Source organism: Zonotrichia leucophrys, chromosome 2, assembly GCF_028769735.1.
Source record: "Zonotrichia leucophrys gambelii isolate GWCS_2022_RI chromosome 2, RI_Zleu_2.0, whole genome shotgun sequence".
Taxonomy (NCBI): Eukaryota; Metazoa; Chordata; class Aves; order Passeriformes; family Passerellidae; genus Zonotrichia; species Zonotrichia leucophrys.
The window spans coordinates 109,381,897-109,453,985 of NC_088171.1; the positions used below are offsets into that span (position 1 = coordinate 109,381,897).

At 37.8% G+C, this 72,089-nt stretch overlaps 1 protein-coding gene across 3 annotated transcripts; it reads right to left on the bottom strand.

The window, feature by feature from the left end:
* Positions 1 to 10,641: 10,641 nt before the first annotated feature.
* DSC1 (desmocollin 1) lies at positions 10,642 to 34,911 on the bottom strand. 3 transcript variants are annotated; one of them, XM_064706021.1, is made up of 17 exons: positions 34,579 to 34,604; positions 32,051 to 32,135; positions 29,320 to 29,522; positions 28,725 to 28,844; positions 27,369 to 27,524; positions 26,330 to 26,474; positions 25,893 to 26,059; positions 23,511 to 23,645; positions 22,471 to 22,656; positions 20,972 to 21,231; positions 20,623 to 20,765; positions 19,228 to 19,443; positions 17,532 to 17,765; positions 15,190 to 15,311; positions 13,892 to 14,128; positions 13,224 to 13,269; positions 13,014 to 13,138 (listed from the first exon to the last, which is right to left on the bottom strand). In XM_064706021.1, the coding sequence occupies exons 4-16, from the start codon at positions 28,767 to 28,769 to the stop codon at positions 13,231 to 13,233; spliced, it is 2,085 nt and encodes a 694-aa protein (XP_064562091.1). In that variant the 5' UTR covers positions 28,770 to 28,844; positions 29,320 to 29,522; positions 32,051 to 32,135; positions 34,579 to 34,604; the 3' UTR covers positions 13,014 to 13,138; positions 13,224 to 13,230. The 3 variants fall into 3 exon arrangements, with proteins under 3 accessions (XP_064562089.1, XP_064562091.1, XP_064562090.1); XM_064706019.1 differs by lacking the exon at positions 13,224 to 13,269 and having other exon boundaries at positions 10,642 to 13,138; positions 34,579 to 34,911; XM_064706020.1 differs by lacking the exons at positions 32,051 to 32,135; positions 34,579 to 34,604 and having other exon boundaries at positions 29,320 to 29,454.
* Positions 34,912 to 72,089: the final 37,178 nt, after the last annotated feature.

Here is a 72,089-nt window from a genome sequence, read left to right on the forward strand (position 1 = left end):
TCAACAGGCAGCTAAAGCAGCTGCTTGCTCACTCCCCTGCAGAGGGACAGGGGAGAAAATAAGAAGAGCAAAAGTGTGAAAAGCCATGGGTTGAGATAAGAACAGTTTAAAAGGGAAAGGAAAGGCTGTGCACACAGCAATGCAGAGCAAAATAAGGAATTAATTCAACACTTCCCATTGGCAGGAAGGTGCTCTGCCATCTTCAGGAAAACTGAGCTCTATCACACATCAGAGTTACTTGGGAAGACAGATTCTATAATTCCAAATGTCCCTCTCTCTGCCTTCTTCCCCCTTTTCTGGTCAGCTCGGGTCAGCAGTCCTAATTGTGCCCCCTCCCAGCTCCTTGTGCTCTCCCACCCTCCTCACTGGTCTGGTGGAGTAAGGAGCAGAAAAGACCTTGGTTCAGTGTAAGTGCTGCTCAACAATAACAAAAATACCCCAAACTTATCAATGCTAATTTCATCCCAAACCCTTACCACAGCACCATTCAAGCTACTATACTCCAGCCAAAAGCAATGCAACTTATTTAGAGTGCATATAACTTATTTAGAGTGCACCTGCTCTGAAGTGTAGTCTCTTCTTTTTTGTTTTCAACCTGTACTGGGTAAACACAGTAAACCTCTGGCCTATGAGTCTTGCTATTAGCTGGAGTAACTTCAGACACTGCAGCCTTTGGCTACAAAGCTGTTACCAGCCCTCCTACAGGAGTGAAGGATTGAGGCAAAGAAAATTTGCAGCAATACAAAAAGCACAAATAATGTTTCTCCAGCATCTCACACCATTATACATTTTTACTCTCAGCCTTCGTTTCAGTGGTGTAAGTTCACTTCCTTGTGTTTTTCAAGCAACTGGAACAGTTTATGCCAATATCTTGGCAAAAGAGTTTGTCTTAGCCTCTGCTGTTCTAACTGGTTCATGTTCTCTGGGAATTGGCCCAAGAGATGAATGCTGCAAATCTGAAAGAGCACAAAACTTAGAGAACTGCCAACTTGTTCTTCCGTGCATTTGCATCTTAGATAGTAGTGAAGTTCATTTGCTCCATCCTGGTTCACTTTTCCCGGGAAGCTCAGGAGTTACTCCTTAGCGCTAAGAGGGATTTTTGCCATAATTTCTTTTGCTTCTAGTCTTCATTTCCTCTGATAGCTACCACACCACAATATTATTATTTTTTATATGAACATCATAAAGCATGTGGGAATGCACTTCTTAGGAAAGGGTGGAAAAAAGTGAGAGAGCAGTTCTGACTACACTGCACAGTGCAGACGAATAGGAACAGATCTGCACAGCAAATTGCCTGTTGTGGAGGGGAGTGTCCACACTACAGAACAGGGGAATTTGTGATCAGCTACAGCTATTGTCATCCCACAGGCTGCGTGTCCCTGTGTGTTTCACTGCCCAAGGTGAAGGCCAAAAGCCAGGACAATGAAAAAGAAAATACAGAGGAGAAACAAAGAACTTTGACAAGCAAGAAACAGATTATGTTGATGACGTGTACCTAAGCAAGCTAAACTAAAGATCCACCCTTCAGCTTCTGAACTCTTGCTTCCAGGCACTCACCAATCACGTTTGTGGTTTGGTGTTCTGCAACAGGTTATTCACTTTGAAGAGCTTAATCTTCCTTAGAGTTTAATCTTCCTTTCATATATGATTTTCTGATGATTGTGTTGGCCCAGTTGCCTCACAGGACATTGTATTCTAATGTTCCTTTCCAGTAGAGTAAATTCAAGACATGTCTTTTGGCAAAATTAGCTTTACTGGGTGTCTCATGTGGCAAGAGTCAGATTTAGTTGCTCAACATTTCTCTTCTGCTATTGCATTTATGTTTGATCTTGTTCACAATTGAGTCACTGTTGAGAGAAATTTTGCAATCATTGTTCTTTGAGAATTTTTATTATCATAGCAACTTTGTTGGGAGCCAATTAAACCACGTTGGTAAAACATGTTTGGACAGTAAAAGGAAACTGCCTTGTAGCAGCAGAACAGTACTCAGTAAGAGTGTCAAATCAAATCAAGCAGCAAACTTCATGAACAAATATATGAATTTCAGCTTGCTTTTTAAAGCAGGTTGCATGACCAAAATAAAGGCTAGTAAGCAAGTCAATGTAAACTAGATATTTGTACTTCTGTCAATGGATGCAATGCTTTCAAATGTATTTCACCTTTCTTTCTCATTGCTCATCTCACTTCTCCCTTGTCTCCTCATTTCTTTTCTTTTCTTTTCATCAATTTTATTCATTGAGCAACTTATAATTTTAGTATTTTGAAAGGGTTGCTGGAGTATATGTTTTCTCTGCTTATTTCATATGATTTCTCTACTCACATTTATTTCCTGTGTGTTCCTTTACCTGGAAGGTAAAGGAGTATTTTATATAAATCACAAAGACAAATACATAGGAAATATCATTTTGAGAAATAGAAGATGTTGATTTCAGAATATGAGGAGACAGTATTATTCCAGTAAAGTTGAATAATTTCTCAGTTCAATAAAATGCTAATGATTTTTATATAAGCTCAAAGATGTAGCTGATGCATTACTTAAACTTTTTTTAAACTTGGCTTGAAAATTGTTTTGAGCAACTCATATTCACACAGTCATTATCTGCATTTAATCTAACTAGTTTTGATATGTGCCTTCTGCCTTGATCTTAACTACTTTTAATATTCTTTTCATTCTTAGGATGATGCTATCAGTTGTCCCAGATTCTGCACCTACTATGTCATCAAAAGTTTCCTGTGCTTCACTAGCAAGATGTTCACCAGTTTCTGCACAGCTACAGACTTACAAGTTGATCCAGCCAAAAAAATCCTGTTTTCCTTGTGCAGTTTCACAGCCTAGAGTGAATATGACCTTAACTCAAATTATATCAACAAATTTGTCACTTGATGATTTTAAAATATTTAACCTGTCTCCTTTCTTCTTTTATTGCAATGAACCTGTCTTTCCAAGTGGAGTGACCCAAATAAATGTGGTAGCTGCTGCTGAAGGCAACCAGAAAAATATTATATCCTCATATATCTCTAAATTTAGTGAAATATTATAAGAATTCCTTGATGAACGTCATACAATATGAATTTAGGGATGACTTCTTACAGTGCCAGACAGAAGAGAGGTTTATAGCAGATGCCAGGTCTCACATGCTTTTGACAAACTGCGGGCTTGTACATAGCTTGCATTGGGCAAGAGTGCCCCAGTCATCAAAGCAGTTTCTACACTGACATTTCTCTCTAGAGTACTTTGACATAAATGTCCAAGTCACCCCCACTTACTGCATGCTGGTGCAGTTCTCAGACCAGTTCTGGTAGCAACAAACTGAATTTGTTTAGGAGGAAACTCAACCAAAATCTCTGCTCTGTGTGTGCATTAAATACACTCATCACTCCTAATGATGATTCAAAGTTTCAACCAGTGAGCAGCCCTCAAAGGTCCTTTAATCACAGGAAGGGGATGTTCCTGTCAGGGAGCCAGGTTAAATCTTGGCTGAGGTCACCTGAAGTTGCCCTAATCATCCTCAATGTGTAAGTAGAAGCCTTGGCACCAAGCACTCTAACCTACTGATCCAGTGTGACAGATCGTTTGGTAATGTGAAATTAATCTGGAACACCTACAGCCCCTGTAGGATCAGCCTCCGGGGTTCTGGCTACTCAGACATGGAGTGTACAGCATGGTTCTGGACAACTCCCCTCATGCCAGCAGTTCTGAGCACCATCACACAATGGTCTAGCTGTTAGAATTCAAACAATGTTTAAAAAGGAAATGATTGCTCCCTTTTAACCAAGCAGATCTATGCAAAGGACAAGTCATTTACAAATTTTATTTTTACTCCATTTCAGTCTTGTCTTACAATTATTAACTTGTGCTAAAATGCTTCAGTTTACTTTCAGTAAAAGGGTCGAGCAAGGTTTCAAATTTAGGTCTGTTTTCATTCTAAGACACATTGTATGTAGATGCTTATTAGGTCATAAATGTTGAAATTTTTGCCTATATTTGGTTGCAATGCACCATAGAGAGGAAATCCATGATCTGCATATCCTGTGATGGATGGGATGAGTATGGATCTGTTATCCTAATGTCAAAAACTTCAATTAATTATTTGCATTTTTTATCTGAATTCACATACATCATAGTGCATTTATACTCTATCATTCCAATAGCTGAATAATATTCTGTTTCCTGTCTTTTGCAGTTCCTCTTTCTATTTTGTTCCCATCCTTAATGAAAACAACTTTCACTCATAACTGTGGTCCTTGTTAACACTAACAGTGCAGCATGAAGTGCTTCATGCAGAGATGTCAGGAAAGGGAGTTTTCCATCAGTCAGGTCTGTCAGACCCTGTACTCAGAGGGTTTTATGTACATAAATTTATGTCAAACTGATGGCCACTGTCCCACACCTGGCTATAAGTCCACATTTGAAAACACAACTTCAGCTTCCAGGATCAGCTGGTTGCACAGGTTATCTCCTGCTTTAGTCAAACCTTGTGTTTCAGCTGCAATAACAACAATTCAGAAGTTTATTTTATTACAACACCTGCCCTACTTTTTTTCTTTTTGACCAATTAAACCATTTCTTAATCTTTCAAGCAGAATTAATTGTTTTGCAAGTGTTTAACTGCACAACAGCTTTCAAGGTTTATCCTCCCTTTTGAAATGACATCAAAGACACTCTTCACCCCATCTATGTGTTTTCCTTTTTTTTTTTTAATATATTATTGTGTGCGTGTACATGTCCCCAGAAAAATATAGGAAGTATTTAATGGTCTAGAAAATTAGTTCCAAACTTTGTATTTATCAGCAGCAAACTGTCGTAGGTGACACTAGGCTCAAATATTAGGAGCTCCAGCTTTTCCATAACTGTATTGAGTGTGAGAAAATATATAGCGCTGCATTCTTGGCAGCTTTGCTGGCTGCACTCTGGTCTTCCCTGCAAACCCATTTTCAGAAACATTATACAGAGCAGAGCTGGCCTGTTCTCCCAGGCTTGGCATCTCCTTCAATGCCTGCCTGTGGCCAGCAGGGCACAGGCTGGGAAGTAGAGATGTGCACCCTCGCTGCAGGGAGGGATGAACAAATGGAGGCACATACTGCTGCCAGAACTCTCATTCCTGCCAACAAATCATCCTTTAGTATGCATTTCAGTTGACCTGTGCTCTCCCATGTTCCTAATTGAAGGGGTGAATACTGCAAAAGTGCTGAGAGCTGGTGAAGTGGGTTTTTTAAACACTCTGTAGGGTACTTAGAAAGAAATGCATTCTCCTCCAAAGGTAATGGCTCAGAGATCTTCACATTGAGTATTATATCTCGGGTGTTTGCATTGACACCCTATCTCAATACTCATGTATGAGGCTAACAGAAAGCAGAGCAGTTTTTGGGAAAAATATTTGCTTTTAATAATAATGATGGGGAAAATAAAGTTTCATCTTCTCAGTGTTTACACCTGATTTCACCGAAAGACAAGGGAGTTTTACAGTAAATGAAGCGAGCATAGCTATTTCTAACATCTTCCTGACACTATTTCTCTAGTAAGAGCAAACCATGTTTTTTTCCATTTTTTCCTGATATTCATGTTGCAGACCAGTGTGATCCATGCTAAACTGTCACCATTACACAAACAAAGGAGACAGCTATTCTAGGAAACAAATTATATAAAACATCACTGGTTAGGGAAAAAAAAAAGATGTTTTTGTCCTAAAGCTAGAACAAAATAGGATTAATATTTTATGAAAAAATGTTCCCCCATACAATTTCTGTTAGATAAAAACTAATTAAGCTAACACTGCAAAGGTTATGATTGTTTTTCTAGTGCTACCCCACATAATGATATGATCTTTAGATTTTCCTTTTTATATTGTTATTTCCTTCATAATTACTAAAAATAATTATCTGTTAATAAAAGATTATCAGTTGAGTAAATTTTTGCTGGCTCTTACTAACACTGTAAGTCTGGAGTTCTAGACATCTGGTTAATTTCAGAGAAAACAACTAAACTAACTAGCTTCAGTAACAGACATCCACTGGTCATCAGAAAAGGTTTTTTATGTAAGTACAGAATTTATCAGTAGCATGAAAAAATCATGTATCCTTTGATTACTACCTAAAGGCTTCCTGTATTTGCTTTATGTTAGTGTGATATACATAACTTCTTCCCTTTAGTTTTGTTACTGATGTAGTGACTGATTGACCTTTGTACAAAACAAAACCAAGATATAAAGTGATCTCAAAACCATGTGTTACGAAGGCAAGGAAAAGGTGCCAATCGCTTTTGTGTTCTAGAGCACAGGGGGATCATAAAACCTCATCACATACTCTTTGATCTGGTCAAATTACAGCCTCCTTAGAGTGGGAGGAAAGAGTTGGGGCTTTATGAGCTTATTTCATTTTTACTATTTATGTGAAAAGTTTGTCATGGTTTGGTTGTAGTCATAGAATGGCTTAATTATAGGTTGATCCAGCAAAGTTACCCGTATTTAAAGAGTTGCATAATGCAGCTGTGTTTGCCCAAGACTATTTTCAGTCTAATAATTTCAAGTGATAAAGATCATTTGCATTGAAAATCTAAGTTGTTTGGCACTAGGTGGAGGCTGACTTTTTTCTCAGCAGCATATTTAACTTAAAATCAAATAGTTTCTTAGAGACTGAAAAAAAAAATCATGTGCACACATGCAACCTTTCTGTTCAAAGGTTTCAGTGTCTCTAGTTTTTTCAATAGAAGTTTGACTATTTCCATGGGGTTATTCTCCTTAGTTATATGTGTATTTTCAGTTACATGTGTACTGATATCATGCCTGTCCCCCTTGATCAAATTAGCAGTCTGATTTGCAATTTGCAGACAGCTTTTGAGTGTCTGTTGGCTCATATGCAAAGAATGACCTTTCTGAAACACCCTTTGTCTAAAGATCTTCAAAGTTGACTAAGGCTTTCCTTTCAATTGCCACTATAACCATAATTTTCTAACTGAAATTAGATACAGAGGTAGGATTAATTTGACCAAATAGAAACCTTTATCTTCAGATTGAATGAATCATGATCCAAAACTCTATTATCTAAATCTCTGCTAACTACAAATTCACTGTGTGATGACTACCTCATTTGTAGATGTCTACATTTTTAAAATGTAAGTTATGTAAGTTATTTGCCTTTTCCTCACAGACCCTGTACTGGTGTGCAAACAGCCCTCTCAGATTCAGATTACACAGAAGCTGGACTGCAAGAAGAGAGGGCAAATTGCAAAAGAGGTGTTTGACAAATGAAAAACAGAACAAAAAAAGACAAAACATATCCTTTGAGAGGGAAGAAATTATACCAGCATTCACACAGAGACATGTCCTGAGGCCAAGGCTGAGAACAAAAACAAAGGGGAAGAGAAAACTAGGATAAGAAAGGGATCTGGAGGCTAGAGCTAAAGACGAAAAGTCCCATAATAGTATGAGGATGCTGGGATCAGAGAACAGAAAAAATTGCTTGAGGAGTTGCTTGAAAATAAATAATGTCATCTCTCCATAACATTTGAAGCTAGTACTTTGGAGTTGCAGATTTCTTCAAGGTATTTGCTGATGGAAAGCATTGCACACAGAGTTTTCAACATGCCTCAGCCAAAATAGAACTCTAGGCATTTGAAAACTCTTCAAAATGATGTACTGCTTCTGTAGATCTCCTTGTTTAACTTTAGTGATCCTCAATATCACCTGGGCAACTTTAAATCCTGCAAATCTGATTTTTATACATAACCCCTTTTTGTTTAATGTCACAGATTTATCTGAAGATATTATAGACATTTGAATGAATATTCCCATTGTTCCACTTGAATATATACTGGAGGGTAATAATCAATAAATATTTCAGTGGAAATCAACAATAATCCATGTGAAAACACACACTGTACCCTAAAATAAGGATAAATCACAAAAGTTGTAAGGCTAAAACAAAAACCATTGCAAAAAACGATAAATTTAATGGTAGTCTATTTTCTGTTAGACAAGCTTGGTGCCCTTCTCATCTCAAGTACATTTTTGTTCTAATAAGATAGTGCTTTTAACCTAAAAGTCTTGTCTTATTTTCATTCAGAAGGCTCTGAAGAGTAAGAACAGTGTTGTTTAACAGTTTCCTGATAAAAGAACGCTTTGCCCCCTTACTCTCCCCCTAGGAAAATATATAAAACCAGGAAAAATGCAAGATCAGTGAGAGACTCTGAATCCCATTTTCATTGTTATGCTTAAGTATAATTCTAGCTTGAGGCTGACTGAGGTTGAGGTGACTCAGTTTCAGGTCTTTTTTTCTTTCCCCTCCCACCAGTTTCTCCACAGCTCAGTCGCCCCAGCATAGTGGATGTATCCACCCTCCATCTCATGATTATGGCCAGGACACAAATGCTGAGCTCAGTCCTCTGATGCTGGCTGTTCGATGAGGCAGCATGGAGTGTCACAGACCCTCTCCATGCTGCCTGTGTGACCTCACTCCTCCTCCTCAACCTCCTCCTCCTCCTCTTACAGTCCTACAGCACCAAAAAATACAGGGCTGGAAAGAGGAGCACCCTCTGTAGGAACTGAAAAACACCAGTGGCATAAATATTGACAAGGAGTGACTATTGGGGCAGGTTCCCTGCCCTCAAAGCTAAGGAGGAACAAGATGTGCTCTCAAGAGAAGCATCTGTGCCCGCTGACCCTGAGCCATACAGAGGCACCAGGAGGAAACAGCAAGTGAACGACAACAGCGGGTGACTCTCTGCTTCCAGGGACAGATAGACCCAGATGTCAGTCTGACCTGCTCTCTAGACAATTTTGCTCTTTGCTCACTGAGAACTTATCAGAGAGGGTTAAGGAGTAGACAATGTGGGTGACAAGGTAGTGAGTGTCTGCTGTGCATCCCCTGACCAGGAAGGACAAGTGCATGAGGCTTTCCATGGGCAGCCAGAAGCAGCCTCCCATCTACAGACTCTGGTCCTCACGGGGCATTTTTACCACCCTGATACCTGCTGGAATGGCATAAGCAGCAGCATAGGACCTGGAGCTCCTGGGGGGATACCATGAGTCAATGTGCTTTCCCACAAAGGAGGCCAATGACATTTTGAGCTGCATGTGGAGTGTTGCCTCCTGGTCAAAGTGATCCTTCCCTTCTCGTCAGCACTGGTGAGGCCACACCTGGACTGCCATGTCTAGCTCTGGGCTCCTTAGTACAAGGGACGTGGGTATGCGGCAGACAGTCCAAAGAAGGCACAAAAAACAGGGAAGGGACTGGAGCCTCTCTCTGATGAGAAAGGGCTGAGGAATGTGAACGGTTCAGCCTGGAGAAGGTTCAGGGCTGATCTTATTAATTTATATCTGTACCTGGAGCGAAGGTGCATAGGTGGCAGAGCCAGGCTCTTTTCAGTGGTGCCCAGAACACAGGCAGCACCATCTGAAGGCCAGGAAAAACATTTTTACTTTGAAGGTGACTGAGCACTGGAACAGATTTCCCAGAGAGGCTGTAGTCTCCATCCTTGGAGATGCTCAAAATCCACATGGTCCAGAACAACAGCTGTTAAGTGGCCATGCTTGAGCAAAGAGGTTGGACCAGAGGACCTCCAGAGGTCCCATCTAAGCTAATTCACAGCCATTCTGTGAATTTCCCTCTCCTTGAAGCTGGATAACCAAAGTTACATTCCACTTGTCTCCTGCCATAATAACATAACCCCCACAATACTGATATTTTGCAGCTTTACATGCCAAACAAATGAACATTGGGTTATCTGCTGCTACTGGTTTTCAAATGGTTTTTATGAAGTTTGCAAAGCAGGCACTGTGTATTTTTTACAAATTATCAGCAAGATGACAGAGTAATGCATTTGTACTCTTAATATCCTGAATTTGCCAAGTATAAACTTCAGTGAGATCCCCCTCAGCTCATGCTGCAAGGACAACTACTACTTGCATTACAGCAGTATAGTGGCACAAAAGCACTGCATTAAAATTTAAAAATTCAATCCCCTTCAGAAATAGGCATACTTATCTTCATTAACTGATCCATGTACAAGAAATGAATAGTTTTTATAGAACATCCTTTTATTTTGCAAAAAATTTATTACTCACTGTTGTACAAAATAAACCTAAAAATATGATAATTTTGACACAGCTAGGTAGATTGCAGATAACCTAGTTGCAGGGAAGAAATCTTGACAATGTTTAAGGCAATTCAAGACAGTAACAACAAGTGAATTATACATTTTGAAATATTCCTTTTGTAAGCTTTACACAAATGTTACCTGGTACTTGGTATCTGTAAACTTTAATGCTTTATACAGAGTTTCCATTCACATAATTAGAAGATATAATGAAAATAATATTTTTGCAGTTCTTTTTTTAAAGTATCTCACTTCTAGTCTTGGTTTTACAAAAACCAAGCTGGTTCAACTCAGAATTTTAGTTTTTAAAAGATACGAAGGAGTAGAAGTGATTTCTAGTTTGTTTAAAATGGAAAAAAATAATTATCTATGTTTTCTGAAAGGTAAAAAAAAAAAAACCATAAAACCAAAACCAACCAAATAAAACATTTTTAAGGTAAATTAGACTAGTAAAATATTATTTTGATTTAAGTAATGTATTATTTTAACTCTAGGATGGTAAGTTGACAACCACCTGCTTAAAACACCCAATTCAATTTAAGCTCATACAAATTTGGTCTATTCTTTTAGAAAAGTACTACTACTGTATTTCATGAGGAAAGAAACCATACTTGCAGGGTTTTCTCTACACCACCCTCCAAGTAATTTTCAAAAGTGTGCAGTCATTATTTATCCTAGGTCCTTCTGAACCACAGGATTTTTATATAATTTAAAATACAAACAAACAAAAACACCACCAAACATGAAGAGAGGGAAAGGGAGACATTACTATTACCTTTAAAAGTGTATAGCCAATAACTAAACATAAAATGCAAGACAAAGCAGCAAGAAAATTACTAGGGAACAGATCTTCACCTGACATAAAGTCAGCATAGCTCCACTGGCATCAGCAGAGAAATTTTGACTCTTATCAGTCACAGATCTGACCGTCCATGTACAGTAAATTTTGTTTATGTTAGTGATAAAGATGAGCAGTGTTCAGAAGAGAAGTGTTAGCACACATTTTTTAAAAGAAGCGAGTTTGTAACACCTTGCTTCTCACCTAGTATTTTGTTGCTCATGATTGTCATTCTTGCCACTGGCAGTGTATTTACTTCAGGATGAATTCATTACCACTTTCAAATGATACAGGAAAATATATTTAACATTGGTCTACGAAGTTCTTAACCACAGCTAGTTCTTACCCAAAATACTCTGAAGCCCATTTACAGTGTAAAACATAGTTTTAAAAGTACTATTTTATAATGTTGCTAAGTTTCTATACTGTTATGGGTTTTCCCTGACCATAATTCTTATGGAATGAACTGCAACCACTGGAAGTCAGCAGTGACTGAAATTTAGAGCAGCATGACTCTTGGTTGTTAGCAATTATTCCTATTACAGATCATTAGCTATAGTAAATTTTTTCAAATATCTCTAAGGCGTATGTTTACAGAGCAAATCCTAAAAGCAGACTTATAGCTACAGAAATAAGTAATTGCACAAGTTTCTCATAGGCACTGAGATGTTCTTTTAAGGCACAAGAGAATTCCCAGAGAGCAGAAGACATATTACTTAACTAGGAGTGCAAATATTAAAAAAAAACACCTAAATCCTGGGAAGCAGAGGTGTAATACCACCTGCTGCTTATGGCAGCATTCAAGTTCACTCTACTGTCATCTACCAAAGGTATTTCAGATTTTTGTGTGTTTGTGTATATATATATATATATATAGCGTATATGTATGCTTAATCTAGTACAGTAACAAATGGGATTCAGATGGTTTTTGCCAGAGATGTGTGTAAACGCTGACTTCTACAACTACCCCAAACTACACTCAAAACAAACCAGTTTCTCCCACTGTATTTGTGCATCTCAATAAAAATGTATCTCAAAAACACATTATTAACACTGTTCTCAATCCATTTGAGCCTATCTTCTGTCAAGCTCTACTTCCAAAAAGAAACAGTTTAATGAAGTCCACAGCAGGGCAAGTAGAAAAGGTAGTGGTAGCTACACTGGACAAAACTCTCGGCAATGGTCAGAATTTCTGCAACGATACTATGTCAAAACTCACAAGAAACTGAGGTACAAACTTGTGTGAAGTAAATATGAGATTTATATTGCATTCATTTGAAGTATGATAGTTTCCTCTATTGCATGATTATTTTTTTTGATCTCTTATTTCCTTAAAAGAAAAATACATCCTCGCATACAATGCTGATACCCTATGTGGTGATGCCATAAATCCCTTAGGATAGCAAGTTTGATGGGTGGTAGCCCATTAGGAAAAAATATACTTTTGAATATTATTTTACATATATACAATATATATATATATTTAATTTTCAGTCAAAATGTAAAGTTTTCTAATATATTCATGAGTATTTTTATGTCCAAAATGAAAAAATATTTCGTATCTCAGCTCATATAAGTTAACAAGGTATTTGATATGCACCAACAACATGATTTGCTTCATTTCTACAAAATTAAAAGAAAACAAAGAAACAGTGAGTTATAAAGCTTTCCTTCTCCAAAGCCAAATACAATAAAATTTTGAAGCTGGAAAATTATTTAAAGGAACACAAAGTTTTGCATTGTGAGCAATCACAAAGAATGCAAAATGTAATCTAAGTAGAAACTAGCTTTACTATATTAACCTAATGAAAAGATATTTTGAATCCCTTTGTTCTGACAGAATGTGTCCAGTGTAAGAAAATGTAAATTTAAAGCAAGAGTCATTTACACTCTTACCAGTCTATCTTAATTTTGATAAACCTCTAGCCCTCTCAATTCCAAATTACCTAATATCACAAAGGATGACAGCCACTTATTTACAGGTTTTTTCAGCACTCTGAAAGGCACATTTATCTTTTGATGCATGTTTCTGCTAATGTCCTAAACTTGGGTTCCAACTGATCTAAGAAGTCAAGTGCCTCTTCTTCATGCTGATCACTGCAGCAGCCTACAGAGCCAGCCAAAGATCCTTTTCCTTCATAGTTATATGAAAGGAGATAATCTTCAGAATGCTTCTGTTCTTCATCCTGTCTGCATAGGTGCACCTTCTGGATAGGAACAGAACAGATCTTATCATTTTCTTAAATTGTTATCCTGAACATATTGCAAAAAAAAAATTTCTTTTTGATTTACCTTTCATTCAATTATTTTTAATCACAGTGTGTCCTCTAATGGATTCCTACATACAAAAAATGCACATGATTGGTCTATATCATTATGACTACAAAATATAAGTATTTAATAAAGAAATAATTTCTACTAATTACATATGTAACAATAAAAGAGGAAGAACCTGTTTAACTAACCTGTCAAGCAACTAAAATTCACTGAAAATTAAAAGACTGATTTATACATAACTAGTTAGACAAGTAGTGAGAGTTTTTTGATCCCCAAGAAATGGACTACATTTTTAATGCTGTACATTCATTCCTGCTCCATTGCTAATTAAAGTATGAGGTTTAAATTAGCATGAAGTAAGCAGTTAGACTAAAAGCAAACAGACATCCTCAGAAAAACTTACAAAAGCTTCAGTAATTATTCAAAATGAAAAACAGCACACTGCCTATAGCTTAAGCCAAGAGAAGAAAGTAATTTACACTTACGCCTGAAATATGTCAAGGATTACTCCTTGAAAGAGCAATATTCCAAAGGGGATGCAGAGAAGCACAGAGAGGAAAAATGAAATTAAACCAAAACCAGAAAGCCACCTTTCTAGCACATTTACATGTCTTCCTTCAAAAGCCCATATATATTGACCATAACCACTACACTTCAAAGAAAATCAGTTTCAGAATACTTACTTCGCCTAAACGAGGGTGTGTGAAATTATGCCACTCTGAGTAGGAGTATCTACAAGTATCCATCATAGTCTGTCCTCCTCCTTCTTTAACTGATCCCAGAGTCTGATGTCCACCTCCCTTGACTGATTCCAAGGTATGCCCTCTTCCTTTTACCATTTCAAATGTTTGCTGCTCCCCTGTTTTTACTCCATACCCTCCTTGATCGCATGTACTTTGTAGAGGAATTATATTGTGATCCTAAACAAAAAAAAAAAAAAAAGGAAAAGGAGTAGTGAGGACATCTTTTTTCTCCTCATTTTCTTTTCTTTTTTAATTCAAAAAGAAGAAACAGCAATCAGAAACTTTCATAATTAAAATTTGAGAAGTCTTTTTCTTGGCACTGTGATATTTTGAACAAAGTGCTATCCTTAATGTGTAAAGATCAGTAAATCCTGGAAAGGATGCTATGATGAGAGAAGAGAGGATATCTGCATTTAAATATGATATGACAATATGATATCAAAGAATGGATGTTTTATCCCAGTGAAATATGTACAATCTGTATTTTGAGTTCATAATGGCATTACATTATTCTTCATAGGCAACAAGAAATTTGACTCTTGCCATCACGAGTTTTTGATTTCTTGGTTTTCAACATGAAATATTATTTTTCAACTCATCTCCTCTTCTTGGGGAAGACAATGTCAGGGAGTGGAGGATGACAGAAAAGAGGTAGTCTAAAGAACGAAGTTATTCATTAATGCAGTCCTGGACTGAACTATGCTCATGGTAGACTGAAAGAAGCTTAGATGCAAAAAGCAAGAAAAATTTCATGAACACCTGTTCATGAAATCAACTACATCTGAGGTCATTTTTCAGGGGAAGGGCAGAAATTGCACCTGCAATTTACACAGCTATCTGCTAAATATAAAAATCCTTCTCCAAGGAAAAAGAATGTTTTTCCATTAACACATTTTCAACAGAGGCAAAATAAAAAATTTCAATCTAATGTCAATGTTAAAAATGACTGCAAGGTTATTAAAATGTTCACCTGAAGCTGCCAACCAAATCCTTAAAATCTGGAAGAATTACAAGTAGCCAGCCTAATGACTAAAAAGTATGTTTAAATGTATATGGTACTACCACCTCTGCCTAAACTAAAAATTTTCAAATTCTTATTAAATAGCAAAGTACATCTAATGATCCCTTCATTGTTTGCCTATTTCCTTTATCAAAACACTTGCAGGTGGTCCTGTTCTCAAATTGCAATGCTATGGATACCACAATTGCAGGTTTCTATGTTGAAACAGACAACTTACCATCACTTCTTCTCCTGGAGCTTCTGTGTTTGAAATGATTAAATTGTGATTGGCACAGTCATCAGTCACCTGCCTGTTCATTACCCCAGCGCCACAGCAGCCACAAATTGTGATCAGGATTACTATGGAAAAGGAAATAATACTATGAATTTTACCTCACAGTGGTATCTACTTATGTTGGATAACAAATTTTAAGGGCCTAAGCATCAAGAATGGTTTAAAAAGAAATTCATTTCCAAAAATGCCCATACTTAAAGCTTTATATATTCACTTTTTTTTTTTCAAACAATATAGGGAGTAATCACTGCATTGTTGAATTATCTCATTCTTCTAAAACACATCTGGTTTTTCCAAAAGAAATGCAAGCATCCTTTATGAAAGCACTGTGACTTACTCAATTTCACAGTAATGAAAAATTTAGTCCAAACCCAGGTGAAAAGTCGTGTCTTTTGCCTAAAATTAGGTTGTACTGGAGATTATTTTTCATGTCTGAATATGCAAATGTCAAATTATATCATAAGGCACTAATGGGCAAGCTAAATGTCCTAATATCCGAAATTTCTGCTTCACAGGAAAGGTCAGCAGAATTCTGGAGGATATCCAGGATTACGCTATAGAACAATCTTATTTAATCCCTTGTATTCATTATATTCCTCTTAATAATACTACTTTTTGTTGTCAGAAACTCACCCAGAAATTACTTTGAATAACAGAATCATGATTACTAAATACCTTTCCTAAACAAATGACTAAACCTTTCATTCAGAGAACCATTCTATTTTCTGCGCTTTTCAAATTGCTAGCTTAAAAATAAAGAAGCCCATGAGGGAGAGTTCTGCCTAACTGCCCACTGAGAAATTTGATCTCTGAACATATAAACTTCTGTGAAAATTGGCTAAGAGCCACTTTCAAGCTAATTTAGCTTCTCTAGCATCAGCTGTCAGAGAGACCTGCATCAATGATTCTAGCAGGTTGCCTCCTGATGCTGACAGATGGGAAGAAGACATCCATGACAGCACTGAGCAGAGGATGCACAGGGTAAAACCTATCCACAGTAAAATAAAGGATCTATTTGTAAGGGATGCAGTCAAGAGGCAGTGAAAAAGAGGTAGGTGACATTTCACACAGTTCCTCTACTGCAGGTTCTCACATCTGAAAATTCATCTTCAGGATATATTCCAAATTTGGGTACCTGTCCCATTGAGATAAAACATTGATCTAGCTAGCCTTCAAAACCTGTCCATGTCCCAGTGTTCTAGCTACTTAAGTATGAACAATTAGCTGAGATTCAACTGGAGCAAGACAGTTTTCCTATGACCAGAAAAAATGGATAAGAAAGAAGGAAAAAAACCCAAAAACCCAGATTCTGAAATACTAGATACTGCATGTCCTCTGTAGTTTTTAAAGATGTTATTAGTCAGAATAACATGACTGATTGTGGTAAAAAAAAAAAAAAAAAAAAACAAAAAAACTTCCTTTTGCTTTTCTGTATCACCATCATTGTCTCACTGCTTAACAGCAATATTACTCTTCTCAGAATCTGTTTGGGATAGCTCCAGCAGCACAACAAATATTCAAGGTTTTGGCCTGTTGTGAACTATTCACCCCATCCTTTAATGTTTCTGCACCTCAGATGAGGCAACCCTGGATGTGTTTGTAAACTGGGGAAAGAGATGCTGGAAAACAAAGCTGCAGAAAGGGACCTGGGGGTCCTGGTCCATGGCTCTGGAGGGAAGTGGTCAGAGCACCAAGCCTGGCAGAATTCAGGAAGTGTTTGGACAATGTTCTCAGGCACATGGTGTGATTATTGGTGCCATGTGCAAGGCCAGGATTTGGATGCACTGATCCTGATGGGTCCTTTTCAACTCAGTGTATTCAATTGTTCCATGATTATATGGGGTCTTGTAAAATCCTTTGTGAAATCCAGTGTCTCAGATACCCCATGTTTTAATCCACAGCACAAGAGAAATCACAAAATACTCTGGTAAATTGATTTCAGCATTCCTAGAAACAGAAATGTTTCTAGAACTCACAAACTTTTTTGAAGTCTTTTGGTTCAAGTGCTAAATGCAGGTGTTTTTGGCCTCACTTACCTGAACATACAGAACCTCTCACACAAAATATACTTAAACAAATAAACAGAAATCCACACACAGTAACTACAACACAAGATGAGAGCAGGAAGCCTGTAAGGCTGATATGAACAGAGCAGGTACATTAAGTCAGTGATGATAGCTATACAACAGCCAAAATAAAAAATGAATCGAGTTTGAATCCAGTTCTCTCCGCTAATTTTATAATTAAGTGATTTGTACTTTGTGTTAAAAAAAAAATGTACTTACGCAGCAATAACAATGATCCTAAGATCATTGCAAGGATGGCCCAGAGACCAAGGGTAACATTTCCACCAGCAAGCTGACGAGTTCTGCCATCGCATTCAGTTGGAGTAACACAGTCACAGAGATTAACTCTCACTATGTTCTCTCCTATCTTTCCTCCATTGTCAATCACACTTACAGGAATTTCATAAATTCCATACGGAATATCACCCTTTGGTGAAAGATACCAAGAATTATCTGTAAACAAAAAGACAAAACCAAATCTAGGGTCAACGATGCTTGGAACTCAGTTGTCACAAATGTGACCATAATTACAATTTTTCCTTCTGTTACAGCTATACTGCTACCAGATATACAGTAAATAGTTTCAAGTTAGATTAAATGTGTTGATACAAAACTAGATCTTGAATGGGTTTATACTTTCAGCACCTTTTAAATATTAGAACTGACAAAGCATACCTTACACAGCCCTCTGAAAACATATGATTTGAAACTCTGAAGTTGATTTAGTTCATTATAGGTAATGACACTACTTCAGCTTACTAGTAAAGATCATCAACTAAATTAACAGTTATTAAAAAGGCTTTTGGTAATGTGATTGGAATAATTAATTATGAACTTATTTTATACCTCTCTTACTCTTTAGTTATATTGCTGTATTCAGGGTGAATGACTATTTCCAGTGGGGGGAAAAATCCATTTAATCTGCTGCCCTGTTCAGAGGCAATGATTAATGACCATATTCTTTGAGGGTCAAAAGAAATAATTTGTAAAAAAATGTACAAGACTGACACTGATGTACAAACTGGTTGTTTTATGATGAGCTATATGAAACAGGTATCATCCAAAATGCAGTTTTCAATTTACCTGATATAAAACTTGAATCTATTAGATGTCTTTGCTTTCAGAATTTTCTGTCTTTTGCCTTTCTTAGTGAGATAGAATGTTGCAGAATCATATCCTTTGCAACTAATTTGTGTCACCATAGTAGCAAATTTATGTGCTGCTCTTGTTGCCCTCGTCTGGCAACCACCAGGAAACCAGGATCAGCTTTAACTTTTTATATCAACAAATTTCAGGAAACAGTGATACCTTGGCTAATAAATTGTTTATCTACTGCTCAGGTCAGCTTTACAATAAGTGTGCTGGGTTACAGCAGTAGTAACATAAAAACTTCCAGAACTTTTTTTTTGTCAGCCTATAATCAATTTTTGGTTAAGTTTCAGTTTCCCAGTCCTCCACCATAATAACAGACTAAGAAAAGTTCTATTTCTTTTTGGAATACCAGCCATTTCATTCTTAAATTCCTTATGAATTATGAATCTATGGTTCATTTTCCAGGTGTTGATGCAATGCATTACATCAGGTTTTGTTCCTTCTCCTGATCTTCTTACATCATAATTTCAGACAGCAGCTGATTTCTGACCCAAGGAGGCTTGGGACAGATTCTTCTTCTTTATGGTTTAAGAGACAGATCTTTCTCCTTGCCTTTGGAATGCCAACAGTGTCATCACTGGATGAGAACTAGAGGAACCACTAGAGATCATCACCAAGCCCCAAAGTACCTCCACTGACTACACCAATTCCAAGCAGAGATTCATCCAATCTATTCTTTCAGAACACCCAAGTGAGAGACAGCAAAGCCTCCTCTGGCAGCCTACAGCTGAGTGAGGAGGAGGAGGAGGAAGTTTCCACATACCGTCGTGTGGAGTTAGCTTCCACATGGAAGCCAGCCTGCGGTCGTTTATGCGGTACTCGAAGGGTGCGCTGTACGGAGCCTCGTCGCCATCCTGAGCCGTGAGGGAAATCGGGTTTCTGTCTCTGCACATGATGTAGTCAGTCTGAGTGAGTCGGGGGAAATTCTTGTTGCCAGGCACGATGCAAACCTGAATTGTTCCAGTGCCTGTTTTACCATCTATGAGATAAAAATAACTGGGTTTAGCGCTTACTTCTAACATTGACACACAAGTTTCTGGTCTGAACTTTCACAATTAAATATCATCAGCTGTAATATTCATGTTTAGAAGTAAGCTAGAAAGCAACTTCTGATTTAGCCAGAGAGAGGAGGAGTTCTCACAGGTCCTTCTTGGCTGCTTCTCTTTGCTTGGCTGGTTGCAGATGCATCAGCAGCTCCACAATTCCATATTCTGCATGTGCAGACTGTACTTTGCTGAGTGTGTGTGTCTGTGTGGAAACATATACTACTCTAACAGGTAGGAGGGGTAAGAGGAAGAAGAGCTCATAAACTAGGAGTAAAGGATACTATGACAAGCAGAGAAAAAAAGCAGAAAGTGAAGATTTCCAGCCTTCTAACTTCCAGTAGGAGAAAATTAACTACACTTTCCCTACCTTCACCTCTCTTTTGTGGGAACAAAAACACTAAGGGAACAGAGCACTTCTTTCTGTCCTCTACCCTTTAATTTACCATGCATTCATCAGTGGCACATACCATGTCACCAAAGTCAACACGCAAGAAATAAATGAAATCTCTCTTCCTATTACAGTTTTTCCAATACACAAATAGTCAATGCTTTTCATGTATATACATCCCAGTGAAATTACATCAAGTCTACTCTTTAATCCTTTTTCTAGAAATAGCTGATTGCAGATGCCTATCATGCTTACTACATAGACAATAGAATTTTAAACAATTTAAATTTGTATTATTTACATTTGACTTTAAAATGCAAACTTTGACAGAGTTAGAATTGTTTGCTGCAAGTTCAATGACTTCTTTTCCAAAAGTCCTCTCTACTTTCTCTGTTGTCTAGCTCACAACTGCCAGGAGCTATTACTTAAAAAAGAATTGTCAAGAAATAGAAGAAATATACTCCAGAGAAAAATATCTCAATTTAAAATTACTAAAGGCTTTTAAATGGAGCAGATAACTTCTCAAAACATTGAGATCATGCCTGATTTATAAAGGCTCTCCCTGCTAAATAATATTCCCTAAGCATTTGACAGAGTTATCACAAAGACAAGACAATGGACCAGGTGTGCCACTGGTCTGAACCACTGCAGTTGTGCCCACACTACATTTGCATATAAACATCTGTTACACACCACAGAAACACCAACAACATTTAGTACTCACTTCTGTCTATTGCAAGGACTGTGATATTGCATTGACCTCGTCTCATTTCTCCTATGTCTCGGTCCAAGACCCTAACAGTTCTGATTTCACCTGATTTGTCATCTATGTTGACCCAATTACACTGGCCAGGTGGTATCCGGTATCTGTGAAGAATAATTTGTCTTGTTAAAGATCCCAAACATAGCACACATGTGTGTATAAACAAACATATTTAGATACATGTATTCATATACACTGATAGGTGTGCAGGGGCACACATATACATACAACCTCAACAACTATTTACCCCTTCCTGTATCCCACCCATGCTGTATTAAAAAAAACCCTAGTAAATAACATAGTTTCATACCTTATGCCCTCACTATTTCCAGTTTCTGGATCTTCTGCTACATATCTTCCAATAGCTGTCCCAATATCTTCGCATTCTTTGACGTCTAAGCGCAACAGACAGGGTTTAAACACCGGTCCCTCGTCCACATCCAGGACATGCACAGTAACAGAGCAAGTGCTCTGGGAAAGTTGTTGGGAATGGGGAGCCAGCAGGTAGGGTGCCTCATTGTTGACTCCAATCACCAGGATCCTTTGCTTGGCAGCTTCGTAGTCGAGTCCCTGTAACAAAGGTGAGGTGGTGTTTTTTCCCTTCAAACCAATACAAAACCTAACATTCTTTTCACCACGCAATTATTACAGCTGAAACCGTACCACATTTACAAAAGAAGCCAACTGTCCTCAAATAAGCCATTGAGACAGAGTAAAAGGGCATGATTTTTTTTTTAATGTAAAGTTTTAAGTTAGTCAAAGAAAAAGGCCTAAAAAATACCCAAGCAAGCAATATCACTGCAAAATTTTGGATAAATATTCTGAAAATTAGTTACTAAAAGAACAAAAAGCAATTAAATGTAGTGGGGGATTTTCTTCTTCCAATTTAGTCATTATTTTAGCTTACACATATTTCCTTTTCACCAATGGTCAATCACACTTCTCTCTAGAAGCTACAAATCCACCTGAGAATTTATGGAGTTGACAGTAAGTAGTAACCATTTATTCTTCAGACACGCTCTCCAAAGTCATTTTATGCCTTTAAGAGAGCTAATATTATCCTAAAGTCATAATATTCTCTAGTCTACTACAGCATTACAATAAATGTAAGAAATTTCAACTATGTTCATATACCAGGGACAGAGCTTTAGAAAAAGTTCTAATCATTACTAGGAACAAAAAACCCATAATAAATAATATTAATTTAAAAAATTACTAGCATCTCTACCTCTACAATTTACATGTTCAAGTTTTAATACTAATATTTTCTGCTCCTTAGAAGTTATTGCTTATGGCAGTTATAAATGATAATGAAAAAGAGGCAAAGGAATCTGCTGAAGGACAGATGCAATGGGCCTTTTACCTCACATCTGTAAAACACTTATAACAAATAATTAAACTGACACAAATTCTTTTATGCATATGGACCTCCTCACATGCCAGAAAAGCAAACCTGAAGTCAGTACACTGCAAAATAAAACCTGGAGGGCTTTATGCTGAACGAGGAAGTCTACTTAACTCCCAGAGAGAACAAGACTGAAGAAGGTGCTTAATCTTTCCCTGCTTTGCCACTCTCTCATTTCTGTTAAAAACCATGAATCATTCCTCAGTTACACCCCTAAGTCTAAACAACTGCAACTGTAGAACCAGGCCAAAGCACCAAGCTCTTCTGAACTGAAAAACTGAATTCTTTGGATTCTGAACACCAAAATTGAGGAACAGTCTGGAAGGTGAGCTTTGTGTGTTTTGTTTTAAAACCAAAACTTGAAAATCCATAAATTTTCCCCTAGACCTTCAATTTTTACTTACCTTAGTAACACACAGTATTCCTTCATTTGTGTTTTTGTCTGTTGTAATTTCAAAGGCCTGATCATCATTTCCTCTTATAATTTCATATACTGCTCCTGAGCCAGGTGAACCAGGTTCATCAAGATCAACAACAGAGATTCTCAGTACTTCTACATTCACTCTGTTTTCTTCCACTCGTGTTTCATACTTGGAGTACCCAAAAAAAAAATTAATTTAAATCAGAGAATAGTGTTCCACAAGGCAGGACTGAAGAACATCATATCTAAATAAGACTACTTCAACCTAAGGAGTTAATTTACCAGGTTGATGCAATTATTTATTTTGTTTTCGTGCATTAGCGTATTTTCCCCATTCCTCCCTTGTACTCTGTGTCAAACAAACATTTCCTGACAGCACAACTGAAATCTCAGCTTCTTCATACACTCAAACTACCACTGACACAATTAATTCTGGAATTCTCCTTAAAGGAAAGGCAAATTAGCACAGTTTCCCTCAGTTACAAGAGCTATAGATTGTAATTTGCATTGAACATGATCAAGCTGAGAATTAGAAAAGGCATTGGGGTAAATGTTAAAAAATATATAAATAAGCCAACAATAACTTGCAAAAATCCAAAATAGATTAAATGCATCTCTACTTTGATGGCAAAAAAAAAAGGATTTTTTGTATTTTTGTGTTATTCTGTACAAGCTGAAGAAGAGCAGATAAGAGTATTCTTAATTATATTACTGATGATATTCTACAGTAGTGACCAGAAAGGGTAAATTACATGTATTCCTTATGAATAATGAATTCTTTTTTTTATATAATTCATATTACAAAATCTCCTGTGGTATTTGAGATGTATACACAGTTGTTGAGACATACTCTTTGCCCTGAATCATACTTATGGCTGGAATAAGCAAAGCCATTTATATTGGCATTAACTGTCTCAGGGCATTAGACTTCATACTTGAGGGACTGCCCATCAGGAAATTAGAAAGGAGATGAAAATACATTTTTTTAAGCTTTATACAAACATTTTATTTATGCAGACTTACTTGTAACTGTTTAAAGGTTGGTGCATTGTCATTCGTATCCTCGATTTTGACGACAACTGTTCCTGTAGTGCACAAACCGAAAGGCTGACCTGCCATATCTCTCACTTCAACTAACAAAGTGTAACTGGGCACAAGCTAAAAAGAAGAATAAAAGCATAAAGAAGTTTTTCATACTCACTTTTTTTAACTGCATAGTAACACATAGTTACACAGGAGTAGAACTAAATATTTCATTCCTGTTCCATAATTCTGCTCTAAATTCAGTGTTTTCCAACAAAATGAGACAATTGGCTTTGGGGTTTTTTGCCCTATTGCTCAAAAGGAAAAGGAGCAAAATAATTTTCAGTGGCTAAGCAGTACTGAGTTCAGCCAGCATTTGTTAGTAACATGCATACTATATCCTGTATCAAATAAAGCTTCTCACAATGTCAGTGTTATTTTCCAGAAGCTGAAGTTTTGGAAGATACAGATGACATACTTTCATCTGCTATTTGCCTCCCTTTTGGAGCAACAGAGTATTCCCTCAGGTTGTCAATAGGTGAAGTGTTTCAATGCATGTTTCTTATTTCACTGAGGATGAAGAAAACTGTGCTGCAATCAGCCTCTGTCTGGGCAACACAGGTTAAGGCAATGCCTGTCATTTAGCAGGGCCTGGCACTGAAGGAGTCACCATCCTTATCAGTTCCAAGAGGATCCCCAATAGGAAGCAGCCCACCCAGATCCCTAACTTGAACCAGAACAGCAGAAAGCTTTCTTTTTTAATTTGAACAACCAAGGAAAGGGGGACCAAGTGGAAAAAAGGTGTGGGCAGAGGGGAGAGAACACGCAACAGTACAGATGGATTAGGCACAAAAAGAGAAAGTTTGTTAATCAAGACAATAACTCTAGTTCTGAATGCCTGGAAGTAGCACTGGTTTCTCTGGTGCAGAAATGAAATCTCCTGTTCTACTTCATAAGTTTATCTTAAAGATAGGCAGTGGACAAGTTTTTCAATCCCTCCTTCCTTCACGTAGTCACTGTGACAGCTTCCTCAGCAGTCACAGTGATGCTCACAATCACTGCAATTTTCTCCTGCTAGTAAAGCTAAGCACTCTAACTGCAAGCGCAAAGTTTTGCAACATGATGTTTTACATGGATTTTCAGCCATGAAACAACACAAGTATGCCATGATATAGCTCCTTTTATCTTCAGAAAAGTTGTGCCAGCTGCAATGTCTCCTAAAATGACTGTCCTATGCTAGAATTATTATTTTGAATTACATGCACGTGTCATTTTTTTCCTAGTGCAAACTATCTCACATGACATTCTATCAAAAAAAAAAAAGAAATCCTGTATCCTATTCGTTTGAAAGCTAGCTGATAAAAATAAATGGGTGGAACATTATTTTAAGAAATGGTATGTTACTGTTTAGGTTTCAATTATTGGGAGATATTTCTGGTTAGTATAGGATGACTGACTACTTCCAGAGAAACCAGTTCATCTTCTCTGTGAAGAAGCAAGAAGCACCACAAATCGAGCTTAAACAGGAGGAAACAGTGGGTCATGGGATTCCTGAACACAGAAAGCATTCAGACAAAAAAGTGAAAAATCCATAGGTTGAACAGCTGAGCAGTAAGAAGTTCTCTGCCAAGGTTAGCTAGAATATGGTAATCTATGCAGAAACTCTCTGGACTAATTACAGGTCTCTGAAAAGCTTCAGAAGAAGCCTTAGAGACATTAACAAAGAAATGAAAAAGAAGATGTCTGTTGATCCACATGCCAACATTTCATAGAATCATCGAAAAGCTTGGATTGGAAGGGATTCTAAAAATCATCTAGTTCCAAACTGCCCACGCCACAGGATTTCACCCCCATGAATTTCCAACCCCTAAATCAGTTTGCTCCGGGCATGGGACAACCTGGCCCTGAACATCTCCAGGAATGGGGCATCCACAACCTCTCTAAGCAACCTGCTCCAGTGTCTCACTACCTCTGAGTAAAGAATTTCTTCTCAACATCTAACCTAAATATCTCCTCTTTTGGTTTAAAACCACTTCCCACTGCCCTATCACGATCTGCCTATGTTAAAAAAAAAAAGTCACTTTCCTCTTTTTATAAGTCCCATTTAACAACTAAAAGGCAGTAATGAGTCTTCTCTTCTCTAGGCTGAACAACTCCAACTCTCTCAGCCTCTCTTCACAGAAGAGGTGCTCCACCTTTTGGATTTGAACTTCTTCACATCCCTCCTCTGGACCTGCACTAATAAAGCCATGTCCTTTCTGCACTGAGGAGCCCAGAGCTGGGTGCAGCCCTGCAGGTGGGGTCTCACAAGGGCAGAGCAGAGCAGTGTTAATCTATCTGTGTGCACTAAATGACAGCTAAGAATGCTTCAGGAAAGATCACCTCTCTGTCCAGCTGTGGCAGCAACACAGAGATGACACCGGTGTCCCCATGTAAAGAGAACGCGGGGGTAATCGGTGGGGTTTGTGACACAATGCGGTATTTCAGCGTGGTATGCAGAGTATAAGGCTCATCTCTGTCCTCTGCAATCACTTTCCCAACAACAACACCTGTGAACACAATACAGCAATTTTTAGTTCCAGAGAAATCTGCAAATAGTAAAAAAAAAGATTTGAAAAGGTATTTCTGTTTTAAACTTGTGAAGAGAGCTACTTGAACATTTACTGCTGCTCTTTGCAAATTCAGTCTTTGCTGTAATATAATACTCCCCAGGGAACCTCACTGAAATGTCTTAAAAGGCAGGATCACACCTAGTCATACTGGTGTGTAACAAAGCTGAGTAGTGGTAAGTATGTTCAGAGACTTAAAACAATTCTTACCAGGTCTGGAATTTTCAGGGACACAAAATTCAAAAAGGTCTTGTGTAAAATATGGAGCATTATCATTGTCGTCCTCTATCCTGATTGTATGCACAAGTGGTACTTCTGGTGAATAACCATCTGGAGTGGTTGCAAAGCAGATGATCTGGAAGAAAAATTCAGTGCTTAAGCAACATGCAGAACTTTTAGTTCAATGGAGGAGTCCATAAAACAGAATTAAATACAGCATGCAAAACACATCCTTCTCAAGACCAGGCTCTTCAGACACATGGACCGGGATGTTACTGCTATCTTAGGAGTGAAAGCAGAACACAACCTCTGAATGCTTTCCAATCTTTCCCCCTTCCACTCCTCACACATTCTAAGTACTTTAATCACTTTCTCCCTGACCCCTCCTCCAACTCTATCACTTTTTTCAAGTTTCCTGAACACTTTTTTTTCAGGTGTCAACAAAGCACCTCAGGTCTCAAAATGTAGATGCATATATTGTTATTTAGAACAAAACAAGAACGAGAGCAAAACTATTTGCCCCATTATAACATAACCTAATAAAATGCAGCAATAGGTACTGATAATTACGTTTTAGAAACTGTTTCTACTGGTTGACTTCTTACACTTCTCAGCCAGTAGAGAGAGCAGTGTACCTTGTTAACAGATCTGAACAACTTGAGAGACTCAGAAAACATAGTCATCTAGACTTTACCATTACTTCTGTTTTCTGCAGATCTTTTCAACCTTCTCTAAAAAATTCTTTCTAGAAGCGATGCAAATCCAATAGCTCACTATATTTATGCTGCAATTAGAGATTAAGCAATGAAAAGCAAAACTACTCTCAAGATCTAGATGGCCAGCTATTTATTTATATGCTGCTGATTTTATCGCTTCAACACCAAGGATATTACTCAGAATAGACAGGTGATTTCAGATCTTGTTTGCTACCATTTCCCCTGCAACCCAACTGCAACCCAACTGAGAGATTTAAAAATTTTTATATATATATATATATATTTAATTATATTTACACAACATAGGCCTGTACCTGAAAACTTGGATACTGTTCACGGTCTACCGCACGAGTAGCAAAGATATTTCCAGTTTCTCTTTCTATGTAAAACAAACCCTTTGGATCTTGATCAATTCCTGGTCCACTTGCAGAATAATAAATAGTGTAGTTCTGAGCTGTGTCTGACTGGACCTATAAGAAGACATTTTTAAGCCCAAGGAAAAACAACAACAGCATCTCAATACAATTCCACCTTTTCATGATCATATTTAGCACAAACAAAAACTCCTAAAATAGAAAAAAACAAACTTGATTTACTGGTCACAGAACAGTAGGAGAACAGCCTGACATGTGACTGCCTTCCTTTATAATGTGTGTATATGAGAAGGGGAGTTAATTCAACTCATAAATATTTAGAATTATCAAATTAAAGAGATGACTTTATAAGGGAAAAAATTTTGAAATCCAATCTATAGACTATCTCACACAAAAGGCATATTCAGATACAGATGGCTTATTTCTGGACCTGTTCAAGAGACTTTAGTTTTAGTGCATTCACTGAGAATGTGGTTTGCACCTAAAGAAAAAGTGAAGGGAGGCCAGAAGGAATAAAGACCACATAGAGTACAGTTCAGAGATATGCCAATTCAGATAGCATCTGCATCTCATTACAAGCACCAAGGAGGAAACATTAGACTTATCTATTTATAAACACTCTTCTCCCAAAATACTTTCCTTATTTACTGAATGCCAGAAGTTAGGAGGGTAAGATTAGTAGAAGAAGGATTGCTCTGCACAGACTCTGTTATTACACTTGTCTCTACACATCTGCTACCAGCTAGTCTGTAATCTAGTGAAGGCTAGATGGATCTGTGATAACTTTAATTCTTGCATTTCTCTTTCACGCCTACTTGTTTTCTCCCACTAACTACTTTTCTGAATAACACAGGCCATACTCAGTCTTCAAGGCTGAAGGTGCACACCTGGAGCTCCAGAAAGGATGTAGACAAGCAGGCAAAATTTACCCCAGTCTGTGTTTACAAAATCCTTTTCTAAGCAATGTTTAGTGGATGGTTATTTGCTGCTGCTTTTCTTTTAATTACACACACTGATTTCCAGGCCAAACAGCTCTCTTTGATAGTATGTCTCCCTTCTTTTTTCAACTTTTGCACAATGCCATTTCACTCCGGCAACTAAGATCACAAGTTATTTCAGGTACAAGATCATGAGATATACAATGAACAGGACAGAACCAGACAGAGGAATAATAGCAGGACTGTCATCGATAGATAATACAAGACAGCTCATCTAAATAAGATGTGCTTTTATTTATCATAAAAGTCACATAAAAACTAGCATGGGTCATAAAATTGAGGTTTATATAAAATGTACCTGCTGTATTTGCAGTGGGAAAGGTCCCAGTGAGTTCTCTATCATGACAGATGGAATAGGGCCCCACCTTCTCTTGGTTCTCTTCAGAACTGTATCCCTAGCATGCCTGGTATTCGGTGTCTGGGTCAAGAAGACAGAAAGACAGATGAGAATACATCCATATATTCTTAACTGAATATATTTTTGCTTAACTGCCATCCTGCATTTCCATCTTTTACTCCCCATTCCAGTCTTCCTACTGACAATTTGTTTTTCCAAGGTCTTCATTTCTGATTATATCTGTGATAATATTCCAAGCTTTTTCATTTCTTGTGATACTTTGCATGAATAAGATCTGCTTTAATTCCTCAAACATGGCTTTTAAGATTCTTGACATTCCTGATTATGCTACTTGCTAGCATCTCCCATCTGAGAAAGGAAATCTGCTGACTAAAGCAACACAGTAATCAAAAATTGCTAAATAAAAATACACACTACACCAGTATTTTGCCTGATTATTTGAATTCTAAAACTTTACTACAGATACTTATTATAAAGCTGTATTCTCTGAAAAAGTATTTCAAATAAGTAAGATATCTTGAAATTAGAACCTAACCTTTTTTTCTTCTTCCACCACGTCAACATGTATTTTCTTTTCGACTTGTTCTTGAATGTCCTTAAGTATTATGGTAAAAGTCTTTTTCTCAGCAGACAAAGAAAGAGCAGATGTTGTATACACAGAACCATCCTCTAGAACCTTGAAGTTCCCATCACTGGAACTGATTAAGTCTGCAGACTGAAGGCATTCTTTCAAATCAACTGTAAAAAAATATTCAAACAATAACTCAAACAGCAAAAAACAATATCCCTCATAAAACAAACCCTAAATCCCAAGTAAAAATTGTATTTACTGAAAGACAGAATCTTCAACAGCTTGTCACTCAGTATTTAAGCAACACCAATATTGATTTAAAAACCCACTTATGCACTCAAATTTGATGTTTTCATTAATTTCCACTCTTGTATTCATTAGTGCTTCCTAAACAACATGGGTGCTATAAGGATATTGTTCAACAAAACACTATTACCCTGGTAAAATTATTGAAGCATCAGAGATGAAATTATGTACATTTAAATACAAAAATCCTTGCAGACATGCCCATTATTGGAGCAGTAGCTATTGCATTTGCCTCGTGCTCCATGCCCTACAATATCGGTGAAGACGATTAATTAATGCAAATGCCCAATGGAGATGTTACATCTTGGAAGTTTTGCCCTCAGGAGGAAAGCACTGACTGGTACTATATGATTCAATACTCTTGGGAGGACAAAGGCCTTTAAATTATGAGGCAGACAGATGGAAGAGATAAAAAGTAACCCTAGAACAAACAATTAGCAATTTTTTAATATGCATGTGATAGAATCCCATACAGGCAATTTCAGCATACTTCCCAGGTATCTTTCATTGTATTTGCTGTCACTTGTGGCTAAAATAGATTTTTTGACTTCAATAAACTCAGTTCACCAGCAAGTAGTTTAGTACCACACCTGGAGAAAAAGCAAAATCAGCCCTAAAAGAGGATGATTTGGCACGCTGAAAAGGATGAAGGTCAGAGACTCAAACTCCAAACAAATGATCATTGCAGAGCACAAGAGGTGGGTCATGGTCTCAAAACCAAAATTTTCACTACTCTTTCAATGGTATCATAGTGGGTGGGACACTGCTGTATGAAAGCTCATTGCAAAATTCATGAAGATTCAGAATTACATCCTGTATATGGAAATGACATTTTCAATAAACTAAATTTCATTCCGCTTTCAAAACTGCAAAAACAGACAGGAATCATAATTTAAAATGCTATGTGATTTCTTCTTCCTCTTAAGTCTGTCCTTTAAATGCACAAATGAAGATTTCCTAGACTTTCTATAGTACTGCAGCAGTGACTCCTATCCTTTTTTCATCTGTACAGTGCAAACAGAGTATTGAAAAGAATATCACTGCCTCACTTAAATGTGCCTTATACTGCTGCCTATTACAGCACTGCATTTCCAAAAATACCAGACTAGAGATATTGTTTCTGATGGTTATACGAGTCAGCCCTATGGTCCATTAGTTATAGTTTTGTGGGGCATTTTTCTTTAAAAACTCTAGTATAAGATATAAAGCACCCTAATGATAAGCAGGAAAATCATGACTAATTTCACTGTCAAGGTATGGTCCTTTTATCAATTCAAAATATTTCTCCATAAATGCTTAAGTAATGTCTTTTGAGCTATAATGGTTTTGTTTAAAGTTTTTGGGGGAAAAAAAATTTGAGTTCCATATTATGCAAGTTTTTCCAAAGCACTGCAATAACATGAAGTTCTATTTTTATATAAATGACGTTTATTTACATAGAGAAATGTTAAAGTGTATGAAAACTCACACAGCTGTAGCAGCTTTCTTTGTTTTAAAATTTAAATGTAAGATCAAGGAATTTTCACTATAAAGCTAGATTTTCTGAGCAATTGTGATGAACTACCAATTCACTTTATTTGTTCTTTCTACAGAAATATGGGTTAGGACTGCAGACTTGGAGCACACTTCTCTGTTGTCACAGGACTCACAAAGGGCACCCCTGAATCTCAAATTCAGTCTGAGGCAGCACAGAATCCTTCAGCACCTCCTATGCCACACCTTTCAAAGCTGCCTTTGAAAGACTGGTCTGAAAAAAAAATAGGAGTGGGATGTTTTCTGGTCTCCTCTATTCCTCCCAGTCACCTGCAAGGTGCCCTGAACTGAGGCAGACTGTCCAGTCAGACAGGAGCACTCTCCCAACAGAATGCGCATGCAGAACACCTCTGCAACACGTCCCCTCATGTGCTCTGAATGCCCCAGCACTGCTGAGCAGTCACATCCCTGTTTCACACAGAAGCAGCCTCTTGCTGCCTGGTTAAGCAGGTTTTGTCTTCTTTTTTTTATTATTTCCTTCATCCAAATGACTTATTCTCTTCTTCATATGACCATGGGTTATGGGTGCAGTTTGGAATATCAAGCATTTATTTGAATAGTAAGCCTTAAACTCCAAATTTTGAAAATATTAAATTCTGGCATTTTAGTTTTAAATTAAATCCTGTAATATGACAATAGCTCTTTATGTAAAAGGTGAAGAGATGCATGGAGCTGGTGTTCAAATCCGTAACAAACACAGGGCGTATCCTTCATAAAAAGCTGATCCAGCTGTTTAGCTGGCTCTCCAGTCATCCATTCATTCCATTAAAAATAAAGTCTCCTCCACTGTTAACAGCATCTCCAGCAAAGGTGCAATGCTGTGTTGTTAAGCTGGGAATTTCATAGTTTCTCTCACCTCTGCCAACTAACTTGTCAGCCTCTAGTTCAGAAGGAACGTGAAAAATTACTTTCTTGCAAGCTTCACAGCACAAACTCAGCACCTAGAAAACAAATGAAGAAATCAGGAAAAAAACCCCACATAATTACATGGTATTTTGAACTAGACACTGATGCTGACTTTGGTTGATTTGTTTGTTTGTTATGACAAGCAAGTGAAACAGCACTGAGAGAACTCCTCCCTAAAAATTCAGGTACTGTGCAGCACAGTATACAAAGTTTCAAAGTGGAAACGAGATCTGACTAAGGCTGCTGTATTTGTCCAAGGGTCGTGTTTAGGGTTTTTTTTCTAAAATCACTCGCATTAACAGTAAGATTTCCCTTTGACTAGAGTATTTTGCCTACACTCCTACTGCAGTAGAGATTCGATAAAATACAACTTCGCTGCGCACTCCCTCTAACAGCATTCCTGGCCAGTTTAGATCCCAGGTCTCTAAGTATTAGGGTTTAAATTCACCAACGCTCAGTTTATGAGAATTGTGGCGATGCTGAACATTAAAGGGACAAGTGTCTCATTAAACCACATGACGACACTTGCACTTATATATCACTTTGCATCTTAAAAGTGCATTCTCAACAAACTAATTAAACGTAGCTTCAGCAATTAGGTATGACATAAATAAAACGTCGTGCATCACAGCAGTCCACTCCCATATAACCAGTTACAAAATAGGGTCCTCCTAAAATTCAAATGAGTAGTAGATAACCAGACCTTTTTCTAAAAAGAATTACATAGAGGTACAAAGATTTTCCTCAGCACAAGAGACTGAATCCTGATCTCAGATTACATGTATGTGTTTTTGCCTAGTTTCTATCTCTGTGTTTAAAATTGTAATCCAAAAATCACACAGACAATTAAACAAAGACATAGAAAAATGTAAACAAATCTATCCACCCTTTTATGTGCATTTACTCTTTCAGGATGAAAGTCTAGCAAAAAAGGAAAAGCATTTTTATTTTGCACATACCTTTAGGATTAAAGGTATAACAAAGTGAATAGCTAATGGAAATCCTGAAAATTACTTCTGATGCTTATTAAGAAAATATTTAAATAAAAATACTTTAAACTCTGAAAGACATTAGGACCCTTTAGAAAAAAAAATGCTGTGTCTGCATCGTAAAAGCTCTTCATATAGTTCCTTATATATATATACGCAGATATAAAAATCGCATATATACAAATAATTTAAACATCCCTGCTTATGTATTAGTAGGCTTTCCTTATTAATAGACAATAAAAAACTCTCTTCTGAAAGTCATTGCACTAATTTTTTAAGTTATTGGAATCACAACATATTTTTACACTGTTCTGAAATATTTTAAGAGTCAAGGTGACATCTAATTTTAAAATAGTAATGCCAAGCCCAGTCTGATGTCAGCATAAAAAACTATTGAGGAGTTAAACAAAAGTAAGTGGTAGTTATTCATGGACATCAAGGCATAAGGGTAAAAAAAAGTTGCAATGTCCTTTCACTTTAGACAAAGAAGACACCTCAGGATTTTTTTCCTTTGAGTGTTGTTTGGTTTTTTCTGCTTGACAGAAGAATTTTTTCCTTTTTTAAATTAGATATAGGAATAAAGGTGCTTGCATTTCTTTCAGTTTTACTTTAATATCCTGGCAAAGGCAGGCACACAGTGTCTGAAATAGTAACGTTATCATTAAAATGTGCATATATAATTAATATTACAATAATAAAATCAGTGCTTCAACACTACCAAGTCTTTTTCTTTCACAGGCTCAACCGACCATCTGCCCTCTTTTTGTGAATGCAATGTTAATACGGAGGAAAGGGGCTAGGAAACAATAGAAAAATCACTTTTACTCATCTACTATAAATTGAAAAAAATAAAAACGTGAGAGAGAACTACCCTGCTCTGCCTGCCAAAGGCCTTTCTGGAGCTGATAATTATGTACAAATACAAGAAACTGAATGCAAAGAAAATCGCTGAAAAGTGTTTCATGCACAACCAACTCTTTTAGGGCAGCTCAACACGCTCCACACTGTGTAACAATCCTTCCCACGGAAAAAGGAGAACCAGGTGGGGAGAGGCAGAGTGCGAGATTTAAATAAAATCAACTGCGGTATTTTTTTTCCTATGAATATCCAGCAGCAGCATCAGCGACCCGAGCGTGTGCCCGTCGCGTAACCCAACGGGAGGCTCCAAAAGCCACCGGACCACCTGTCCCAAGGCGAGCCGCGCATCCCGCTGGATTCCTGCCCGCGCCGAAGCCCCCCGAGAGCGCCCCGCGGCCGCGCAGCCCCCGCGCCCCTCGCATGGGCCCCGCCGAGGGGGAACCCGACTTGGAGCCAAGAGCCAGGCAGAGATCACCGCTCGGATGCCTCCCCTGAGCGCTGCGCACCCGCGGTGCAGCAGGAACAGCGCGGGGGAAAGGTGCGGCCCGGTGCGCTACCCTCGGCGCCGGCGCCCACCCACTCATCCCACTCATGCCAGCGACCCCGCTCGCTCGCTCCCTCCCTCACTCACCAGGAGGCCGAGGACCAGGCGGGGGGCTGCGGGGGCCATGGTGCGCGGGGCTGGGCGGGAAGGGGGGAGCCGCCGCCGTCGGTGCTGCCACGGCGGGCGAGGGAGCGAGCGCGAAGTGGCGGCGGAGGTGGCGGCGCGACTCGGCGGGAGCGCGGCTCTGCGGTCCCCTCCCGTCTGCCACGGGAGCCGGCCGGTGGGAGGGTGGGACCGCGCGCGGCAGCGGCGACTTTAATTACTGCCTTTTTTTTTTTTTCCGCCTTTTGGGTAATGCCCGGTTCGGGCCCGGCGCTGGAACACCCCGCCCGCTCGCCGCCCACCTCCGCGGCCGGGTGCTGCCCGGGCCCTCCCTCCGCTACCCCGCCCCGCCGCGGCGCCGGCTGCGTGCAGAGCCGAGCGGAGCCGCGCCCGGGACAGCGCTGCCCCCGCCCCGGCGTGCCGCTCCCGGGCGCGGCTCCCTCGCCTGCCTCCCCTCCCTTCTCCCCGCCCTTCCCTTGGCTTCCCTTTCCCTGCGGGCCGCGCTCCGCGGGGCGCAGGTTCCTCACGGGCGGGTCCGTCCCGTCCCGTCCCGTCCCGTCCCGTCCCGTCCCGTCGGGGCGGTGCCGGCCGGCGGCCGCCATGGCAGGACATGGTGCCCTGCGCTCAGAAACAAAGTTTAGGATTTTCGGACGGGCTTCTTCTCTTCTTCTTTTCGGGAGGATTGTGCTGATCTGTGTGAGGCCGCGCGTGCTAGCCTGTGGCTTCTGGGTTTCTAAGTGGCTTCAGGTGAATAAAAGCCGAAATGACAGTGACAAACCCGGAGACGCGGGCTGTACACGCAGGAGGTGGGCTTCCCATGGGAGCAGCCTGAGCTCAAAAGACCTTTCAGTCTGAAGCAAGGAATGGTGTTTCTATTGCCGGCTACACTTTATCCACGTTTTGCTTTAGAAACAGTTACTACTGTAGCCAGTCAATTATTGCAGCCAGTCCCAAAGCACGCCAAAAAGGAGACCAAGTAGATTGCACTGTTTGTTTACATTCGTGTACGTTGAAATTCACAGTTCAGGAGCAAAAATTCTGAAAACTAAACCTGTTTTTTGCAATTTTTTGCTAATAAGGAGAGATCAGTTGAATCTGACAGCATGAGACATTCTCTGCTGGAGGTCACCAGTAGTGACTGTAGGTGGCAAGAAGGTAGGGAGGGGTAAAACCATCGGGCAGGGGCAGTGGGATGTGCATGTTTGTATGGGAATGAGAATGCTGGAATGCCTCAAAGCATGGCTGTGTCCCCCCCTCTAGTCATGTGGGCATTCACAGAGGTGTGTGAGCAGCTGGTTACATAGCAGGGCACTGTGGGCACGGGGCACTCTGGGTAACCTGTGGTAACCTGTGATAACCTATGATAACAGTCACAACTATGTGCTGCAGTACTCCATGGCATGTTGGTGTTGTAGGATGGCTCTGCTGATGGCTGCACCCTAAACATTGCACCTCATAACATCGCAGACTCAGTGGGAGCAGACAAAAAAAGGCTGTATCACTTCTTTTGCTTTTTTTTTTTCTTTTTTTTGTTTGAACGGGTAAAGCATGATTTGTCTTAAGAAGCAACTCACAGTGGCTGTCCCACTTGAAGTGTTCAGATAAGCACAAAATAAGAGCCCTCAGTCCCCTGCAGGCCCCTGCAGCTGCATCAGACCCTCCTCTTTGCCTTAGTGAGGTTTCCAGCCTGGTGGGAAGCACAGAGCCGAATTTCTAACTATTTTAATTCATTATGCTCCATTCAAGCACTTGTGGACATAGAAAGGGAATGAATTGTCTGGACCTGCAATAATTTCCATCCAAACCTAATAACTCAGAATATTTACCTTGTGGTCAAAACTTCATTTTTGAGCTTTTGAATTCTTTGCTTAGTGTCAGTGTGGGGCAAACCCACATCTGTCAGAATAGGTGCCTAGATTGGGTTGACCCAGACTGTCTATTCCAAAGCCCTAATTAACAATCTTAAAATTCTGGCCTGGCCTCGTACCACTCGTGTTTTCCTCCTCCCTACATGCTGTTCAGTACTTGCAGTAACACACTGGACCCCTACACTGCATGTGATGCTGCTGCTGTGGGTGAGAAAGCAGGAATTAAGGAAGACAGGGCAAATGCTGGAAGGAAAGACATAGATAGGAATAGTAATGAGATGGGATTGTGGTACCCTCAGCCCAAGGCTGCCTTTTACTGGCTGTTGGCTTACAGCCAGAGCTGGAGAAAGCACACTGGGCTAGAGAGGCCATTGACTTTGACACAGCTTGGCTGGTCTCTCATGTGCTCCTGTGCTACCATGAGTTCCTCCCAGAAAATCTTGGGTCTTCCTTAACGTCAGTTGCATCAAAGTCACTCAGCTGTTCAAAAATCCAGTTGGAAATTCCACCTGAGTAAATGCCTTTTAGTCACAGCACTTTTTAGAGTCATTCACGCCTTCCTCATCACCAGGAAGCATTTGTACAGCAGAGAGGTATTTGACAATGGGCTGTCCTGCCTATAGGAAGAGCAGTATTGTGTAACTGTAGTAAATCCCTGCCCTATGAGCTGTGTGTCCGTGAGCTTATACACCAATTTCAAGGCTTTGGTTTGATCATGAGCAATCTCTCATAGCAGGAGCTCTGAATTAACCTTCTTCCCACACCATGCTTTTGACCATAAGTGTGCATGGATATATTTATGTTTTAAGTTCCTGCGAGTGCTTTCTTAGGTCTAGTCAAGCAACAAGAATGTGGGGGGGGGAACATCCCTTTATTTCCATGCTATTTTGGGCATAGACCCTCTACCAATTTCCACAACAGAATCACATAATTGCAGAATAAATCCTCCAGCAGTTTTATTTAAAACTTTGACATCACTGGTACATGTGATAGTCTTGGGGGAAAATCTTTGACAAAAAAAACTTACTTGTAATTTGATTATCTTGGAGACCAGTTAATATAAGGAATTTTTAAAGGGTGGGCTTGGTAAGCATATGAAGTCATATGAAATATCGGAGAAGAATTAGCATTACTGTCATAGAGGGCCGTTTCATCTCAAAAATCAACCAGAGTGTAAGACTGGACTCAATACATAAATTGCTAAGTTTCACCTGTTCAGTGCAGGAGTTTTATCCAATAGCTTGATAAAGCCTATCACCAAAAAAGATCCTAAATTAAAATTGCAATAGAACTAGAGGTTTTTCTGTGATCATAAATGGTTTTAAATAGGGAAAAGAAGAATTATGTAAATTGTGTTGTAGGGGAGGTTGGCCGCTGGACGTGACCATCTTTTCATAAAGGATGTGTGAAAGGAGATTAGTACTAACACAGCAACAATGGAGAATTTGTTGTATTCATGGCAGCCATATTTAAGGCTGGCTACCCAAAGTAAAACAAAAATGTTACCATGTTTCACTCAAAGGGGAGTTAAAGTTGCTAAATTGATAACTAGAATTTCAAATTAATATAGTAATGGACTTAATGGGATGTGAATAGAATGGCAGGCTCTAGCCTTGCTGCTACTTTGCTGAGAACAGGTTCTCTGCAAATAGCTTGAGCTCAGTGGCTAATGTCAATCAAAGGGAAATAAACCAGCATAATTCTTTTGAAAGAAACAACATGAACCTCTTAATGTTTAATGTTATATTCTCTGTAGCCACAGGCACCTCCATATATTGAAAAGTATATATTTGCAATTCTGTTAAGCTATTTCATAAAAGGGGTAGTAGAAACAAAAACAGTACCAAGAAAAGCAACAAGAAAAGACTGTAGTTGTGAAGATTAAGTGGACCGGATTCTCGAGCTTGGAAAAAAGAAGGAGTGTGTTAGAGGGGTACACAATTTGTAACAATAGAGAAGACAAGCTGGGAAGGACTGCAGGCTTTCTCATAATCTAATAATTAGATCTTGGATATTAAAAGCAGTTTCACCTTTCATTCAGAAAGTTCTAAAATGCTAATAGTTGGAATCTGGAAGAGATTATGTACATTTTTTATAGGTAGGAGGGATAATTCAATAATTTATGATTTCTTCTCTTTTTCTGTAAAATCAGCTACTTTCTACTGCTGAGATAGCAAGCTATTGAGATAGAATGGCAAACCAGTCCTTACTTCTTCCTTTGATAGTTCAGAGTGCTTTTCTCTCTGGCTGTGCTCACTACACATGAAGCAACATAGCACCAATAAAGAGTTTGGAAAACATGGAAGCCACTTTTCCCTGAGCAGCAGGATGGTGCAACCTTTGTTGGTCGAGTAACCAAGAACCTACAGACAGATGTTTATGTTGGATCACATCCTTGGATGTGAAATTTGCTTCCTTGGTAGGCCACCTCAGAAGAGAGAGGCACAGCATATATTTTGGTCAGGGGTGTCTTCTACTGTGCATTGTTAACAAAATGTGCAAAATGTGCCTAATTTAGGTCAGGCATACTAATTACCTTAAGAGTTCCTGAACAATAAACAACAATGACACTTACTGAGAAACTAATTAGCTTTGAAAATTTGGCTTTCTTAATCATTAAAGAAGATCTTTAATTTAGAGAATAATTATTATCAGTGGTCTGAAGCTTTCCACATTACTCATTCCCACAGGAGGGTTGGATTGAATAAGGCACTGGAGTCTATAGACTCGTACTTTTGCACTTCTGTTTTTCTCATATTAAAATACAAGCATACTCTGAAATTTAAGATAAAATCCTCCAATTTTGAAACTGTTTTAATTTAAATGCTTATTCAAATTTTTATTTATATCAGTTTTACATTACAGAATAATAAAATGCACCCTCTGTGCTTAAGCCAGCTTTTCTTGTTTGCACTTATTAATTCTAATTACTATTCTTATATGAAAACCAGTATTTGTCTAGCAAAAGGTGTACTTTTCATGATCTGAGTATACCTGTTGTCACAGCAGATCTTGATTTTCATGTGCTTTTTTCAAAGGGGAAATAATCAGGTATTAGAGTAATTTCAAACAAATGCTAGGTAATTTCCTTCTTTGCCATTTAAGTATATATACCTCCAGATCTTTATATAAAAAACTTTTATGAATTTAAACATTTTCATTTTATTAAATAGTTCTTGTTTTAATAAAATAATTTGAAACACAGATAATGAATCTTTAAATTAGATTGAAACAGTTTATTTAAACTGCATGGGCATTTTTAACACTTGGTTGAAAAACTGTGTCTCCCAATAAAAATCCAGGAAAATTGTTGCTGCTATATCAGTTTATTTGGAAGTGAAGATCCAGAATTTTTTACCTCCAAGTGACAGTGAAGGAAGTATTATAGGGAAGGGGCTTTGCCAAAAGCCCCTTCCCTATAATACTTCAGGCCAAAACCAAGAGCAAAAGGAAGAAAAAAGCTCATATTAAAACTATTTTTTTTCAAAACTAGTTCAAAAACTTTGTCCAAATCAAAAGATGTTAAAAGGAAGTGATTGGTGGTGAAATGTCATAAGCTGAACTAATGAAAAAATTGAGCAGTAGAAGACAAAATATGTCTTGTTGGTAAGAAAGTAGGGCAGCTTTTTTCTGTGTTTAACAAGTGTTTAGCCAACTGATCTTCATGATTACCAAAATAGAAGTGATTGTTTTCTGCAAGTGTACACACTTGGTCCTGAGCTGCAGGAAAAAGCATGAACAGCTTTCCAATGCAGAAACCCCTCATGGTAAAGGAATTTTTATTTCTTGGAAAACCTCAGGTCATTACTCAGGGGCATTTGAAAAGCAACTGGAATATCAAAACTTATTAGAAAAGGAAGAAGGGGGATGCAAAATTGAAAGCAGAATCCTGCCACTGTGTGAATGAAGGAATACACACTGAAAATTCTGCATGCTAGTCCAGGCATCTCAGAAAGCACCTACAGGAGGCAGAGAATCTATCAAGAAAAAAACTAAAAAGTGGTTTTCTTACAAGGAAACTAGATCCAGAATCAACAATGTAAGGCAGTGGGTAGTAGGTTAGATAGGTGAGGAAAAGGACTATGACAGGGAATTGCAACGTAACGAATGACATATGGACAATAATAGGGAATATTTAATCACAGTTTCTTGCAAGCTGAGAATTTAAAGGTCTCAACGGGAATGCCAAGGCAATAAGATAAAAACAAGTAAAAGCAGGCATGTTTATTTTTATAGTAAATAATCATATGGTGCACCTTAGTACTATCTTATTATAAAGGAAAGAAGCATAAATATGTCAGAAAAAGGATCAGAAAAAATAGCATAAGGTCTGCTCATCAGTGATTACTAGAGACACATTCCTGAGTACTTGACTTTGGAAGTCCCTAAACACTGATTGGCAGAGTTGAAGAGTATGCTGGGAAAAGACAATGCACACATGCTTTGTTTCTTATACTATCAGTTTTCTACTTTTATTCTGTGAGAGATACTATGAATGTAATGGACCTTCAAAAGGGTGATAAAGCAGGTTAATTTTATTTTTCTCTCATAATGTCTGTCTGTTGTATTTTCCTAAACATCTAGCAGAGGTGAGGGCATTAAGTGCTTTGAGACAAATGCTTTTGTGCGTCTTATAAAACACATTTGGTACATTTAAAATCTTGAATTAGTTCTGTATCACACTTTCATCTCAATTTTTTCTAGTTACATACGTATAAATCAAGAACAGAATGACAGCAGCTTGTCAAATACTTTGAAACCGGATGTGTTTGTTCTGCACAGCTTTATTTTTTCTCACATCAAAGATGCATAATAAAATTGCATAGGAGGGGCTGATACAGGAGTTGCTTGAGTGTTACTCATCATACCTCTTTTCATGTACTATCTTTATTAATCCTATGACTCCTTTTTACTCACAACAGGTGTCAAAGCTGAAACTTCCCATAGTCATATTCCTAGCATGTAAGAGAAAAATTAGAGAATTAACCGAAAGAAGATGTGGTCTTTAAAGGAGCCAAGAGCACTCCCTAACACATTTTATAATCTGCAAAACAGAGTTTTATATGTGCTAGAAGACTCTTAATTAAAACTATGAGAGAAATACATAGATTTCCTATAAATGGTTTTGACAAAAAAGAAATAGCTAATAAGTTACAGTATTAATTATACCATGACAGCAGCTTAGATGTTCTTGGAGAAAATACCAGACAAATTTCTTTAATAAGAAAAGAATCATAACTACCATGTTACATTTACTTTAAAAGCCATGAATCGTAATGCAAGAGTTTGGACTGAGCTGAGAGAAATGTACTTTGAGACAGTATTCTTGGAATGAGCAAGCACAGATAGGTTCAAAACTCCCACAATAGGCTCAAGCACAGGGTAGACAAAGATTAGTAATAGTTAGAGCTTCCACTTTTTGAGGCAATAAAAGCAACAAAGAGGCACTCATGGACTAAAATGCAAATGACCCATGGAATCACATGAAGAGAAAATTTCAGTAATCTGGGGTTGAGTTTTAAGCAGCAGTATGTAGAAAAGAAAGAACTATGGGCCTGCCTGGACCATTAAACACCTCAAACTGGACATAGTAGGTGATCAGGGAATTTACTGAAATGAGATTGTCTATCAGTGTGTAGGTCTGAAAAATAGAGTCAAAAGGTCAAAATATCTATCTGAGCTAGATCCTTCAAAGAAACAAAACAAAAGTGTAAAAGCATAAGCTTTCTTACCACAGTACTATAGAAATAATATGAAAAGCACAAGTGGCGTCATATCCTGAGAATCAGATGGAGATTAGGGGACATTGAATGTCACACATCTTAATACTTTGCCTCAGTTTTAATTGAAGAAATTATATAAATGACTAAGAAAAGATTATCCAGGAATAGGAAATGAAAATGATAACATCCATGGTGAATTCAAAAATAGACAGGTATTGTGTGAAATCTGAACAGCCTGGATAATGTCCAGTGAGTTGTTTTAAAAGAAGCTGCAGTTTTGTCACAGTACTTTATTGCTTCCCATTAGAAGCAAGTAAGTGTGATACATGTATCTGATAAGGAAGAGTGGAATATCCAAAAGAATTCTCATTTATCTTTAATAAAGTATGCAGATTTTGTATGGAAGAGTAACCAAGAACATGAAGTTTAAATAAGATAAATTCAATATGGTTTTGGCAAAAGTAGGTTGTGTCATGTTATAGTGCATCTTTCTTTTATATCCTTCAGGTGGGATCAATGAATTCAATTTAATAATCTATGTTTCACTTAAGCAGTGACTCAAAGGAATCGAAATTGATATCAAAGGAAAGGAAATGAAAGTGGAAGTTAAAATAAGGACTATGGAATTATTAACATGGTAGCTGAAGAGAAGATTACAATGATAAGAGAATTTTCCAGATGGATAGAGGCTAGAAGTTATATTTTCCAAGGATGACTCTTAGAACAAGTTCTGCTTAATGTCATTATTTGTGACACTGCTTTAAAAAATTAGCTTTAATAAACCATGGTGAGGATGATGTAACACTGGAAAAATCCAGCCAAAGTTGACAGGAACAGGTGGACTGCACATTGTGAATAGGAATTAAAAATGTAGGATAAAATAGCATAATAGAAAGTAAAACATATAGAGGCTAAATCCAGAAGTTTTAGTTTAAATTGAAGGCTTAACTGGAATTGGCACTTAAAGAGAGGGAACTGCATTTACTGGAATGTTACAGGGAGAACTTTCAGTAAAGACTGAGGAATTTTAGCATTACAGTGCATAGTATTAGCAAGATGTTCCATGTTTATAAAATAATATAAATTTGGATCAAAATAAAGAAATACTAATATAATGATAGAAAGACGTATTTTAAAAAGTTTAGAAGGCTATTTAAGCTATCAAGGTAGATAAAGAAGTGTAGTTTTTTTAGGCGTAATGATCTTACAAAAGGCATTGTATATTTAAAGTCTGTAACTATTTAAAGAGGGAAACCCTGTATGTGTTTTTCAAATGAAGTAGTAGGCAAGAAGCCCTCACTGTTTGAAAATTATACCTGTGAAGTTTATGAGAGTTTTACAGAGTCATACTTGCTTTTAAAATGCAGGAAATATTTATTGCAGTGTCTTTTATTGAATTCAGCTTATCCCATGGATAATGGATTCACTTTGTTTGTAAGTAAGCCAGGAAAGAATTTTTACAAGTTTTGATGCACAGCATAGACTCCAGGGAAATTTTAATTCCTTTTCCTCCAAGACTGGAATGTATCAAAGACAGGCAGCAGCAAGGGATAAGATATTGTCAATCATTGACTTAGAATCAGAAAGTAACTTCTCCTCAGATCCAAGTATCACACGTCCTTGTTTTGGAAAGCCCTCCCTTTGTTTTTGGGTTTGCTTTTGTTTTTGTTTTCTCTAGAATGCCTGATATTTTAATTCTTTGGATCAGATTATCTAATAATATTTTGCACTGTCACTTTTTTTGGTGACACAGACTGAAGCAACATTCCTTCTGTCCCCAGGGAGAGAGAGCATGCCCCAAGATAGAGCTTTTTATTAAAGATCTAAACCTTTTTTAGTAAAAGCCAAGAAGTCTCAGTCACAATCTGGAGTTAATGTACAAAGGACAGGTAAATGAACAAGATTTTCTAATGGATGCTTCTGGAATTAACATTGATTATAGACTCTAATGCCGTTCTCTACTGTGATACTGAGAGTTAGCTAGAGTCTACAACAGGAGACTTAATCTCAGTTCTGTACTGCAACTTCCTCATGAATACTGTTTCTAAAAGTCGCTTGAGTTTTGCAGGAGTAATTTTGAGATACCCAGGTATTTGCTAGGCAATTTTTTGCTGTGGCAGAGCCTAAGACCATGTAGTTATATTTTAAGAGGATTTAATATGAATAATCTAAATATAAACATCTATTTTAATAGTCCTGATCACAATATATGTGACAACTATTTTAAAAGTAATGAAATATCCTTGCTGGAACACAGCAAAAGGAAAAAGTGACACTCTGATGTTGAATGCTGGCCAAAATAACTATTGTTTAACTCCAATTAATGAATCAAACACAATTTGTTAAGGCAAATGAGGACACTAGTTCAAAGTTGCATGCTATTATTTTTTCTGGTGAAAGATTTGGCAAAGTTCCTAATACATTACTCTATAATTTAGACAGGTTTCTGTTGAAAACAGAGCTGTAGTTTATGTGCATTTCATGGAACTGTAGACATGTTCCTCTCTTCTCTCCCTCTCTTTCCTACAGCATCAGATGAGAACTTTTTCTGGAAGATGAATCTTCTTAGAAGGGGAGCCCCTTGAGACAATTTTGTGTATTTTTATATAAAACAGTAGTATAAGGAAAAACTCAGGAATTGCCAATGAGAATAAAAGCCAGAACAAAAATTAGTCATAATCCTTCTGGATTCTGTGTGAAAACATAGAATAGCCCAAGGATGTCTTTCTTTTTCTGTACAAATTTATAATTTAGGTTCATCTAATTAAGAAAAATAGTTATTTTAACAAATAGAAGTATGAATTCAACAAATTGTAGGTATGCTTGCAAACATTAATTTTCTTATAATTAATAAGAAAATCTTTAATACTCTAGAGAAAACAGTATTTTGGTGGTGTTTATATATTGTGCGTGTCAGAAAAAAAATAATGTTACAGACACAAGGGGGAAAGTAGAATGACTAAGGTTTTGTAAATATTACTACAGCTGATACTAGTTTTGTGGCTTTATTGTTTTGTAATTCTATTACTACATCTTCTACTGCTACATCTAGTACTGCTATGTCTGGTCTGCTTCCTTGCTCTGCTGAATATAAATATCCTAGGCTAGGGGAAGAGGAAATAGGATTTGAGGAAATACGCAAATAGCATAAAGAAAATTAAAAATGTGTACAGAAATGTAATCTTCAGCTAATGAATGGCATGCATTTAAATAACCTTGAGAATCTTAAACAGTCATTTGCCAAAAAGGTCTCTTTTAACAGCTGTGTATAGACATTTTCATTCAATTTCATTAACTGTTGAGTATTGCTTTCCCATATGTAGATAAAGGTAGAAAATTGACATATTTGCAGGATATTGTTTTACAGCATTTCACCTGTATAAGAAATAAGGAATTTTATAAGAAAATAACTAAGCCCCAGTGCTTTTTTTGGCTTCTCTTGACACAGAAATTTGTGCAGCTCTAACTTACTTCTTCATTTTCCTCTCACACAAATAATTGCATTTAAAAGAGTTTCCTCAGACGTGTCTCCCAAGTATCCTTGAACATGGCCTTCTCTGGTAACAACATAAACCCCAAGGGCTTACTCTTTTTTTTTTCCCCTTCCCTGAGGATTAATAAAATTTGCAGATATGAATGATTTTTGAGAATTACAACATTTTATAAACCTCTGTGCAGCAATGGGAATTGCAAAAGGGCAATAATGTCTCTTGTGAATGAGGAAAAGGTAATTGTTAATCTCAAGGAGAAGAAAAGAAGGGAACAGAAAAATTTAAAACTCAGTTTCCAGTGTTGTGCTACTGGAGTAAAAAGAATGATCCTTTATTTCACAGTTTTGACATATTGCAAAATGTTCCTTCCTTATTAATTTTCTTTTTCTTTAAGCTCATGTGAACTTCTGTAAATGTGGGTTACTGTCATTAGGCAAATTCAGTTAGTGTAAATAGGAATGTTGATGAAATGCCAATGACATATTTGTTTTAATCAAATGGAACTTCTGTGACTACAATTAAAAGACACAGTGGTACCAATACATGTGACAGGTTAAAATACAGGCAGTACTTTGACTTTCTTACTGTTACTGTTCTCTGTGCATCTAGAAATTTTACCACAATTAGTGGAGAAGGTTTGCAGAAGAGATGCTGTTTCACTAAATATGGGATGAAATAATGAGGGCTTTCCTGGAGTATCAATTAGATTGTGACTAGATGAGATGAACACTCTCTTCATTTCTTTATTTCTGTTCAAAAGTATACACTCTTGATCAAACTCTTATGTACCAGTGTGACAAGTTTAAGTGGAAAGTGCTTCAGAGAGTTTTTCTTCATTACCTTTTAATTTAACTCCATAATATTAAAAAAATACCCTCTTTAAATGGTGCTATGGATAGTTTCTTTCTGTGCTCTGAAATTAACATTTTAAGAGAAAATTTAGTCTGTGATCTCGCGATCTCGCTAATGCTACTGCGCTATCCACAACATACGAAAAAGTTGTATATCTGATTAGCTAATGTTTGTAAAAAAAAATTCCCAATTAGATTGTTTACATTTGGATTCTCCTCAGTTCTCTGTGGCCAGTAAGTTTGTTTACATTTGGATCCTTCTCAGTTTTCTGTGGCTAGTAACGAACAAAAGCAATTAAAATATTTAGAGAGATTACTTCTAACCAGTAACATCTGTACTTTTAGAACTAGTTTAAGTCTTTAAGGTTATTTCTCTATATGTTTTCTTAACTCTTTAGTTGACTTCAGCACTGCAAAGCAGGGTTTACCAGAACTGGTACTAGTCCCGTATATGTGATCAACACTAGTCTGACAAAGGGTACAGTCTGAAAAAAACCAAGATGGATGTATACCTTCCACATACCATCCATTCTGCAAGACCAGCTGTAACCTCAACCAAGACCTTTAAAAATCATCCTTCAGGAAGACAAGGAAACTGGAAGCTGTTTAGCTGAATTGCGCTGAAATGTAAAATTCTTTATCCATATGTATATGTCTTAAACATTATTTAAGGAAATATAGAAATTATTCAGAAGACAAAACTGGCATTGGTATTCAAAGTCAATAAAATGGAGTATTGCGTGTACATTCTTAGAGATTTATACTAAGATGTATTGTGTTGTGTAGCTTACATGGAAAATCATGCAATGTCCTCACTGACATTCCTGCAGTTGGATGGGTGACTTCACTGGTGGTTAGGGTATATTGATCTCCTGCAAAATTTTGCTACACACTGGAATACATGTAGGATATTTCTTACTCCACTGATTTTCTTTCAAATTACATTTATTCCTAAGCTTATTGCACAGCTGGCTTTAGGATAGAGCAAAATAAGCAGGTACATAAGGTGGCAAACTTCTGGGACAGTGTTGAACTCTTTGCAAGAGCCAGAGGAAGTGGCTGACTGTACAGGCCTGTCTACCCACACTAAATTTGGTGGCTGTTGTTCTCCAAAGAACCAGTTCAAATCAATGGTCAGCAGCTGGTTTTAGCTCCTTCTTGCAACAGTTGTTGCATCTTGCTCTGCTCATCTCTCAGGCTTTATTTGAAGGTCAGCAGCCCCCTTCTGTCCCTGAGCCCCCAGCCCAGCTTCATCCTTTCCTCCTTCTCATGACACAACATGGCACCAAGTGTGGTAGAATAATGCCTATAAGCCTTCAATAAACCTCTGTATGGGAGGTTGTGTTGGCTGCTATCTGTGATTATTAAATCAAATCAGCTTGTAAGTGGAGTTTTTTTCAAGAAAAACGTGGGAAAGGGATTCTGGACCCTTTTGACACTACGGCCTTCTGAAACCTCCACGGCCTGTCTAAGGCCTCTCCCCTTCTTCTGGGAGAGGAAAGCCTGGAAAGTCGCTGAGCTCTCACAGCCCCCATAATCCCCACAGGCCTTTCCTGTTTCCTCCTATGCTGCTTCCCTAGAGTTTCCTGAAGCCCTCTAAACCTTCCTAGCTCAGCAGATATACAGTGCCTATTTCAACTCCCAGATTCCTCCATCCCAACTCACCTACATGTGAAATGCCCTTTGCCACCACCTAGTTTTGCCTACATTGCTGAGGTGCCTCAAGACACTTCTGAGATTATTTTTGAGATATACATGCCCAGAAACTCTTTGCTACCCAGTCTTTATCCTACCATAACTCAGACAAATAATTACGTCAAAACAGCTTTCATAAATCTATGAATCATTTATTTTGTTCCCAGGTACCTGAAATTGAAATTCATTGAAAATATTAGAAGCTTTTAACTCTGGTCTGTGTTGGTTTGAAAGATTATCCAAGAGTCTTTCTTGTGAAGTTTAGATACTGATTTCACTGCAGGTCATGAACACATTCTCCTAAGTTCCCTCGCTCCTCTGTAGGGTAAGATGGTCCCTCTGTAAAAATGGTTGATGATGGGGGGGATTCACCTCTGGGAGATGCTTACCTCTACTCTCCGTCACTACTTGTCTAGAGATCCCAGCTTATTGTCCCATATTAAGTACTGTAAAATCAAGCAAATAAGTCCTTTGTTATTTGGGGGAGGGGGAGGCAGTATATAAAATAATAGAGTCTTAAAAAATGAACACATAAACTTTTATTTTTCCTTTTTAGTAATTTATCACTCCTACTTTCCCTGTCACTTTACAGGAAAGTATCTTATACCCAGCTTTAAAATTCTTTAACCTTCTACTTCTATTTTTATTATTGTCCTGGGGTTTTTTCCTGGCCCTAATATGTTTGGTTTTAAGTGCTTCATGCATTTCTGTATCAATTTTTCCAGGAATGGAATACCTTTATAAAATTAGTTGTGGCATCTGAGAGCAACTTTCAATTAATAAAGACTAGGGAAATCACCCCTGAAGGCTTTTCAAGTTTTTTTCTTTATGTACAATATCTTGACAATAACAAAAAAAAATCACATTAAAATAAAAGGTGCCTATTTGTAGGAAAAGCAGCGTTAGGCTTCACCTAACAGTGTAATGCTATATCATGCCAATTACTGAACCTGTATCCTGTCATTTACAGAACCACAAAATCACAGAATGACTGAGGTTGGGAGATACCTCTGGAGATCATTTTATCCAAACCTTGTATTCAGAGCAGGGCCAGCTGGAGCAGGTTTCTCAGGACTGTGGCCAGCTGGATTTTGAATATTTCCAATGAAGGAGACTCAACCGACTCTCTGGGCAACCTCTGCCAGTGTTTGAGTACTCTCAAAGTAAAAAAGCTTTTTCTTTCACTTACGTGAAATTTCCTGTGTTCCATTGTCCCTTGTATCACTGAGAACAGCCTGGGCCCATTGCCTTTGTTCCAACCATCAGGTGTTTATGTACATTGACAAAATCCCATTTGAGACTCCTCCAGACTTAGAAGCCACAATTCCCACCCTCTGAGTGCATGTCAGAGTCAGATGCTCCCAGATATTAATCACTTTTGTAGCCCTTTGCTGGACTCTCTGCCCCTGGCCGCATTCCATCTGGATGGTGACAGGACTCTCTTTTGTATCAGCTCCTCATCTGTTTTGGATCATCTGTAAATTTTCAGAGGACCCACACTCTGTCTTACCTATGACTTTGTCCCACTGTCCAGGTCACTAATGAAGATGTTTAGCAGTACCAGATCCCTCAGTGCCAGCCTGAGGTACTCCAGTACTGCCTGGCCTTCAGCTGGCTTTGGCACCTGATTGCATCCCTTTGAGCCCAGAAGTTGGGCCAGTTTTCAATCTACCTCACTGTCTACTTATCTAGTCCATACTTCAGTGTTTCATCTAAGGATGTTATGGCAAACAGTGTCAAAAACCTTGCTAAAGTTAAAGCAAAAAATATTTCACTGTTTTTTTTTCCCTGTCCACTAGGGTAGTCACTTCATCAGGTAGGTCAGACAGGATGTCTCTCATAAATCCATGCTGACTCCTTCCAGTCACATTCTTATCATTAATATGTTTGGGTATGGCTTCCAGGATTACATGGTCAATCACCTTCCATGGGATTGAGGTGAGCCTTACCAGCCTGTAATCCTCCTGCTTGACCTTCTTGAAGATAGGAATAACATTTGTTTTCTTCCAAGCCTTGGGAACCTCCCGCAATACCCACAACCTTTCAAAGATTATCAAGAGTGGCTTTGGAATGTCATCAGCCAGCTCCCTCAGCACTTGGTGCCATGGATCTTTTTATGTTCAGTGTGTTTAAATATTCCTTGACCTGATCCTCCTCCATTGAAGGCAAGCCTTCCTGGCTCCAGACTTTCCCTCTGGTCTCAGGGACATGGGATTGCTGAAGGCAGGTCTTACCAATAAAAACAGTGACAAAGTGTGGCGTACCTTGGCCTTTTTCATTTTGTAGTAGAGAAATTATACAGGAGCAACAATTCAACACAAGTTTCTGATGCTAGCAGTCCACAAAGCAGAGTTAGTAGGACCCTCAGATAGGATATGGAGACTGGGAGAAAAAGACAGAGAGTTTACATTATCCAATTCTGGTAAGAACACTACTAGAAAAAAGCACCTAATACTAATGGTAAAGAATTTTAAAGCAACATCTAAAAAGCTGCACTTAGGATTTGAAAATTGTTAGATACTATGTATGGTGAGAGATTATAAAAGCTCAACATGCTAAAAAAAAGGGCAAAAGAGTTGGAGACTCATGCTGCTGAAGACCTTAAACCAAGACCAGAAACCTTTAATAATTACTTCCTAAGCCTTAAAGTATTATTCAAGCACAAATTACTGAGCCTATTGGTAGAGGAGTTGACACAAATGTGGGAAAAGACAAAAGCTCAGGAAGCATGTTCAAGTTCTCGTAATTTCCAGTGAAGATTAACTGTTACATTCTGTATACTATATGAATTCTTAGTATACATTCTGTGTATTAACCCTAACCCAAGACATTGACTCCCACTGAAATGTCTAATGACAATTGAAGAAAGACACATTCTTATGCTTGGCATAATTTTAGTATTAGATAACTATACATTCTCTGGGATATTCAGCTTGAAAAAGAGAAGGCTTTGGGGTGACCTAATTGCATCCTTTCAATGCCTGAAGGGAGGCTACAAGAAAGATGGAGAGAGACTTTTTACAAGGGCACATAGTGACAGGATAAGGGAAAATTGCTTCCATCTGAAAGAGAATAGGTTTAGATTAGATTTTAGGAAAAAATTCTTTACTGTGCAGGTGCTGAGGCACTTAACAGTTGTCCAGAGAAGTTGTGAATGGCTCCATCCCTGGAAGTGTTCAAGGTCAGGCTGGATGGGGCTCTGAGCAACCAGGTCTAGTGAAGGTGTCCCTTTCCATGGCAGGAGGCTTAGAACTAGAGGATCTTTAATGATGTCATTCTGTGGTTCTATGGTTTAAATAGTGAGCTTGGGTGTCCCCAGTGCTTCCTGCAGTCTTGACCCTGTTCTTGTCCTGAGAAATCTATTGCGACCTACTGTCATACAAAGGGCTTTCCACATGCACAAGTTCTCATCCAGTGGAAATCAGGACACAGAGATGGAGAGATGGTGGGAACATGGGATGATTTCTTTTTTTTTTCCACAGGACATGATAGGGGTTCTCTGATGTTGGAGCGCTCCTAAGTCTTACTATATGTGCTAGCATATAGATAGAATTTTTGTATTTGAAAATCTGTTTTCAAATTGCATAACAAGTATATAATTATTGATAACTTCACGTTTCACATTGACTATGACTTCCAGATGACTTACATTTGGTCATTTTTTCCTATCTGCTTCATAATGTTCAAAAAGAACCTCCAATTATGTGTCCAACTTAAAAAAAAAAAAAAAAAAAAAAAAAAAAAAAAAAAACATTGCCTTGCATTACTAGGGCAAAACTTTGAACATGGAATTAGATATCTCAGTCTCTACTTGATGCTTTGGCATTCATGAAGAGATACTCTTCCTACTGTGATAATTTTCATGTTCTATAGAATTTTGTTATGATAATCTGGTTTGGTGGCTACAGAAACCACAAAAGACCCATTGTGACTTCTACATTATGTGGAGTACATCTTGGATAAATTTATAATTCCAGAAGTAGTCACTTATTTCTTCATGCTGACTCCATCCCATATTAAAATCTTGCAGTTATGTCAGTTTAATGTCATAAGGATCTGTCCTGTAAAATCTCAGCATTGTGGCTTGCATTCACAAGAATTGTTAAAACTCTGACAATAACAGAGTAATTAACAGATGAAACGCTTGTTTAATTAATGTGTTGATCAGATCTTATTTTGTTATGGAAAGAGGAAGCTGACCAGGTCCACCTCATCCACCCTGCATTAGTGATACATTAATTTAATATCATCACCTTAAGTAGCTTATAGACACGCACATACAATTTTCTTTCACTCACTCACGCTCTTTCATGCTATTCAGTTCTACATGCTTTACAAGGATAGGCGTGGTTGTTCCTTTATTTCTCTAATTCCCTCGCCATGGTCTGTTTAAATTATTCCATTTGTAAGCATAGACAAGTTGATACATGCGGGTTAGTTTCGGCACACGTTTAACATTTATTATTTTAGATGTTTATTGAGATTATAGAGAAAGATGGCTGCAAAACCAAAACACATTTCAGTCTAATTAATTTATACCCTTTCTTGTAATCAGCTTGGTTTATGTATCTTTTTTTGTCTTTCATTTGATCTCTACTTTTCTCTGATAATCAAAAGAATGAACATCTTATTAAAAAAAATAAAATTAAACTGTTTTAATTTCCTTTTTCATTGCATTGCTACAAGCAAAGGATGTTGAAAAGCTTTTATCTTTACATTGTTGCATTGTTGGCTACCAAAGAATAAAAGAGCTTTAGTTAATTATGAGAAAATTAGGCAGACCTGTGTTCAGATTATATTAGAATATCATATACTATTGATAATACTGTCAGTTCATAACTCTCCTAATTGACTGACACAAATCCAGCAGACCTGCATTGTGAGAGTGCACGACTGTATGGACAGCATGAACCGTCCATTACAGGACAAGCTTTTTTGGATTTTCCACCTTGAAACTTGTTGTAGAACTTTTGCATGAAGAATTAAACGGAGCATTAGAAAAAAGGGTCGATCCTTCAGATTTCAGGTGATATCATAAACCACTGTTTTGCTGGTTTTCAGTATCAGAGATAAGGTGATGACAGTCCTCCTTATGGGTCTGACATTTCTTGGAGCTTTTAATAGAAATTCAAATCTTTGTAAAATAAATGCAAATTAGATGTTCTTGTTTTAAGACTTTGTCTTCACTTTTTAGAAAACTATGTAAAAACATGAAGATGGTTGCAGAAGAACACAATCATGTCACATGTCTCTTTCACATAAAAAATTAGGGAAAAGTTTTTAAGGGGGAAGACATTTTTTTATATTTTTCTGTTACAGGGAGCTACAATGAAAATGTACTAATCAGGATGCAGGAAGGAAGAAAAGGAAGAAAAAAGGATTAATGCAGAAATCAGATATTATTGACATAACTGGTGATGTTCAAACACACTGGTAGAGATCCCTGAAATGACTCATCAGTATTCCTAAGGATTTTGATACAGGATTGTTTATGCATCTGTAATAACTAAGCCTGTACCTGCAGTAAAGAAGTTTATATCTCAGACATTTAAAAACAAAAATGTCCTTTTTTTCCCAGTTAAACTTATATGAACTGAATTTGTAATATACACCTCTTTTGCTTGGCTATTGTATACTGATATAGGAATTCATGACAGAATTCACAGCATTGGACTTATTCAGACTCACAGACACAAAACTCCCTCAGCCTCACCAGCTGATGGTCAATGGAAGCCAAAACATTTATAGTGCCACCTTATTCAATTGTTGATATTCATGGTACTTGAATTCCTCACCTTTATCTATCATCATCTTTACTCTCCAGCCCTCCAGTCTTTCCACATCCTTTGTGCTCCACCCAATGGCTTTGGGGAAGTCCTCTTTCATGTTTTCATACTTCAGGGAACCACCATCCCTCCGAGGCTCTCATTATCCTAGGAAAGGAGGTTGCTGCTCAGTATGGCGTACAGTGAGTCAGTCAAACTGTGTTTACGGACTTTGCAAAGATAGCATTTCTTTTTCCTGTAGGACAACAGTGTGCTCAAATCAAACTCCTCATTTTCTCTCCTCCCAGTCCTCTCCCTTCCCATCCCCAGGGACTAAAAGGCTGAGCAAGCCATACAGGACACTGCTTGAAAATTATGAAAGAAATAACTACAGAGAAATTAGAGGAGGGATAAGGATAAAAGGGGAATATGAGAGGAGAGCTGAATGAACAGGTGGGGAAGACATTCAGAAAGACAAAAGGAATGAATGACTAGAGAAAGTGAGGTAACAAGATGGACAAGAAACAAAATAAAATAGATGAATCAAAGAATATGGAAATATGAAAATAATTAGGAGGCAAGAAAAGTTGTACTAAAGTAACATAAAGCTCCATTGAAAATCCAGCTTCAAAAAAATACTTTTCAGTAGTGGAGAAGAAATAAATACTCCTTTGAAAAATATCTCAGCATAAGCTAGGGGTATGAGTCACAAAAACTGAGATATGAAAACAAGGAGGAAAGTTGCAAAAAAACAAGACGGAAAGTTGCTAAGGGAAAAAATAGCAAGGTAAGAATGGAAGGTAGAGGAGGAGTAGTGAAGGCCTTTTTCATGTTTGTTCTGCCTCCTTTCCTTAGTAATGAGCAGGGAGTGTTTGCCTAATGGAATCTCAGCCCCAGGGCAGACAGGAGTGCCTCAGATCACCTGGTAGCAAGTACCTCTCCCCATTTCAGGAGTGATGTTCACAGGCTTGAAAGAGACTGCAGGAGAATCCCAGCACATGCCAGCAAGGAGAGGTGAACACCTCCATACCAAAATTCTTGCCCCCCTCCTCTAAACAGAAGAAAAAGAAGGTGGCTTAGTGTGGGTGGTAGAGTTCAAAAAGCTCTCAGCACTTCTCCCCTGTGTTTGATAATGTAGACCCCTGAAGCGTTTTCATAGATGGGATGGGGAGGACCAGTTTTCTTCATCACCTGTGCTATTTTCAGTGGTATAAAACCAATGGCTTCGTGGTAGCAACTGCATTTTCACCTCTATTAATGCCCTCTGTTGCCTAACAGGGCACTGCAGAGTTAGGCCAACACAGTGGTTTGTGCATTATTCAGCAGTCCAACCAATTTAGTTTAAGTAGTTTCCAGTCTGTAAGCAGGTAAGTAGACTGTAAGGAAAACAAAGTTCAGGTTAGACTTGTCTTGTCTACAGAAGGGAAATTCAAGGGTCTGTACCCTCATTAGCCTGTGCATATATTCTTATGACTTTGATTAGGTAAAACAAAAAACAAAAAAACCCCACATAAACAAACAAACAAGAAGCACGATACTATAAGGGTTTTCTCTTTTTCTTTGCTTGTTCTTCATGTGAACATGTTTAGTCAAGACTGTCAAACTCCCATGTACCTCAGGCATGTGTATGCAAGTGAAACTATCATCTCACACTTACTAGACCTGGACAAATGCTTAGGTGGTTCCCACAAGCTTATTTTCTTTTTGAATGTGCTATATCACATCTGAATAGTCTAACCATTAACAGAACACCGTGAGATTTTATAAGGGTATGGTATTATTTATTATATAAAATCTAAAATATATAGTTTTAAAACAAATACGTTCAGTCAATGAAGAGATGTTTTGAACAAATTTAAGAGAGTTGCAGCAAGAGATATCATTTCTGATGAGTTCAGCAAGGCAAGCTCAGTCATGCCAGCTTGGTGAGAAAGCTGAACCTCACCCAGGTGTGAGATTTTGCACTAGAACCTCAAAGCATCATGAGCAATTATGTTTGAATGTGGGCAGTCATTGTATCTAAAGCAGCAAAATACTTGGTCAGGGTGAAAAAGCAATCTGCCTAAAGTTAGCTTGGGTATTGTGGTTTTTTTTTTACCCAGAACGAGTTATTTTTGTGTACATGAAGCATGCCCAGCCTTTGCATGGGTTTGCAAGAGGGGCTGGGGGCAGCAGTGGAGGGCCAGCATGGCTTGTGGCAAGTGGAGGCAAACACAACCCAGGTGCAAGAACAGCACCAACTGCTTACAAGAGATCCTATCCTGCGTGTAAACATAGTCTGCACCACTCAGTTTTAAGAGCTAGACTTCTACAAAAGCAGTGAGAAGGCAGAGCTGCCGAGTTTCCCTGTTTTCAAGGCTGACTCTGATGCAATCCACTGGTAAAGGAGCCCTTCAGAGGAAAAGATGAAACTTCCAGTGCTGGTGTTAATGGCACTTAGAAGTAACTTTTAGCAGAGACTTTCTGCAAAGGCAGAATAATGTGACAAAAACATGTCTTTGAGGCCTGCCACATTTCCAGTGACTAACAACTGAGTTATTACCTACTATGATCTGTTAAGTTCCTCCTTCCAGGTGTAGCTAGAATTTTTGTGGGAAATGCCTAAACACCTGTAACATACTTGGCTCTGCCAGAGCAGCCATGTGGAGAAGTATTTACAGGTCAGCACCAACAAAGTAATCAAGCATTGGTAATAAGAAAAAGAAGAGCACATTAGTTATGATTTTAAATTCTATAATTAAGAAGAGAAGACAGAATTAGAAGATTTGTCTCAATGCATATTTAATTTACAAAACTCCTTAAGCTTTCTCTTTTTTTTGGATTATTTTTCGCATCTTTGGGTCATCATCTTTTCTTTCACATTTTCTGTGTCAAAAATGGTTATTAAGACATATATGTCTGAAAATAAATTCAGTAGATCTGTAATGACAAACATTGCTTAAGACTTAAAGTAAATCAAATTCCTATGAAGTGTGAAACTGCTCAATAGAGGTTCATTTCAAGGCCTAACATGAGCAATATTGAGTCTCATAGTGTTGATACATGAGTTAAAAACACAAACTGGTTGAGTACAGTTATACAGAAGAATCTCAAATGTCACTTCCAAATAATGAATTACTGCCATGGTTCTAATTGCAGGTATATGCAAATGCCTAAAAATTGGAATAATAACAATAGCACCCTTTGAAAACCATACTTTCCTTAGGAAAAATGAAGTCATTTGGAAGTGTTCAGTTTTTAAATTGTGCATTTATATTGTCAGAGTAATAAAGCAGAAAAGCATATTAAACACATTTAGTATGGGTTTTTTTCACAAATAAAGAAAAGCCAACATTATCGTTCTTGTTTTTGTCTCTTATGAGATGTACATAATTTTAAAATTATGTTGTAAATATGGTAATAAAGATTATACATCGGCACAGAAATCTGTGTGCTGTAATATTGCACGATTAAATGGGAGATGAGAAAAAATACATCAGTTTATATTATTTCAACACTTAATGCATACTTCTAACTTGTTTTTTATTGCATTAATAGATAGTTCTGTATCAGTTTCCATTTATGTCTGTAAATTAGGTGATGTACCATTAATATTAGTGTCTTGAAAATAATTTATATGAGTACAAAATTGGTACTTTTGCATGCCCTTAGGATAATTTTCTATTTGTACAAAATACTTTTTTTTTAAATACTGTTTCTTATATTGAGTATTTTCTGAAAACAAAATGATGAATTTCTATTATTGGGCACAGTCACCAGTTCAAAACATTCATAACAAGCCACAGCTAAAGTTGCTGGCTATGTAATAAATACATGGCTGTCTATAAATAAATAGCCCTCTGAAGTCACACTCAAGCCTTCAAGGGTGATATACAACTTTAATTTTTACAAGGCAATGTTTCCCAATCTTGTATCAAAAATACTACAATTATTTGCCATGGAGCATTTGAAATATTAATGTTGATTTATAACATATTTAAATACCAATTTTTGCTATTCTGAGGAACACTGAGCTTGTTCCTTTCCTAGAGATGCCCAAAGCCATCATTCCAAGAGAAACTTGGGAGCAGGCACATTAACTGCTCCATGGAAGACCTGAGCAGGACTGACCACACACAGTGCCCACAGAAGACCAAGGCAAGTAGACAGGTACCTAAGAAAAATATTTATAGGATATGCTAAATTACTGCCTTCCCCAACCTTAGCAGAATTAAGGTCACATATTTTTATTTCCTCTACAACTGTCCTAAATATCAGGTTAATTAGGGTGGAGCCACTTTTCCTATTGGTCAGGAATCGACAGTGCGAGGAATCAAGAGGAAGCTTAGTGATACAAACACTCAGAGTAGCCTAGTCCTATTAGCCAGCACATTCTGTACTTTTAATTTATTGGTTATTTGAGACTAGCATATTTCAAATAGTAGTTATGGGTTTGATGCAGATTACAGAGTTTAAACCTTTGTAAAATAATAGTCTCTTCTGACCTTGAAATCTGTGATAGGTTAATGCCTTTGAATATGAGTAATAATCCTAAATTTCTAAAAATCCTTTTCCAAACATGATGAAAATGCAGTTTATTAATTCATGTTTTAATCTAACAACCCACATTGCTGGAACTTTACTTGATTTTACTGGTCAATTGCTGATTTATATCTATTTATTTGGGGGTTTAAATTGCAAAGTAAATAAACTGAAATTGTGAAGGAGTTTTTGAAAAATTTTCTTGTGGTCAGCAAAAACCCCATTTCTAATATATTCCTTCTTTGAAAGAAATATGCTCAACAGCTAGGTTTTTGTAATGAATCTATCATTGCAGGACAGTTTTAGCTAATATTTATCATCTTAAAGACTTCATAGAGTGAAAAGCAAAATCTTATAAGAGTTGGGGATTGTCCTGAATAAAAGCATAAAAGGAGTTCAGTTTTGGAGAACTGAGCTTTCTTCAGCATTCTGTGGATTTATTCTTGAGGGGAAGGAGTGAAGACTTCATGTGAAAAACCTAATGTAAAAAAATAAGGTTTTTATTGACTAAGACAAAGTGCATTTCTACAATTATATACTTGTGCATACTACTTTATTGATCTGAATGTTTGTACCAGTGTCAGGTTGCAAGTTGCAAGAATCAGAGTATGCTGAAGCTCTTTTCTTAAAAGGAACCTATTGTATGGAAATAAGTTTGTTTTTGATGTTTCTCATGGGCTGCAAGTCCACACACATGAAATCTTATACACAGTCCATTTTATAATTTATACTTTTTGTATATTATTCCATGAACATTGATGTAATTTAAATTCAAGCACACTCATGTCCTCTAGATTTGAAAACATTTCTTCACATGCTAAACTGAGATTACTAGTAGTTTTTATGCACATCATTAAATGTTTTCAAGATTAGGACATTTTTTGGTCAGGGAATTCAAAAAAGATAATTTACATACGGTTAAAAATATCATTATATTGCATAATGTACAAAGCTGCATAAAATGTTGGCAGAACATGTTTACTGACTGACAGTGAGAATCCATGCTGAAATATCTGCCTTTCTTATCATGACTTGAATCAAAAAATTAGTAGGGATGAAAAAATGCTGTTTGGAACGCACAGCCAGAGTACTTAAATGTCACAGAGGGACTAAGAAATTTTGAAAATAATTGTATTTCTCCTCTCTATGACTGGTAATAACAGAAGGAATGAGAACTGAACTGTCTTGACATAAAACACAACTCATGACACTTTCTCTAACTTTGTGTTTCTCTTCTCACTGTTAGAGAAATGTGACTATGTGAAGAGGTAGCTGTAATGTTATGGTCACTTGCAAATTAGAGATTACAGGTAAGAATGGATTTTCAGTTAAAAATAAGCAAGTGATTACACTTTTAATGCAATACTGGAAGGAGCATTTGATCAATAGGTTAGCTGCCTTATTGGATAGGAAGGAGCAATAGTGTCACATCATCTAAGTACTGTAAAGTAGGCAAAGAGTTTTACTGTTAGTGTGAAGCAAGTCATTAGAGATCTTATTCACAGCACAAAGCTTAGATCTTCCTTTTACCTAAGGATTAATGGGAAAATTATCTCTGACTATCCTACTAACCAATATTTGCATTGCATTTGGTTGGAAACCTGCTGTTTAGATTTCAAAGTCAGATTACAGTGGTTTTTTCATCTCTATAATATTTTTCTCCTCATATACTCAGTTGTAATTAAGCAGTTATAAGTATACTTAAATTTGTACCTTTTTACAAAAAGGAAATTATTAAACAATGTTAAATGTTCAATATTTAAATGTATGTCATTGAATCAGCTGCATTTCAGGGTCTTACTATTGTCTATCTTGGCAGCTGTACATCAGTTGTCCAAACAATAGGACAAGAAGCAATGGGCAGAAACTGATTCACAGGAAATTCCACTTCTTCTTGGTGGAGAAGTGGCCCTCCTCCACCAAGTGTGAGGAAGAGCTTCTTTAATATGCAAGTGACCATACACTGGAACAGATTGCCCAGAAAGGTTGTGGAGTCTCCCTCACAGGAGATATTCAGGAACTGTCTGGATTCAATCTTGTACCACATACTCTAAGATGGTCCTACATGAGCAAAGAGATTGGTCCATTGTGGTCCCTTCAAATCTTATCCATTCAGTGATTCTGTAATTGACAATGCTAATAAAAACATCTTTGAGAAACATGTCCTGTAGTTGAAAATTAAAACCTTGAAGATGACAGAAATCTCCACCTGTGGCCCTCATAACAATAAGTATTTTTATTGCCTATTTCCACTAAAACTATTTATACTGGCAAGGAAAGTATTGTATCAGTAGGCTATACTGATGCATTTATGTGAACACTCCATCAACATGCCCACACACACTGAACTTACTGGCACATATGCAACAGTATGGTCAGAAATTGGTATATGAAGATATGGCAGTCGTGTTATATATGAGCATGGATAGGACGGCTTTTCAAAACACAGGTGTGGTTTGTGGCACATCTACCACAATTTCTAAATGTCCATTTAATGCAAAGTGTTAAAAATCCTCAAGTAGAGAATGGTTTAAAATAAGTTTTGTGTAGGATCATAGAATCACAGAATCATAGAATGGCCTGGGTTGGAGAATGCATTGAATATCTCCTTGTTCCAATCCCCCTGTCATGGATGGGGACAACTTCCACCAGACCAGGTTGCTCAGAGACCCATCCAGCTTGGCCTTGAACATTTCCACAGATGCAGTCTCCACAACTTCTCTGGCCAACTTGCTCCGGTCCCTCAGCACCCTCACAGTAAAGAATTTTTTTCCTAAAATCTGATCTAAACCTATTATCTTCCAGTTTGAAGCCATTCCTCCTAGTCCTGTCACTACATGCCCTTGTAAAAAGTTTCTCTCTATCTTTCTTACAGGCTCCCTTCAGGTACTGGCAGGCCACAATTAGGTCACCCCAAAGCCTTCTCTTTTTCAGGCTGAATAATTCCAATTCTCTTAATCTTTACTCTTATGAGGGATGCTCCATCTCTCTAATCAACTTGGTGGCCTTCCTCTGGACTCATTCCAATTACATCAGATTGCCAGAGAAACATTTTTTTGAATGTTGAATCTTAAGGTTAGTGAATGCTATTCTAGAAAACAATCTGTGCCTCTAAATTGGTGGGGAAAGGTTGCTTTTCACAGTGCAGTGTGTGGCTGTTCTAGTGCTTTGTCCAGAAGATGCTCTGTGAAGGTCTTGAGAGGCTGGCAGGGAGCCAGTCCACTCTTTGTTAAAGTTTATGGGTGTTCACTTTGAATTCTCAAAGAGTTGGGCCATCTTTCCCAGGAGGAGTATTCAATGTAATACCAGGTTTGATTTTGTAATACCAGGTTTGATTTTGCCTTTCGTTGGAAATGTCAGATGTCGCTTCTGTAGCTGTTCTGTCCCCACCTACTTTCCCTACTGCAAGACCAGGACTGGGCACCATCTGAGGGCAGCTGCGCCACATTTTTTAGTGAAACTCATTAGCCCCAGAAAGCTATTGGGGAATGTTCTTGTGATATCTCAGAATACAATTCTCTACCATTCCTCCAAAGGAATTTTATACCAATGTTCTGGTCTAGTTATATCTGAGCACCTCAATCAAATCAAACCACATCGATACTTATATTTTGTAAAAAGGAAGACAGCAGCCACACCTTCCCCTGGGCAGCAGTGCTTCTGCTAAAGCCTTTATCCCAGGGAATAGGCAGCCAGGTGAAATCCTAACATGACTCACGTGTTCTTGCAACTGAATTATTCATTGTAGGTGTCGTCACTGTACAGAAGCTTGACTTGCCTCTCACTTCTGCAAGACCAGATTTTGAAATGGTAATAGTAGTATGTACATGCCAGAAATATTTTATCAGATATTTCAGATTCATGAGGAAATTTCATCTGTTGTAGTATTTCCTAATTGTGTTTAGTACTTTAAAGCTTTTGATCTCTTTATTTCATATCAAAGGTCAGGAAAATAATTAAAACTTCTATATGATTTCAAATATTAGATCTGGAAATACTCATGGATCACTGATCACATCAAGATCAGTGACTCCTGTGTTTCTTCATTTCTCTCTCAGAGATCCAACTCTATTCACAGACCACTAGGGTTTACCTAGATATATTTACAGAAAAACATCATTTTGTGACTTCCTACTAATTAGGGCCAAAAGTTTTGGACAAAATACAAACTTTTTACAATGCATGCATGACATCAAGAAAGATACCTGCTTTGGAAAACTGTCAGGAAATTCCCATTTAAGTAGCATCTTATTCCCCAGTTCCTAACTATGAAGTTGCTACACACTAATCACTGGAAGTAAGCAACCTGGTAAACAGTCTGTACAAACAACTTCTCTGCCAGAAAACATACCTTCTGGCAACACAGGTGCTTTAAGATAGAAATCCTTTTTGAACGTCTTGATTATATATTCTGTTACTAAAGTAGGACTCTTAAACCATCTTTAAGTCATGCACATTAAAGTACAATACAGTTTATACTGTCTAGCCATTTCCCAGGGGAGATAAAGGAGTATTTTATAAATATTAAAATGTTTCTTTGGTTTTAAGATGTTTGCTAGCTTCTATCCCCCATTGTACCATTGCTTTCAATGCTGGAGGTTACTATTGTAATTCTGAATCTATCAGACATGGATTCACACCTTGATTCCTTTCCCTTTGGGAAGAAGCTTCAGTTAGCTTCAGACAGTGACAAAAATTAAATATATATCTCATAGGTACCCTTCAGAAGACATAATAAAACAACTGCCCTGAGAAAGACTTGTGATATATGTTATGCAACTGTCATAATTTTCCAGGCATAGGTTGCTTTTCAAATTTTGCATTCACAGGTACACACACCTCACTTCTAAACCTAAACCCATCTTTCTTACATTAGTACAAGATTTCACAGAGAAAAAAACAGTAAGAGAAATCTTGAAGTCTCTTCAACAGTCCACAGTCTCTCTATCCCCCAACTTCCTCCCATCTTGCAGTTTTGTGTTCACCTGCCATCTCAGCCCCCTGTGCTCCCTGCCCCTAATTCCCCTGGAAAACCTCCTTGAGATCCCCATTTTGACTGGAATCTGTCTCCCTGCTGGTGAGCCAGAAAAGACATGACAGGAAGTGATGCCATCTGGATTTCTCCTACGGGATTTTCCCTGTTTTGTGGATCACCATGATGAAAATTGTGTATCTCTCTCCCTGCTTATTGTATGTGTTGAAGTAAAAGGGTCAGTGCAGGAAAAATAAAGGCATGTGGAAAAGTCCTGGGAATGTGGAAGCTCACCATAAGCTTGTAGCTTTACTGGAGAGAGTCCAGAATTGCAGGGCTTATCCAGGTCTATAGTGATGGGCCTCAGCTATGGAGATCTCGTGCATTTCCATTGTCAAATGAACAGTCCCTCTTCCAGCCCTGGGTAATTAAGAGAGAAGCTTTGCAGGTTGACATGAAGCATGTGTTTTATACATAAATATAAAGCCAGAATTTAGACTGGGTTAGAAAGTGACTGGGGAAAACTGAACATGCAGGTAAGCCTCTTGTTTCTGGGCATGGGACCTGGCTCAGCTTAGAAGGTGACACTTCTTTGGTTTTCTTTTTATCAATTTTATACAGGGGAGGTATGAATGGGCTGGAGCCCATTTAAATCTGTTTTTAAAACAGTTTGAGTGTTTTAACTAAACATCAATAATGCTTTTATGGCAACTCAATGAGAGAGTGATTCATCAGCTCCTTGCTCTTGCTTTTCTGCTACAGACTTGCAGAAACAGCTTGGGTTCTTAGGAGAGAGAGCCAGGCTTGGAGTGAAGAAAGGATGTTTAAGGCCACTTCTCAGAACTGGGGCGTATGCTGCAGCTGTGCTTGCTCCTCCTTAGCCCTGTGTTTGAAGCACTGTCTCTGCCAGGTCCAGAGCTTCACAGGATTGTGCTCTAGGGCTGTCTTGGCTTGTTGCAGTTTGCCCAGAGGAAGAGACTGTACTTGCTATTTGGCACTGTGGTTATTGTTCATCTTCATTTCCAGCACCCTTAGTTGAATACTGTATTTTTCCAGCATTTCATACACACTTTTTCATCCTTTTTTTCCCCATTGCTTTGTTGGTTTTGTGTGATCTGATTTGAAAAAGAAACAATTTTTTTTTTTAAAATCTGACAAAAACTAACAATTTCTACTCTAAAATTAATTTTTTTTTCTACACATACAGTAAATTGTGAGAGATGCAATAGGTTATATTTCCTTCCTTTCATTGGCAGCACTGTGAAGTATTTTCATGTGAGTCTTTGTGTATTCTCTGAAGTATAGAGACAGAGTGATGTGCTGTTGGTCATTTTAAATTATTTCTTTGTTGTTTTGTTTTTCAAATGAATACCAAACTATAATAAAGAATAAATCTATATTATTATTGTTATTAGCAGAAATCTCAGCTTTCCAGCCATGGTATGGGTAGCACCAGAGAAGAACAATTTAAAAAATGTCTTTGTAGTTTTTACTTTTTTTTCTGTTTCCATGTATAATTTTTGTATCCTTTTAATCTGTGTCCTTTTGAAGACAGCTGTGTTAAAATGCCTAATTTAACAGGTCCTTACTTGCTTTCATGGCACTAACTGCATTTCAGTCATGGCAGCTTTTTGTAAGGGCTCAGCTTTACCTTGGTGCCCAGTTATTATTTACAGTTAAGTAATTTTATGCTGTATTTTTTTCAAAGTATTTAGAGACAGCAATAAAATACTGAAAAGCAAAAGCAAAGATTGCAAGTATGTAGTACACTGTACAGCATTGCATACCCTTCCCTTAGCTTGTAAATGTAACTCATGAATATGATAGGTATGTGCTTCTGCTTGCATTTGTTCTGTTTCTCATACATATCCAACAAAATACCTTTCAGGAGATTGTTTATTATCATTCTGTATTTCTCTTAACTGGGGGATTCCCTTTCCTTCTCTGTATACCTTTAAAAATATCTTAATTGACTTAATTCATCATGTAAAATTAGTTTGCTAATAAAAAATTAAAATGTGAAATGGTACTTTCAAACAAGCAAGTTATACCTTTTCTTTCTGATGTTACACAACACTTTTGGCGCAGTGTCACCTGACTGCAAGTGTCTTGCATACTAGCTAAAAAATCAATTTCTAATGTTGAGAAGAATGGAGATTGTAAGAAGAAAAAAACACAAGTTTAGATTATTTTTTAAATGGGTTAACCTCTAAAATACTAAAGTCATAAATTCCATGGCAGAAAAATGGCAATTGTGGTCAGCTTTATATTTTGAGGTGAAAAAGTGATTTGCAGGTACAGTCTATGATAGTAATGATTTAAATATTTAGTAAAAAATTCTTGCTGCCCAAGCACATAGAATTTTGCTGAGTTCATGTCCAAGCTGTTCTGTAGATTAGCTGTGACAAAACCCAAATGATGCAAAATTATGGCCAAATGAGCCATAAGGCCCTTGGGCAGAGGGTTTGTTTTGTGCCATTTCCACAGGCCACCAGGCAAAACCAACCTCTTCTAAGCAGGGGCAGAGGAAGAATACACAAAGAGATCCAAGAAAAAGGCCAGGGAGTGTGCAAGCCCCAGTGCATGTTTGTTGAGGAAAGAGCTGGTTTAGGACTGCCCTGCAATTTCGGTCTTTTTGTTTCTAGAAAAGTGTGGGTTTCCCTGCAATCACTCTAATTTGGCCTGAAGGTTGTAAATAGAAGTGGTTAGATTACAGCAAATTAAAACTCTAGTCATATAATCCTTACTACTTTGGGGCAAGGCAAAAGCTGTAAACTCAGGAACTTTGTGCAAAAAGGAAACAAACTCAGGTCAGAGGAAATCATAATTTCTTGTTATGAACAGCTCATATGCACATCAGTTCTTATCTACTGTATTTTGTGAAGGCCTTCACTGTCCTTCAAAAAACATATTGAAGAAATTTTGCATGAGAGTATTTCTTCTGGGAACACATTTGCTCCACCTGTGAATCAAGTGAGTTTCAGATGTCCTATTGAATTCCTTTTTGACCTTCTCTGTCTCTTTACACCTGTCCCTGTGCCCAGTCCTTAAATTATTAGCATTTCAGTTGTTCAAAATAGGCTCCAAATTTCTCAGGGGAGGAACCTTGTCTAAATTCGTATTTGCAAAGCTCCATCCACACATTCTGTACCTGGGGCACTCTATGGACAGTAAGTGATCATGAACCTTCTTAGTGACTAACAGATGTGTCTGAAAATCTCACTCAGTGCACTCACTTTAAAAAATAAGCCACTGCTTTTAAAGTTTACAATATAAGTTGTGCTTGGAACACAAACATGATTAATACTAAAGATATTTTAATGTTATTTTTTTTATTGGTAATTTGATTTCAAACGTAGTAACTGCTAGCAGCTTTCAAAGTAATTATAATTTCTTTTTTTAAAGTATTTATTTTTCTAACTGTGTTATTAATACCATCAAGTAAGGAGGGATTTTTATGAAAATGTCATATTTTTAAACATTTTTCAAAATTCACAATGACAGGAAAATATTAAAATCAAGTGTTTTTCCTGGGTCTACAGGAAAAAAAATACACCTATTGCTGTTGGCTGCATACCCTTTTGTAACTCCACAAAATTTCAATGCAATTACTCTTGATTTGCACTCTGCTGTAAGAAACAAGCATGTCACGTTTTTCCTTGGGAAGTCACTGTGCCAGAGATTGCTGTAGGCTGTACAAGCTCATAGGAACGTGCCACTTTTATACCTACCTTGTTCATATACTCTCCTTGGATCCATTACTGGCCATTATCAGAGAGGGAACTGGGCCAGCTGTGGTTTGATTTGGTACTGCTGCTTTTACAACCTTAGATGTCTCAGGAGGACTTAAACTCATCCTATAAGATGCAGACCAAACAAGTAACCAATTAAGACAATAGAATTGCTGTTTAATAGTCATTCCTGATACTTTTTGCAATCAACATGATTTAGAAGACTTGTTTCCATAGGAAAAAAAGCCTGGAGATACTTTTTCAGTCTTATCTGACCTTCTGCAGCAAACCTCATCGGATTTGATTCTAATCTGACTTTGCAAATGAGAAACAAACATCATGGAAATGAATGGAATGCCATAAAACTAGATTTTAAATTAGAATTGGGCTATTAACACCGTTTTAGAGGGTTGTAACACAACTGACTTCAAAGACCTCTCTGTGATCCTAATGTGAAGATGTGGGGAACTTACTTTATTGACCTAGTTTGAGATTTTAGCTTGAAATTACACAGAATTTGGAATTTTATTCTACTTCTACTGCAGATTTATACCCAACCTAATTACAGTCCTATAAATGTGTGCAAAATACAATGAAAAGGCACAAATGTGTATTCATCACGCAAATACTAAGGGAAAGACAAATTTCTCAAGCGCTGGATTTCATGATATTTATGAGACTGTAGAGTTTGCAAAGTTTATGTAGCTTTGGTGAACATCATGTATAAATTGTAATCTGGGGACAAAGTGGCTGCCAGAGCTCAATTTCCAATTGTCCTCAGGCCTTTTTATGCTTATGTATGCCCCACCTACAAATGTGCTTAACTAAAAGGCTGGTACATACGAGTGACGTTCAGTCAGCATTTTCACACGATTACCTTGCCAATTAAAAACGGGCTTGGTACTGAGTTTAGAAGTCAACTCAGATACTCCTAGCTTGGGCAGAGAGTTGCTTTCAGGCAGGGTGAGGCCAAGTCTGATTTTGTAGGAGATGTCACGCCTGCTTGGAGAGACGCCGTGACTCGCCAGGGCGCTCGCTCCCTTGGGCCTTTCTCCTGGACCGCAGCCAGGGGCAAAAGCACCGCTGTGAGACTGAAGCTTTGATCCAGCAAGTGGCTGCAACTTCGCCCAGTGCTGCTTCTTTGTTTACTGTGGTTTCTTTTCACATCCTCAGTATTGCTGCCATACTGCCTATGACGGTTTCAGGAAAAAAAAATCCTATCATCAGTTTAAATTATTTTTAAAAATAACTCTGGGCATAGTCTAACTGCCTGTTGTTTCCACTGTAAGAGGAAAAGTGTATGTGTCTGGTATTTGATGACTGTAGAGTGCAAGAAAGAAGATGTACAGTATTCTAAGTATATTATTTTATACTAAAAAAGACAGAAGACACCACAATGATGACTTTCCACTAGGTGATGTACAGACAGGACAAAACAGCTGTTTGTCTTTAGAAATGCACCTCTGGGTATTATCTGGGGAAGGAAAATGCTTTTCTTGGAGATCAGAAACATTAAAATGTCTGGGAAAATGGCAAATTGTTCACATATGATGTTGCACATGGAAGATGCACACTTCAATCTGGAAGCAAATTGTTTATTGAGTGTAACTAATTATGCATATGTATGTGACAGTAATTTGTGCAAATAATTGTGATAACTGTCAATACAAATTAGATGTTTGTCATTTGCACATACTGTGTATGATATTTGGCTTGTGTGTTTGCACATTAACATGAGAGATGTTGCAACATAAGGAGTTACCTTTTTCTTGACTTTCTTATGTAATAAACAGAAAAATGTTTGGACAATCAGAGAACAGAGCTTGATTATTTCAAACAATTGCAACAACTACATTTGGTCAGTACTAATATTTTGAATTAGTCTGAATAATAATGAAGAAAATTTTATTCCCCTATCACTGTCCAAATCAAATAGCAATACAAGTTCTCCCAGTGGCACCTGTGCAGATATCACTCATCAACACCTCCTACTCTTTGCAATTGCTTGAAGAGCCTTATCTTCTGTACAAGATGGAACTTGATTCATTTACATTTTCCCTTTTCAAAGCAACAGGTAGTAAAAGCCAGAAACTCTCTGAGACTTAACTATTTCACATGTTCCCTGTCACTGTTATTTCTACCCTCGCACTTAAGTTAGACATAATAAGCATATTTTTTCAGAGAAAATAACACTTTGAAGAAACTCTGCATGTTTGTCTCTGACCATTTCACTACTTTAGCTTTGTTTAGCAGCAGGTCCAGAGCTCTTCAGTGGAGTTATTTTCCTTTTTATGGTTTATAACATTTTTTGTATTATTGGCATTTCTTTAATAAAAAAACCACCAGTAAAGTTAACAAGAATCAAAGGGCATCGTATATTCTTGCAGCTATTGAAGCCAGTAATTTTATTACTCTCAACATCTTGTTTATTATTCTCCAAAGATTATATGTTGATATTCTTAATCAAAGGGTGGAAAAGGTCTCTACCATATAGGCTTAAATTACTTCTTTTGTTCTTGAGGGAAATGTTTTATCTTTTGCTTAAATAGGATTTTCATTTTGTATATCCTGCCTTTTTTAAGATTTTAAAATAATGTAGGTAATCCATAGATACAGAGAGCTCATAAGAACAAGTAATAATCTGTACCAATTCATACAGATTAATTGGTGAAGACAGAACAAAACTTTAAAAAGTAAACGTGCCATGTCAAGGCTTTCTGAATACCAGACTGCTCAGCTCTCAAGTTCATAAGATGGTGAAAGCAGAAGCAAGGTCCTATAGCCTTTTTCTTTGTTGACAATGAAATTTGGGAGCTGGTTTCTGTCTAGTCATTCCACTGATTCTGTACACTACAGAAGGCAGAAGGCATGTACACACCCCATCAAATGTAAGTCCTTCATCTGTCATCTATTTTCTGCACATCTCTGAAGTGAGTGACACTGCACCTCAGATGTCACTCAATAGAAATGCTCCATCTGCCTCTGTCATCACAGCAGGGTTTTTAAATTAATCATAGAAGGCTGCATTAACCACCCCTTCATGCAGCACCTTCTTCCTTCCATCATTGATACTATCTTTTTTCAGACAGTCTCACTCCATGAAATACAATGTTAATCACATATGTTTGATTTCTGTATCCAGGGCTTTACTGGCTTGAATATTTAATTGTTTTCCTACACCATGTAATGATGTCTCAGAGACTCGTCTTTATTAGGAATTATTTTTAAATTGCCTGATACTTCAATTTTTTCTTCATTTTAAAACACTTAAGGTAGGAACTTTAATCTTGTATGTCTTCCCACACTACCTACCAACAATTTGCTTATTCTCATCACTAGTGTGGCTCGGCAGTTCTGCTTCCATGGATTAAATATGGATTTAAGACCATACAAACCTAACCACTAACTTTTGTTTTGAAAACGTATTGATAGGCCTGGGAATTATCCATAATGGGGTTAATGGCTAGATGTGGAGACCAGTGATGGGTGGCATTCCTCGGGGGTTCATATTGAGACGGTGCTGTTTAACATCTTTGTCAGTGTCACGGAGAGCAGGATCGAATGCACGCTCAGCAAGATTGCTGACATCAAGTTGTGTGGTGCAGTCGACATGCTGGATGGAAGGGATGCCATCCAGAAGGCCTGAGGAGTGAGCCCATGTGAAGCTCATGAAGTCCAAGGCCAGTTGTAAGGCCCTGCACCTGGGCTGGGACAGTACCAAGTGAAAATACAGGCAGAGCAGAGAATGGGTTAAGAGCAGCCCAGAAGAGAAGGATTTGGGCTGTATTGGCGAGGAGAACCCCAACACTGGCCCAGAGAAGTTGCGGGTGCCCCATCCCTGGAAGTGTTCAAGGCCAAGTCAGATGGTCTTTGAACAATATGGTCTAGTGAAAAATGTCCCTGCCCATGGCCATGAGGGTTGGAACTAGAAAATCTATAACATCCCTAACCAGCCAAACCATTCTGTGATGAAAAGGAGCTAGCAATGAATTTAAGGTAAAACTGGATAACAGTGATATCATTTCACCTAGTAAAACTCTTTACTAGATTAGGATATTTAATTCCTTTCATAAGAGCCAAAGAGTGACAGGATTTTAACAAGCAGTCAGAATTTGCTTGATATTCAAAAGGCTGACACATTTGAGCAAATCATTGTCCTTGTTGTCTCCAGTCTGACTAAATAGTGATAAGCTCAGAGCTGACATTCATAATATAAGGCTATAAAATATGTTTACAGGCTCACTGAGTCCAACTTGTTGTTGTAAGCAAAACATCAGAGAGGTCCTTTCCCCAAAGTTATCAAGTTCCCATCTCCTAATAATTAGATGTGTTGTTCACTGTCCTTTAATTACAACCTCAGTGACACTGCAGAAAACCAATCCCTTCTTTGTTTACATTGCCTTAATTCATGGAAAAATAATACACCTTTGGGTGGAACATGCACAGGTTCCTCTCCCTCAGTTACTGTAATAAACCTCTTCTAATACTTACTGCAACAAGATGTAGTTAAAGTGTGCATTACAAGACCATAGGATTTCTGCTATAATTTGTGGTAATGGTGTATGCCCAGTAATTAGTATAGTTTTGTAATAGGATATTGATTCATTGTAATACAGCTTTGTAAAGAAATACAATCAAGAAGACAAAATAATGACTCTTTCACTCTTCATAGTACATAAATTCTTCATAAGTCACTGAAGCTTTTTAAAAACAAAGTCAGAAACACGTTTTTGACCCCTGATTAAAAAATGGTGATCTTTAAAGGGAGACTATATTTCCAGGTGAGAGGATGGTGTTGCTCAGAGAATTTCTGTCGCACAGAGACACAATAGTCCTTAAAAAACTTCAGTCCTCCTGGGCTAATAATTGGAAAAAGCAA

Coding starts and splice junctions, on each gene's coding strand:
- DSC1 (XM_064706019.1), bottom strand. CDS start 34,617: ATGGCCCCCGCAGCCCCCCGCCTGGTCCTCGGCCTCCTG. Junction 26,475..27,368: donor AACAGTATCCAAGTTTTCAG/GTACAGGCCTAT, acceptor TTTTTCTTCCAG/ATCATCTGCTTTGCAACCAC. Junction 14,129..15,189: donor CTCCAGGAGAAGAAGTGATG/GTAAGTTGTCTG, acceptor TTTTTTGTTTAG/GATCACAATATAATTCCTCT.